A 59,150-nucleotide genomic window follows, 5' to 3' on the forward strand; every position below is an offset into this window, starting at 1 on the left:
GGAGGAGGCTCTCTTCCACACTAAGAACAACCTGAGCTTCGGACTTCAGAGCCCATCCCTACAGTGTAACAAACTTCCTCCAACAAGGCCACACCTACTCCAACAAGGCAACTCCTAATAGTGCCACTTCCCATGGGTCAAGCATATTTAAACCACTGCAGCTATGATTTGATTTCCTTGATGGAGAATACCATAAAAAATTACCCAGTTCTATTATAGGACCTAAGGCCAAGATGCTCCAGCTAACTTCTCATAGCTTCTGGTAAACTGCTTGCTTGCACAGAACCCTTCCCTAGCTATCAGCTTAATTTAGCTTCGGTTAAACTGCTTGTTTGTACAAACTTCTCCTGCAGCTGCCAAGCAAGACACCAAAGCATAATTTTTTGTCCTTAAAAACCTTTTGGTTTAAGTGTTCGAGGCTACATTTGGGTTCCCAAATACCTGAGTGTAGTTCCAGCCTGGAATACTTTCAATTGGCTATAATCTGTGTCTGAGCAGTCATCTTAGGTCACAGGGCTTCCTGTAACAGTTGGTGGTGCTGTTTGGGGAGATTTCAGTGGTACAGTCTTCCTGGAGGAGGTCCCCCACTGAGGGTAAGATTTGAGATTCTGTCACCTTGCCCTACTCCCAGTTTGCTCTCTCTACTTCTGTTTACAGTTGAAGATGTGAGCTCTCTCAGCTTCTTGCTATGCTTTCCTGCTGTGATGTCCTCTAGGGAATTATAAGCCAAAAAACTTCTCCAGCAAGTTGCCTTGCTTACATGTTTTATCGAGGCATCAGAAAACTAGCTAATGCATAGTAGGCCAAGCAACAATCTGTGGCAACTTACCGATTTCCCAGAATCCACTTCCAGATGTTGTGTGTGTCCCAGGGTATCCTGCCTGACATGGTGTATTTCCCAAAAATGGGTGAGCACCTCGCTAGCAGAGATCGTACATTACTGTCAACTATATTTTGAAGTCCAGGCTGTCTGCTATGGCTATTAATTATTTCTTATTGTTTGGTGGTGGTAATAATTTTGTGAGATGTTTTGTTTTGTTTTTGAAGTGGGTTTCACTATGTGACCAAAGTTTGACTCAAATCCAACAGCCTACTCTCAATGTGCTATGTGCTGAGGTCAGAGCTAGGTTACCCTGCTCAGTTTCTGTGATGTCTGTCATCACAGTCCCATCTGTTGTTCAGTAATTTATATATTAAATGGCAAATTTAGCCAACAACTAAGTGTAAATTATGGGTAAATAGATGGAAAAGGTAATATTTGAAAATTCAGATACGAATACTCTCCTAATGTCTGTCTCTGAAAAATCCTCTGGGACATTCCCTTGGAAAGGTTATACACGGTTGTCCTACTGCTCTCAGGACAGGAGGTTTGCTCTGGAATATGAGTTTGAGTCTTCCAAGAAGATGCCTTAACCAAGTGACTCTGCTATCTGCTCCCTGGCAACAGACTTGGCACAACTCCATGGAAAAGATACTCCATTTTCCTAGGTCCCAGAACCTATCTATCTATCTATCTATCTATCTATCTATCTATCTATCTATCTATCTATCTATCTATCTAATGTATGTGTGTATGTGTATGTGTGTGTGCTTGAAAAGTAAGCTTATGTTAATGAGAGCCAGTGAAAGGGGAAACAAATATTTTGTTTTGTCAAAACAAAATGAGTATCTGCCACAAATGTTGGTACAAACCTACGTTGGTGCCAATTCCTCAACAGGGAGAGAAGATATGATTGGCTGGCAACTCAATAGCCATTATCAAGAATCTTTCCTGGTCTGGGCTCCCTTTTTTGGGTCACCTCATCTGCAACAGACTATGAGACAGCTGCCTGTTACTCAGGTAGGTGCCAACTGACTTAGAGCAAAGGAAGATGTAATATAAATCCAGGCCCTCAACAGAGACTGTGAGTATGGCTCATAGCCAGTATCTCATACCCAGCATTTAATTAGGAGAGTTCTTCAACAAACAGTTCCTGCAGACCCCTGAGCTAATTGTACAGAATAAAGTTTTAGAAAAGATTTCTTGCTGATGTTGAGAAAGAGTGACGGATGTTGTACACAGAAGATGGGCCAGTGAACACGGAATGGCTAAAGGATAGGCACCTGGTTGAAATGTTAGTTCCACCCCAGGGTAAACATGGGTTGGTTTTTTAATTAGGACCTGCTGGATAAGGAGATTTCCTTGAGTGTTGGGCATTGCGATGGAGACAGCAGACATGGTCCCATCCAAGGCATGTTCTCGTGGCCCGCTCAGTTAGTTATGCTGGACCAATTAAGGCAGGCTATGATGTCCAATTGTCTTTGTAAAACACAAGAGACCTGGGCAGAAGTAAAGCCCACAGGGCTTCCCCAGTCACCCAAAGGAGTCTATAGTGCTTTTCCTAAAGCTGCCTGAGCCAGAGGAACGCTTTGCTTAAGCTAATGTGAGGTGAACACTAGAGAATTCCATGGGAGCCAGCACATTAGGAAGATTTGTGTGCTCTTGGAGTTCTAGTCCATCCTGACACCCTGAAATCTATGGAAGTCTAGCCAGGTTCTTCATCCCTAGCCTGTACAGAGCCTGCATACAGTAATCATTCTATGCCCTGGAAGGCTCACATGGGGACCCACACCATAGTGCAGATGGGATATCCTATTCTTGGGCATAACTGTTTATGGATCATGGGGAGTCAGAGATACGTTAGGCAATAGCAGACACTTTTCCCCAGGTCCGTTTGATTCTTCAGCTCAAATCCATCATTTTATCTTTTAGTCTCAAAAGGAGCACAGCATGGACGCACAGCAGGAGAAGTTACCTGTGAGCTAACTTTCATTGGATGGGGCCTCTCCACCTTTGGAGATGCAAAATCCAGCACTGTGATGCCCAGGTCACCCCCGAGGGGTGAGGGTCAGAGCCACTCTCCCTAAAGGCCAGGCCAGGTGGCCACCCAGAACATAGATAGGAATTGTATCACTTAGACTGAATTTGGCCTAAATTCAAACCTCTCAATTGTGATTAGTCATTTTAAACAGTCAACAGACAAGGTGTGCAGCTGTCACAGAGACCACGAGGAGGTCTTGTGGCTCCGTGGCACACTCTTCATCCCAGTGTCTGGTCTTCTTGGTGAGAACAGGACATAGAAATTGGCCAAGTATGGCAGGGACCCTGAAGCAGCAGTTCTGCATATGTCCTTGCCAGAGGTCAGAGATGGCAGAAGAGAGTTGTGGTTCCCATGTCTTTCTTGTTCCTTAAGGCAGCTCTCTGCCAGGGCTGTATGTAACTACCTTCATTTCTTTCTTCTTTCTTTCTCCCTTCCTTTCCTTCTTTCCTTCTTCCTTTCTTTCTTTCTTCCTTCCTTTCTTCCTTTCTTTCTTTCTTTCTTTCTTTCTTTCCTCCTCCCTTCTTTCTTTCAAGATTTATTTCTTTATTTTTATGTATATGAGTACACTGTAGCTGTCCTCAAACAAAACAGAAGAGGGCATCAGATCCCATTACAGTTGGTTGTGAGCCACCATGTGGTTGCTGGGAATTGAACTCAGGACCTCTGGAAGAGCAGTCAGTGCTCTTAACTGCTGAGCCATCTCTCCAGCCCTGCAACTACATTCTTAAAACTGAGAGGTGGCACCTGGACACCTGGCTGGGCCAAATGGACTCAAAACTCACCCCTCTCCAATCTCTCTATGTCAAAACCCACCTTTGTCATCACAGGGTAAACTGAGGCAGGCAGCGAAGGGGTATGGTGTTGGTGTTGGTGCTTAGGGTTGTGCTTATAGTAACCAATGTCCCCCACCCCCAACAGCAGGCAATTTATGGGATCAACACTACTTATGGAACAAAACTCAATTATGTGGTGCTGCCAAGGATGCCCAGCTAGAAATCCTGAACTCACAGGAGGGCATGGGAAACTTCGACTTTTAGAAAAGTTCGCTAAATCCAACAGAAGTGGCTCCCTAGGAAATGGCATTGATCTGAGTGGACCCAAGACCCACCCTTGTCATACTGCCCCGGATCTGTTGCATCCCCAATGGGGTTGGGTTCAGCATCCATTAGCCCACTCCTGAGAAACTCCAGAGGAGACACACAGAGTGCCTACAGTTTAGACTCCCCTGTGTTTGAGTCATAATGTCATTTGTCCATTCCTTTGTCGCCTGGAATGAAAACTATTTACTAATTACTTCCTTATCTATTTCAGTTGTAGGCATAGACTTTCTATCCTGACCACCCAAATAGCCTCAGGCCTCCAGATAATGACTGAGAGGAGGGGGAAAGACACAGGCTAAAACTCCCAGATGTAGGGGTCACAGAAAAGGCTCCAGGGTATTATTGTCAAGGTATCAGGTACTATATAAAGACTGCTTACTCCCAGGTACCATCCACAGGGGGCTTGTTCACACAGGCCAAGTTTAAGCAGCCAACCAGACACCAGCTCAAGGCTAGTATTTATAATCCTCTGTACTACACAGCCAGGCACTTAGAGTCCTGACATTTAAATCTTCAAAATAACACCTGGACACAAAGGTGAGAATTGTCACAACCAGGCTGGCACATGGCTAGGTGACAGAGTTCTTATCTAGCATGTTCGAGGCCCTAGGGACTATTTCCACCACTGCAAAGATACTGCAGGAAAAGCCAGGAGAGTTGGAAGATGGAAAGAAAATAGAGAAAGGGGAGGAGGAGGAGGAGGAGGAGGAGGAAGAGAGAGAGAGAGAGAGAGAGAGAGAGAGAGAGAATCAGCAGCATTATGTAAATGAAAAAGGAGTTTGCGAAGATGTATGACAGACCAGCAGGCGCACAACTACCAATCGCTGAAGCTAGGATTTGAACCTAAGAAGGCTGCCCTCAAGATCAGCCTCTTAATCACTCTGGAGTATCCAACCTGTTGTGAGGTTGTGCCAAATTCACTCCAATTTGATATTGGAACAAATAGTACACATGGGGATTCAGGGCATAGCAGCACCCAGTCAGTGCCCACGCTTCTGCCCCGAAACCCTCCCTTCCTTTCCTGGTTCTAGATTTGTGGCTGTCCGCTTAGAGGCAGCATTCAGTCCTTCCCTGTCCAGGGCTAAAGAAAAGTGAGCTGCAGTCTCCTTTGTTAGCCGGGTAAATTCTATTTCCTCTTCTATTGTCTCAGGCTTCTGAGTGATGTAACACGACACCCAGCGTATCCTGCTTTTGAAAGGAAACTTCGATGGTGGTTGGCAAATTACCATTCACAGCTCTGGCTGATGGAGTCACCGGAGAGGCGAGAGAGCCGCCGCCGCACCTGGTGTCTGTAATTACAGGCTTTCACCGGAGGAAAGAAGGGATGAAGCGGCCAAATACAGCTGAGCGCAGAGACAGGGAGGGGTTGCCCAGGGCTGGACAGGAAAAGCCAGCAGCCGAGGATGCTGTTCCGCTCCGCGCCGCGCCCCGCCGCCCCGCCCCACTCTGTACCCTCATCTCCTTACTTGGGGCTTGTCTGTTTCCTTTTCTTTCTGTTTTTCCTCATCTCAGAACTCTTTGTCCGACTTCCCGCAGCAGCGTGCTGTAAGGAAGAAATCAAAGCTCTTGAGGCACCCACATCTTTGTGTCAAGCAACCTGTGTTTTGCTCCAGAGGCGCCCTCTCTGATGTTATGTCTAAGAACTTACCAGAACACTCAAGAATTCACTTCAGAGACAATGCCGATGGGACTCAAACAAAATAAAACAGGCCACGCTGTTCACTGTTTCCCAAGCCTGGCCTTTCAGTTACCCCTGGTAATTTTTCAAGTGGTATGAGAACATTTTGTACCTGGAAAATAATCTTGTGTCTTGCACGGGAACTGTAGCTGGCTGGCTTTCTCTTCTCCCCTGCATTCCCTTCCTCTCTTCCCCTGCTTTCCCTCCTCTGCGCTTGGTTAGAACCTAGGGCCTCATGCACACTGCATTCCATCCCTGGGCTATTTAACTTATAAATTAAAAGACATCAAATGTATCCTCGTGAGATGACACTTCTACTTTAAAGGCAAAAAGAAAAGAAGAAGGAGAAGTTTATTCCCGGTTTAGTACAAGTGATGGTGGTTCGAGGAACAGAGATTCCAGGTTGCCTTGCAAAGACACGGTCCACAATGAAAATGATTACCTGACTTTTTATAGCCATAGAACAACAGCATCAAAAAGTCCAATCAAGATATTAGATATTAGTGGAAGCTTGAGGATTACGGAAAAGCCAGAGTCTGCCTTAGACTTCAGATGTAACATTTGTAGCTCTAGTGTTGCTGGCACCCAGAGGTGGTCTCCTAAGGTGCCTCATTTCCATAAATCTATCTAGCACAAGGATGTTAGGTCAAATACAGAAGTAAATGGCTAGGAAAGGGGTTACATAGTCTAAGGTGATTTTGACTATTCAATTTCAAGCACAGTGTTCTAGCAAGCTGAAGGCACACAGCCCTGCAAGATTTCTGAAACCGCTCTGTGCATATTAAAGAGGAAAATGAAAATTCAGATTGCATAAACGATTTAAGGGCTAAGCAGTTATGGTCTACGTGTAGCTGGTGGCTGGATAGTACAGAGGCTGTGTTCATAGCACAGCAGCAAGACCTCAGGCACAGGTGATTCTTGTCCTAAGGCTGACAACTCTTTGCTAGGCAAAATTCCCAAAGAATAAGCCCAAAGGCTGGGTTTGCTGTCAGAAAGCTGACGTCCTCCAAGCAGCCCACTTAACACTGGGGGGGAACCACTTAGCCAAAGATCTGTCTTCTGTTTCTGCTTCTCTATGTTCTGAAATAGGGGCTCCAAAAATTATCCTGGCATTAAGAGTGGATATCTGGGCCATATGACATCTTTTGTCTTCGCTGGCATTTAGATACTGTTTCTATTCCCACCAGTTGCATAACAGGCACGTAGCAAAGGCCTTTGCTGAAAAGCACTGACTTCTCCCTTGTTCCTGCAGGTAACTAAAATGGGGAAAAGGCCATCTCTGCCTTTATTTGATGTCTGCCTCTTTTACTTGAGGCCATGCTCTTGCTTAACTCCGTGTAGACATAACCAGTTACTTGAGGAGCAACTGGCAATATCTAAACTGCCTCAATCTTCTTCACGATTGAAGGCACAAAGAGTACAGGCTCAGCATCTTCTACAGTGTTCTGGACCAGACTCCAAAAAGGCAGCAGAAGACCTCCAGCCATTGCCCTAAACTGATGCCACCTTAGATCTTAGAAACAGCTGAACGCCATTCTCAAGCTCCAGGAACAATTAGCTGATGGGAAACATATATCCCTGCTATGCCCAAGGACTCTGGGCTGGGGAGATAACTCAACTGGTAAAGTGCCTGCTGCACAAGCTTGAGGACCTGAGTTCAGATGTCCAGCACATACGTAAAAGAGCTGAGAATAGTGGGATGTGATAGCACACGCCTTTAATCCTAGCACTCGGGAAGCAGAGGCAGGCAGATCTTTGAGTTCAAGGCCAGCCAGGTCTACAAAGTGAGTTCTAGCATAGCCAGAGCTGTTATACAAAGAAAACTTGCCTCCAAAGTAAAACAAAATAAACAGACAGACAAACAAACAAACAAAACCAAAAAGCTGGAGAGTGGTGGTCCTGCATGCATCTGCAACCCGAGGATGCAGGAGTCAGGGAACTGAGAGAACACGCTGAAGGAGGGCCTGCTGGCCAGTCGTTGGTGAGCACTAGCTTTATAAAGTCAAGGTTGAGAGCCATCCAGACCAAGGGAAACACTAGATGTCAACTCACACGGACAACACCCCCCACACTCATACACACATGATGACTGTCCTAGGTACACCCATCCCTTCCTCTCTTCCCATCCCTCTTCTCCAGAATCAGCAACAGTACACATACACACACGCACACGCACACACACACACACACACACATAAAGAGAGAGACAGAGACAGAAAAGAGACAGAGCCAGGACTTCTTCATATTACCTTGAGGAAGCAGAAATAAGATGGTGATCTGCCAGAGGATTCCTTGAGATTTCTGATTCTGTCTCAACTCCCTCCTTGGGCTTAGCACAGGATGGGCTCTGCCTATTCTCCAGGGTCCAAGGAGCTCTGAGCTCTAGTCCTTAAATTCCAACACCATTCCCTTTTTCTTTGCAGACCAAGCCAACCTCCTTTTTCGGAGTGAAAACATCTATCTGTCTGTCTGTCTGTCTGTCTGTCTGTGTATGTATGTATGTATTTATCTATGTATCTGTGTGTGTATGTATGTATGTATCTATGTCTATGTATGTATGTATGAATCTATGTATCTATGTATCTATGTCTATGTATGTATGTATGTATGTATGTATCTATCTATCTATCTAACTATCTACCTATCTATATCTATCTCTCCCCTTTCCCTTCCTTATTTTCTTCCTCCTCTATAGAATTTTATTAGGCAAGAATTAAGAAACCTACTGAAGAGGCCAACAGCAAATGTCTTAGGCTTTGCAGCTCAGTTCCTTCCAACTCAACTCTGTTTGTTCTAAGTACAAAGCAGCCACAGTCACACAGAGCCACTTGAGCATGACTGTGTTTCCATAAAACTTTATTTTACAAAACTTTAACTTTTGTAGTTTGTTGGCTCCTGACTTATGATAGAGCCTGGCCTCTAAGGTTCTCCTTTCCTCTTGCTCTTTAATTTTTAAAAAAGATTTATTTATTTTGTTTTATGTGTATGAGTGTTTGCCTGCATGTCTGTATACACACCACTCTCATGTTTAGTATTTGTGGAAGGTAGAAGAGAGCATTAAATCCCCTGGGAATGGAGTTACAGACTGCTGTAAGTCACCATGTAGGTAGAGGGAACTAAAGAGAGGAACCTCTGCAATAGCAGCCAGTGCTCTTAACCACCGAGCCACCTCTCCAGACACATTGTTAATTTTAGAACAATGTTTACATTTAAAAAAAAAATGGTCAGGATGTTTTGCCCATGAAAGTTAGCTGAATCTGAATCCAAACACCAAGAATTTTTTCCTTTCTTCTACGCAAACTAGTGATACCCATTGAGAGGGCACACAGAAATTTCTCCAGATGTTGGAGTGAGAGGGAGAAAGGATGGGAGGAAAGGATGAGAAAATCATTAAGACCACATATATGAACTGCATTTACAAGATGGACCAGCCGTTCTTCCCCAGCAGCAACTGTCAGAATTAATGATGGAGACCATTAATAAGATGCACTTCACTGATCATCAATCTTGTGTTTAATGTTAAATACAAACCCATCCTTTTCATCCCGCCCCTCTAGCCCTGGCTGTCCTGGAACTCACTCTGGCTGGCCTCGGACTCAGAAATCCGCCTGCCTCTGCCTCCCAAGTGCTGGGATTTGCTGCCTGGCATCACTCTACAGACTTTAAAACGGGAGAAACCTAGTCAAAAGGCGTGCCTATCCACTTAGAGGAGAAGACATAAAAATAAGACAAGGGATGAGCTACCTCAGATTCATTCATTGCCTCTACATGAGGAGCGCTTTCTTAGTTACAAGGGACAGATGCTTAACTACTCGAAGTTTGGCGAGAGTTTGGGCTGATTGGGAAGAAACAGCGCCAGACTTCAGAGGCAACTGAGCCAGGCCCTGGCGGGCGCCCCCATGTCTTTCCTGGGTCTGGTCTTTCTGTTAGCCAAATTATTTCCTTACATCTCTCAGCATGGAACTAAAAGAAGCTGGGGACAATCCTAGCTTCTGTCCCCTTCACAGGGCCTCGGGTACACACATTTTTTTTCCTTCTTTTCCAGTTTTAAAGTCTCCAGGAAAGGCCCTACTAGGTGCATTATCCTCCCAGCCAATTGGAGGAGGTCTGGAGGTGGGTCCCAGGCGCTGTGGGAACAGCAGCCAAGTGGCTGAGGGACGCTGCAGGCTCAGACTTCACTCTGAGCATTCTTCCTGCAGTGTTTTCTCAGGGACCCAGCCCACCCCATCTTTCTCCGTGGAGACAGCAGCAACTTGGTGTGCCTGTCTTGTATCACCTGTTTCTTCTGTGTTGACTCAGGGCTGACAGTTTTGCTCTTCTCTGACAAACTGTCTGCTAGGTTAATATCCTGGAAATCCAGAGTGTGGGATGGACCCGGACCTCTGCGAGGTTTTTCCTAGGGAAGCTCCTTGCAGTATAGACAAGCCTCAAAGGGTGCCCAGAGCCCACCCTTTCTGACCCTGTTGCTGCTCCCGTCATGTTGGCCGACTGCGGCCAGCCTGGTGTTCCCTGGGGCTAAGGATCTAATGTCAGCAGGGTATGATTCCATTCACATTGAAGATGGATATTAAGTCTTTTTATTTGGATTCTTGTCAAGAAAAACAAATGTGCCCGCTATCAAAGGCATGAAAGTACCCCTCCCCATAACAGCAGTGTCTGTGCAAAGTGGTTCGGAAAAGACTGTGGGTCCCCACGCCTGCAAGGCAGCTCGGTCAAGTTCAATTCCGGTGATCTTTTTCGATGATAACCCAAAGAGGATTAAGTTAACATCTGACCTTTTAAGAGTTTATCTCTAGGGAACCAAGCTAATTTTAAAATTAAACGGTTGCTTTTTAAAAATATTTAGACCAAAGCCCAAGTTTGAAAGCACAAACACGCTGGTATGGCAGCAGAAATAGCCACAGAAATTCCAAACCATGAGCCAGATCTGTTATCATATGTCTGCACATTAAAGACTGGGGATTCTGGGATTAAATGAAGCAGAGTCGATTTGTGATTCTGCCACTTTCTACTGGGCAGGCCTGGGACTCTGGACTCTGCTATCTTCTTTGTAAAATAGGGAGCAGAGTAACCATTTGTAAAATTGTTGAGAAGAGCACAGGAGATACTACCTGTTAAACCCTGTCACTCTAGGGGTGGTGTGTGTGTGTGTGTGTGTGTGTGTGTGTGTGTGTGTGGTGTTTCCTTTCGTTCTGGGGATAAAACACGGGGCTTCATATATACTAGACAAGCATTTTTACCAACGAGTATAGCTGGTTCCTACTGTGAAGTTTTTCTTCCTTCCTTCCTTCCTTCCTTCCTTCCTTCCTTCCTTCCTCTTTCCTTCCTTTCTCCCTCTCTCTCTCTTTCTCTGTGTCTCTCTTTCTTTCTTTCTTTCTTTCTTTCTTCCTTTCTTTCTTTCTTTCCTTCTTTTTTTCTTTCTGATGGTTTCATATATCCCAAGTTAGCTTCAAACTCACTATATAGCAGAAGGTGACTTTGAACTTCTGATCCTCCTGCCTCCACCTCCCTAGTACTGAGATTACCAACACATAACACCACATCTGTTTTATACAATGCTGGGGATCAAACCCACTGCTGCATGCAAGTGAGGCTAGAGTATCGCCAACCGAGGTGCATCTCCCGACACTCACAGAACGAAGTTTAGTTGTTTAGTGCTTCACAGAATGAAGTTTAGTTCTGTAGTGCTCCATTCCCCTCTCACTTCCTCTCTTGCTAGAACCCTTCTTCACCAGTCTTTCTCCTATGCTTGTGTCCTTGTGTGTGCCCCTTTGAGTTTAGTTTCCTGCCAGGAGGTGGGCAGGATGTTATTCACTGTATGGAGAGCATCTTATTAGCCTCATGGGCCCTCCTCCACTGATGATGAAATTGTGACAGGCCCAATCTTGTGCACATAACCATGGTGCTTTAAGATCATGGCACCTCAAATTTACGTCATGCAACTGTGGACACTTTTAAGTTTAATTTTATTTGTTTGTTTGATTTGTCTTATCCACATATTCTGTCTTGTTGATAGTAGAATGGATTCTCTTGATCATGAAGTTTGCTCTCGCTGTGTCTACAATTCAGAGAAACAACAATGCAAGGTAATGTGTTTGGTGAGTGCTCCCTGGAGCACGGTCAGAAGATACAATAACGAAGGATTCATTACTTGTAGCAGATCAAGATAGACCTGTAGTTAAGACATTCCTTCTTGGACCAGGAAACACTATCCTTTTATTTCTGAAGTTTATATATACTCATTCTAAAATAAATGTGTGACATGTTCCACCTGGGATCATGTGTTTGGAAGCCTGATGGTGCTGTTTTGCGATGTCATGGAACTTTGGGATGTGGGGCCTTACTAGGCTTGGGTGGGTCTTGAAGAGTAAATCAGTGTCTTAATCTAGCTAGAGCTCTTGGCTTCCTGATCTATGAAGATGTGAACAGGCTGCACTGCACACTCCAACTACCATGGACGTAGTTAGCCCATCCAACCACGGGTTCCTGCAGTGATGGGCTGGCATCTCCTGGAGCTGGGGTCCAGAATAAGTCTTGCCTTCTTTAGGTTGCTTGTGACTGATATTTGGTGACAGCCACAAGAACACTAAGCAACACAATACTCCCATAGGAGCCCACTTTTAGAACAGGAGCATACCTGAGCACAGTTCAAAAAGGAAAGATGGCAGACACATTTCTGAGCATGCTCAGAGCAGGGTCCTAGAGCACAGGGTCAAAGGTTAAGATGCCTAAAGGATGTGTCAGTGGCATGGTGACCTTTGCCAGTCATCTGAAAGTTTCTCCAATGAGTTTCTTAGCCCACATAGGAAAAGACAACTCTGGAGGTGACTTAGTGTGATTTCTCCATCAGGCACTGCCTCTCAGTGGCTAACAGAACCTCTAGGTTCTGAGATAGCTCAGCTTTGGACCAAGTGTTACGACCGTTGATTCAGCAGCAGGGGCATCCTTAGCTGTTCCAGCCCTGGACCATCTGCCCCAGGTACACATGACGACAACTCTCTTCCTCCTAAAACTGTCTTTAAAAGCTGTGACTTGGGAGCAGGGGTGAGTGACAGACAGCTTGTTCAGAAATGTTTCTACCCTTAGAATCTCCTCCAAAGGCTTTCAACTCAAGGATATGTTTCTTTTTTGGTCTTGTTTTGTTCTGTTTGGAAACAGCTGTTTCTCTTCGTGGCCCTGAATTCTGTTGATGAGGCTGGCCTCAAACCCATAGAGGTCCACATGTCTCTGTCCCCCCGAGTGCTGGGATTATAGGCATACACCACTATCTGGCTGGAGAGATTTCTTACTGTGAAATGCTTTCTTCCCAGAGACTATTCCTCATTGAGTTTCATTTTCTTTCCTTTCTTTTCTTCTTTGCAGTATGGGGAATGGAAATTAGGGACTCTCCACAGCTAGGCAAATGCTCTGCTACTAAGCCACACCCCAGGCCGGCTTTTTTTTTTTTCCACTAGTTTGTGAGGTGGTTGAAATCTCTTTTGTGAGTTGGCAAATGGCACAAAGCCATATGGAGTTGAGGTGGCCTGAAAATCAGATCATAGACTCTTTTTGAAACACAGTTCTGCTTGACTTTAAGCCCCTGCTCCTGGACCACAGCTTCCATATCACAAGGGAGTTTCTCAGAGCTGCAAAAACTTTGACCTGGATCTCCACTGCTGATTCAGAGCCCCATATCTTATCACCTCACCCCCAGGTGGTGCCAATGACGTTCAGGTGTGAGTTGACCCACTGGGAGGCACACAGGGGAGTCACCTGGGCAGCCTGGCAATGTCCCCGATTGGATTGGTGCTAGGACGTTTAAGATCTCTCCAAGGTGGCTGAGATGTCGTCAAGCAAGGTGAGCGCTGACCCTGCTGGAGCGTTCTGTATTCTTCTTCCACTTCCAGCTACTGTCTGCCCCCGCTCCCCATCATGTAGCCCAGGCTAACCTTGAACTCATGTAGCCGAGGATGACCTTAAGTTTCTGGTCCTCCAGCTTCCACCCTTCAAGGCCTCCACCTGCCACCACTGGTTTATGCTACACTGAGCATTGAACTGGGGCCTCATACAGTTAGGTGAGCACTCCACTGAGCTAATCCCACCCCCCCTCCTCTTTTTCTTAAAAAAAAAAAATCTCAAGCTACAGTCATCATATACGGTGACAGGATGTGGGGCATAGCGGGTGTAGGGGAGATGGGGGAGGGAGAGAACCCACGTCCGGCCAGAGCTCCTGTGCTCTGGGCAGGTGGACGCGGGAGGACAGCTGGACGCTTTCCACTCGGCCCCGGGTGGGTATCTGACTGTGTGAAGTCACTGACCCCACTCGGCGGGGGGTGGACAAGGGGCAGCCCACAATACCAGGGGCCCCGGGGCGACACCCTCAGCCCCGGAGATACGGGAGAGAGGGCAGAGGGAGAGAGGTTCCCACAGAGGCGAGAGTCCTAAGTCCGGTCTGTGGCTGGAGCACAGGAAGGCCTTCCATCGGGAGATTAGAAACGGCTCATTAGAAGAAAGCCTATCCCGACGTCCAAGCACTGCAGGCTTGATGAACAACAGGAGACCAGTTTCTGAAAGATGCAGTTTTGAATTTTCAGGTGACTGTTAAGAGTTTCTTCAGAACTCTGTCAAGGTTTTCCCCTTCCTCTAATTGACAAACCGAGAGTCAGACAGTGTCCTCTAGAATAGCCCTCAACAACACTGAACGTCTTCATAACGGCCTTTTGTATCCTTCTGAATGAGAGGTACTGTCTTCATAAAGTCACTTGAATGGCTTTGATAGCCAGCAAGAGGCTTGCTCATGCCGGGAATCCAAGGATGAACGTGCATGTTACATAAAGAGGAAATCTTCCTCTAAGCTGAGCCTCCTAATTGGAGCACTAGATGCGCTGTTATGCAAGCAGACACTGCGATTAATAAGCTTTCTTGCATCTGTAACTCGTGGGTGACTGAACAGATAAGCCTCTTCTGTACTGTGAGACAGTTCAGTTGATTCAATAGACTCGGGTGATGTCATGAACATAAAAGTCATCTGAGCCTCAGGCTTTAGAGATTGACTGTCCCACCCAAAAATGACCTGGATTGCTTTCACAGCACTCCGAGGGGCCTGGCTGGAGGTCTGTGGCTTTGACACCTAGAAGAATTCCTCTCAAACTTTAAACTGTCTCACTCAGGAGTGGTGGCTCATACCTGCAATCCCTGTGCTTGGAAGGCTGAGGTGGGAGCAATACCTTGGGTTCAAGGTCAGCTTGAGCTACCTACTGAGTTCCAGGAGGCCAGTCTATGTTATAGACTGAGACCCTCTCTCTAAAATCGAAACAAAATTTAAAAACACAGGGGCTGCAGGGTGTCTAGAATGAGCCTCTGTTCCATTTGCTGTGTCTGAGCTATATAGGTCTGAGAGGCCACATTTCCTGAGGTCTCAGAATCGATGCTTGTGCAGTGTCTCCATGGGTCGCCCTGAGTAGCAAGGTCCTGGGTGATGTCAGATATCAGGCAGTTTAAAACGAGCGGTTCTAGCCGGGTGTGGTGGCGCACACCTTTAATCCCAGCACTTGGGGGGCAGAGGCAGGTGGATTTCTGAGTTCGAGGCCAGCCTGGTCTACAAAGTGAGTTCCAGGACAGCCAGGTATACAGAGAAACCCTGTCTCGAAAAAACCAAACAACCAAACAAACAAAAACAAAAACAAAAAACCCCAGAGGTTCCCTGATTAGGGAAAATGCTTACTTCTTCACATTAATGTTAATCAGAAGTTCAGGGTGTGTGGCTGAAGAAGAGAGACATGGCACATACTAATTAAAATCAAAACAAACCCTGAGTTAACAAATTCAGCTTTAAGCGGTGGAAGGAGCCTGCTTTCAAGTGTTCAGTTGTGTCCATGCTCTGCCAAGCTACAAGAAGAGAGTGAATTTATTTTATTTTATTTTATTTTATTATTTTTTTTTCCTCTAGTGATCTGCCCTTCGCGCGTTTGCCAGCAAGCACAAAGGCAGGAGGAAGCGATGCTTTAAATTCACATTATTTTAGCTGATATATCTGGAGCACGGTGATAAATTAATCATGACGGCCGGTCTGATTCACCATCGTACTGTAGCCCAATTTACACTTCGCATTTGCAGAACTGAAATGCGATGCATTAAAATGGTGCACACATCACAGATTTTTCTCTCCAGTGAACCCACGGAGGGAAGGGAGGAGCTTTGTGTCTGCTCCTGTAAGCACCTGCCTGTAGGCCCGGGCTCAGCCCCGCACCGGGAGCACCCAGGAGGCCGAGAGAGAAAGCACGCTGCGGGAAGCCTGCTTGCAACTGAGCGTCCTTTAAAACTGTCTTCTTGGCGGAATGGCCAAGGCCGGCTTGTTCACAGAGGAGGGGGCGCGGGGTGGTGTTACTAAACATAACAGATGGCAGCTGTCTGCAGCTATATAGGGCGCGCTGACAAATCCTCCTGGACGGCGGCGCGGCGCGGGGCTGCCGGGCGTGGGTGTCGCCTGCGGGGCTCAGGGCAGCGGTGGCTGGCTCCGGAGATCGCCAGGGCCAAGAAAGGAAGGGCGCGGTCTCTCCAAGGTCACCGCCTCGCTGCACCTGCGCCCCGATCTGGTCGGATGTGGCCGTGGGCTCCTGGGGACAGGTGATACCCCTTGGCAAATAGGTATCCACTACAGGAGGGCGTGGTGGTTAAGTGCCCAGTTCATGGCCACTCGGGAGGAAGCCTCACCTGGCCTGTGTGCTGGTGCTGTGTGAAATGAATGAATTTCCTACCATTTCCGGAATTTTTCGAGACACAGATCAAGAATCGGTAACTGTTCCAAGGCTTATTTTTTCTAGGATTCTGAGATTCTTGCAGATAGTGAAATTTTACAAAGTATAACGGGAGTTACTTTCAGAGCTATACATTTTAACATTTATTTTACATAACAGGAATGTTGAAATATCATACAAGTAAATAATACTGGGCAGCCTCTTGGCTGACAGGCTGTCGGGTTTGGCTTGGCAGGTGAGCCAAAAGAAAATTGAAGGCTCTGAGCCGGATCTAACAATACGTTGCTGTCATTATCGAGCTGCAAAGAGCATCAGAGACATAGGACAGGCATCAAGGTGCCACACTGCTATCTTGCAAATGATGGGAGCTGTCCAAAGAGAGGAACAGAGATTGCTGCCATCTGTGCGAAGGTTCTAGGTGTGTGACACGCTCTTCACGGAGCACTCCCTGCTGGCGGCATGACTGAGGGCGGGCAAGAGTCTCCTCTCAGCTCCTCGTCATCTGAAGAATGATGAGCACCACAGTCTATGCATCCTGCCACCTGTAACACGCCCCCTCCCCATTAAGTCCTCGCTACCTCCTTACCATCTTTGACTCCCAATGACATATTGAAATGACTTCCTTGTCTTTGCCATGGGATCTGAGAAACCTGTCCACTGATTCTCATAGAATAAAATTCTGCACATCGGATTCCCTTGCTTTGGGCTTGACAGCAAGCAGTTCACTGAGGCACCCTGGCTAAGTATTTCACCAGGTACTTGTTGAAGGGTGCTTGGGAAAGAGAGCCACAATGAATAAGCACACTCTCACAAGCCAAACCGTTGTTTGCTTTTTTTTTTTTTTCTTTCTTTTTTTTTTTTTTTTTTTTGTCCAGACAGTGTCTCACTAAGTAGCTCTGGCTGTACTGAAAATCACTTTGTAGACCAGGCTAGCCTCAAACTCACAGAGTCCTGGCTGTCTCTATCTCCTCAGTACTGAGATTAAAGGCCTGTGACGTAAAATAATACTTGAGTCAACTCTGTCATGAGCCTGTATGCTTTATAATATGGTATAAATATATACTTTAGAATCATATATTTATATATTTCTTTAATCTTTGTTATGCATAAAAAACACTGACTTTTAAAAATCCTTTTTACCATTGTTAAAGTTATGCCTGCAGTTACTCAGGAGTATACAGGTGAACTTCAAATATTTAAATAGTTAAGCATATTTTTAAGTGTGTGCAAAATATAGTTTATCAAACTAGTGTTGATAAAAATAACAGGATACAAACATGTTTTAAATTTTTATTTATGTACTTTTTTTTTCAGAGACAGAGACTCTTGTAGCACAGGCTAGCCTTGAGCTTCCTGTATAGCTGGTGATTGCCTTGAATGCTTGATCTTCCTGCCTCTATTTCCCAAATGGTGGAGTTATATGTGTGTGCCACCATGCCAGACTCAAACACATTTTGAAAAAGTAAATTATTGAAAAAAATGTAGAGTTGACATTATAGCAGTCAGATACAGTAAAATTAACATACATGGTAAAGAATAAAGTTTAAGTCGGAGATTCCTACAGGATATAGGCAGACCAGAAAAGGCAACTGCTGGACTTTCTGTAGGACTCTACAGAAAAGTCCTTCAAACCCCCCTGTCAAACATTTCAATAGCGTCCACCAGCAGACAGGCACATGGGCACAAGGAAAAAAGACATAAGACATATACCTTTCTAGGATTCAGAAAAAAGTCACAGTGCATTTTGGCAGCAGAACACTTTCTGGGTCACAAGGCACCTGTTTTTAATGCGGTCATGGCTTTGACCTTCCAAGGTCATGGGCATCAAAAGCATGCCAGGTGCCCTTTAGTTATTACTCCTGTAGAAAATCCCAGGATCGAAAGATCTACGTGAAGCACTCCATATAAATCATTAAGGAAGCTTGTTGCCCACCCTATGGCATCCATAACGCTCTATCTCCAAGAAACCCACTGAGCAGAATATCAACGTTTTAAAAAATATTGATGTGTGCGTGTGTGTTGTTGTTGTTGTTGTTGTTGTTGTGGGGTAAGTGTGTGAGTGTGTGTGTGTGAGTGTGTGAGTGTGTGTGTGTGTGTGTGTGTGTGTGTGTGTGTGTGTGTGTCTGTATGGGAATGAGAGAGCAACCTGTGGAGAGACTGTTTTCCTGCCTTTATGTGGACCCCAGGGATCCAGCTCAGGCCACAGGCTTGTGGAGCATGAGCCATGCTACTGACCCCAGGCCCTCAAATTTTATAGCGGACTTATTAATATACTTTTGGAGAAAAAAAGGAACAAAGTAATTATCTACTGTTTCTCAGGAGGGCTTCCAATGGCTTCGGCAGAATGGGCGCTGTTGCTTGCCCCTGGTGAGCCAGTTTCTCCTCTTCTCCGGTCTTTGTCAATCCCTCTCCTCTGTCTGGCCTCTATATAACATTCCCTCATTCAGGAACCACAACTGCCTCACTTACTACGGAGACCCAGGAAGGAAAAAGGCAGTGAGTACTCGCCTAAGACCCACACCAGATTGGCACTGCCCATGTTAGAACTTCTGGGGCAGTCGAAAGGTGCTTTGGATGAGTGCCGATGGCTTGTTTCCCCAGTAGGGGGCAGCATAGCTCCCTGGTCACTCCAGATGCCAGATACTGGGGACTTATGGAAAGTTCCAAGATGGTGTAGAGAGGCAGAACCATCTCAGGAGCTGCCCAACTGTGGGAGGCCGAGGAAGCCTTGAGTGAAAGTGTATTACCAACACAAGCGTGGCCACATCAAGGACCCGATGTCTCAGAGCCTTAGGAATGGCAAAGCCTTCTCTTGGTCCAAGTAGGAGTGTGGGACTGAACCATTGACGTTTGGAAAAAGACCGGTGCATAGACAATGTAGAGCACAGCTTCCTCTTCCTGTGTTAGCCTGAACCTGCTCCTCTGCATGGACCTCCCATACTTCCTCCTGGTGCTGTACAAGTAAACATGCTGGCTTGCATGGCGGGTGCCCTCCCTCAGAGTGATCCCAGCCAGCTCTTCTGTATGTGTGAATGACAGCATTCATTCCTGAGTCACCTAGGTCAGATCGCCACACTGCAAGCCTCACACTCCCATAGCTGTGGGAGTTGGACACAATGTCCAATTGTCCGCAGGCTCACTGACACGGGGCGTGGCTATCTTCTGGCTACATTACGTTCTGCTTCGCTTCCTTCGGTGCTCTTTCTTGTCACCTCTGTTCATGTAGACTTTGATTGTCTTACACTCAACTCCTGGAGAAAGTACAGACAGGCTGTGGCAGTCAAAGGGTGCTTTGAATGAGGGCCAATGGCTTATTTTCCCAGTAGGGGGCAGCATAGCTCCCTGGCATCTTGAGACTCAACTGTCGCAGGGTGGGGCTTGAAGTCAGGGGATCTGAGTTTGAAAGCCATTTCCACACATAGACCTTTGTGAAGAGTCAGCACTTTGCTTCAGTTTCTGATTTGAAAATTACATACTAATAAGACAGAAAGACCATCCAATGTGAAGGTATTTCAAAGTACTTAGCAACCACTGAGCCATCAGATGGCTCAAGTAGAACGAGGTACTTTCTTCCAAGCCTGTTGATCTGAGTTCGATTCCCTGGGGGACTTGGGAAGACGACAGAGAAAAAAACGGAACTGACTCCTGCATTGAAAGATTAGACAGCTTTTAATATGACATTGCCATAGGATAGTCTTATTAGGTCCAAAATATATATTTCAAACCATGAAACAATCCAAATGTTTAGTTTTGACCCAAAAATATTTAAGAGAATTTCCTATGACAACAGAGCACTCCATGTTTCTCTCTTAGCACATACCTGAAGGAAAACAGACCCTGTCCTATGTTGCCCTGCTCCCAAGTCTTCCTGGTTGTAGTTGCCTTCCAGGAAGACTGACTGGAAAAGCAGGCACTGGCTGCTCTCTCCCCTATGGACTCTAGGTCTTACTGTTTGTGTGTAGGATGGATGTGACTATAGGTCATAAAACTAGAAGGCAGACCTCTACAAAGAAGGGCGGGAAAGGAGATGGAAGAAGAGGGCAATAAAATATGTGTGATATGGAAGAAGAATGGGGCACTGGTGGAGATGACCCATTGCTTTGTTTGCATGCTGACTTGAAAACAAACAAAAACCCCCAAACCCCAAACCCCACACAGCTATTCATACTGTCAAGTATTTTTAAAGCTGTCTTTAACTTGTGGTAGACCAGTACAGAGGATTTCACTTCAGCTTCCACTCTAGTTCTATCTAACCGTGCCAGTGAGGTGATCTGTGTAGATCCCACCTTGCTCAGGTGTGAGGGGGTCATCTGGGAGCTTCCACAGTACTCCCTACAATTTGGTCTTATTTATGGCTGGCTACTTCCTGGCTGGCTGCTTCCAAACTCCAGGTGGGCAGGATAACACCTTTTGCACAGGAAATTTCTCTGCCCTTATGTGGATCAGTAAACATAGAGAGCTCTAGGAACCTCTCCACGCTCACCCTCAGCCTTTCCTATGAAAATTCCCACTCCTCTTCCTCCGGCCATTCACCCTGCTTGAGTCCTTCTAGGTGTGTGTGTGTGTGTGTGTGTGTGTGTGTGTGTGTGTGTGTTACCAGGAATTGAACCTGGGGCCTCACGTTTTCTAGGCAAGTTCCATACCACTGAGCCACTGAGCCACTGAGCCACTGAGCCACTGAGTCACTGGCTCAGCCCCACTCTGAATGCACCCTATTCTTCTTTCAGATCTCATAGCTTTCCACCGAGGAATCTTCCTGAACCCCATGTGATAGCTTCTTGTCTCATAAACTCTCTAACTTTCCCTGTAGTACTTTAGGGCATGTCTTTGATCAGTGGTTTGTTCCTTTGGAAGATAGAATCCCATAAGGGTGGCAACTCTATGAAAACCAAACCAAACCAACCAAACAAAATGGAACAGCACGTGCTGATGTCCAGCAAAATCTGGACAATTTGCCGGCCAGACCCCACACTGGGGGAGTGACTATGGCTTAGTTCTACTTCCCAGATACTCTGTGTCATAGAGACAGGCAGAAAAAGCCACACCAGCAGGGTATTTCCTGTTGACCCAAGCCCTTTCTGACTAACACAGTGGCACAACAGCTCTGAGCTGTTTTGCATCCACCAATGCAATTGATAAGTGTGTCCCCCAGACAGATGAGACGTCAGCTACTGAGTCACGGTGTGCTGATGCAGCCTCCGATGACACCTACAGCATGGTGCACTTACAAAGGCCTGGGATGGCAACTTGAACTAAGAGGGAAGGCTCCTGTCTCCCAATATAAAGTATATAGAGTCATTGAGGAAGACATTAGCAGCTTTGTAAAAGGCACAGAGCTGTAGTGTCCAGCAGAGAGCAGAGAAGGGAGCAGATATCCCCCCACTGTCTCTAGGAAGGGACAGGATGGGCTGAGCCCAAGCTGCTCTGCCTTCACACATATCCATCATCACCCAGGGTGACAGTGTGCAGCAAGCCAAGCCAGCATGTGACAGCGCCATCACTTCTATGTGGAGCAGTTGGTGAGTTTCTAACTGAGCTCCTCACTCACTTGTGACATTGGACAGTTCCCTCACATAAACCTCAGGGTTTTTTGTTTTTGTTTGTTTGTTTGTTTGTTTGTTTCACCTGTAATATTGAGGTGAGGCTAATAGCTACTTCATGGGCTGCCATAATTGGATGCGTTAAAGTTTTACACGTATAGCACAAGGATATGACATGATAGACACGTAATAGGCTCTCAGTAAACATTTGCTGTTGGGGCTGACCGGCTGATCAGGAATCACAATATATTTTCTCAGAAAGTGAGCTTGTTGTTTAGACTGGAGTAACAAACAGTAGCAAAGCCTTTTGACAGGGCCGCTTGTTTCTGTCTTCAAACAGGTGTGTCCAGTCTTCTGACAATGTAACACGATGTTGCAGTGCTCGATACCCTGCCATCCAGATTTAAAACAGACAAACCAACCACCCAAAACAACATCTCTCTGTAAGCTTAGGATTTTGAGTTGGGGATTTTCCAGTTTTCCTGGGGTATACTGGGCTGCACATCACATTGTGGCTCTGTCAAGCTGTTCTCTCCAAACACATGACAAACACCATTAATGTCAGATGTCCTACCTCGGGAGGAATTACTAACAGTTTTCAGCTGTCCAGAGAGGTATAGAATATGTTATGATTATTTATAAGTGGGTTTCACCATAATAAATAATTCAATTCACTCTCTATGTTTAGTGACGTATAAACCAAGTGAAAAACCCTTCTCCCCTTAAGAACTGCTAGGGGGTGGGGAGTCACCAGCTTAGAGAAGCGGGGTAAAGTGTCATGACCTGCATGACATTGGGATTGATCTGACTGGGGTGAGAGGGATGGAGGAAGGACAGACGCACATACAGAAGAGCTGAGATGACCTGTGTGCTCAGATGGAGACCCACCAATAGCCTGGAAGCTCCACACACTTGTTACATGCAGTCCTATGAGAAGAAGCATCAACTAATCTCAGCAGGGAGTCCCTACAGGGAGCAGCCGTCTCAGGCTGTGCTCATCCAGAAGGAAGCTGTAGTTGACACTCTCTGCACACAATGTTACCGTCTGTGGTCCATCAGAGGAAAGCCTTGCCGCTCTTCTGAGCCATTCCAATGGTGAATGTGATGCCAACACAAGTTTACATATCAGAAGAACTTACGGATGGCTCAGCAGTAAAGGTATTTGCTACACAAGCCTATGACCCAAGTTTATGGAATGTACATAAAAGACAAAGGAGAAAACTGAGTACACACACACACACACACACACACACACACACATACACACATACACACACACACACTGTTTTAAATTGTGGGATGAAATTAAACTGATAATTTTGATAGAAGTTTCTTATTGGTATGTATTAGGCACTATTAGGAAGTGTGGCCTTGTTGGAGGAAGTGTGTCACTGTGGGAGCTGGGCTTTGAGATCTCCTATGCTCAAGCGATACCCAAGGTGGCAGACAGTCGCTTGTCACTTCCTGTGGATCAAGATTGTAGAACTCTCAGTTCCTTCTCCAGCACCATGTCTGCCTGCATGCTGCCATGGTTCTTGCCATGATAATAATGAACTAAACCTCTGAAAGTGTAAGCCAGCCCCAATTAAATGTTTTTCTTGATAAGAGTTGCTGTGGTCAAGGTGTCTCTTCACAGCAATAAAACCCAAACTCAAACTCAGTGCAAACAAGGAGACTGAAACATCCTACATAGGAAAGCCTGTCACGGTGGCTCCAGCTGAATGCTACCAAACCTTTAAGTTAGGATACCAACACTCTTCAGAATGTTCCACAAAATAGAAACACAATGCTAAACTTACTCTACAAAGCCAGCATTACTCTGATACCAAATCCACGTAAGACATAACATAAAAAAGAAAACTATAGATAAATTTCCCCGATGAATGTAGACAGAAACGCTCTCAAGGGCCAAGCATTCAAACACATGAGTCTATGGGGGGTCAGACCTATTCAAACCAACACACTATGAGTCTTTTTAAGTTGCTAATGCCTTTTGGTTTAACTTTGGTAGGTCAGAGGTATCTGGAAATGTATATGTTTCTTCCAGATTCTCCAGCTTTCAAAATATTCCCTAACTACCCTCTGGATTTTACTAGAATCTGCTAAACAGCTTTAATTTTAAAATTTGGGTCTTCTCTTTTGGTTAAATGTTTGTAAATTTTACTTTTTGTTTGTTTGTTTTTCTTCAAAGAGCCAATTTTTTCCCCTTGATTGGCTCTCATTGGTTTTTGTTTTATCTCCATTTTATTAATTTTCACCCTGGCCTTCATTATTTCTTTCCATCTACTGCTCTGGGGTTTGGCTTGTTCCATCGTGTTCTTGCCAAAACCTGGTTTGGACAGACTTAAGGAGTTTTTGCCAACTTGGAAGGAGTAACACATTATCACAAATTTTCCTTTTCATTCTGTTATTTTGAGATAATATATTCTTCTCATTGTTAGACTTCTCCTCTACAGCCTGTTGCTTCAAGCAACAGTCCCCATCATAAGACATCCACCCTCTAAAAGCATCACCGCTCACCTTTAAGTTTATAATTCCCTCAGAATTTTCATTTAGATGTAGATTTGGGGATGTTTTCCTATTTGGTGAACAGTTGAAAGTGAAAGCTCAGGGGTTGGAGAGATGACTCAGCAGGTAAAATCATCAACTAGAGCATGAGAATGGAGTCAGGGTCCCCAGCAACTGTGTAAGGAGCTAGGTCTATAGCCTAGAACTAGGGCCAAAGACAAGGGGATCCTGGGTGTTCACTGGCCATGCATGCAATGCTCACAGAGGCCAGAAGAGGGCATTGGGTCCCCTGGAACTGGAGTTACACCCTTGTTAGCCACCCAGCGTGGGTGCTGGGAACCAAACCCATGTCTTAAGTGTGGAGCCACCTCTGTGTCCCTCTTCTAACTTCAGCCTTTTAGATATATACAGTTCCAGTTAGGTGTGGTGGGGCAGAGGCAGCAAAGCTCTGAGTTCAAGACCAACCTGGTCTACACAGTGAGAGCCAGGACAGTTAGAGCTACATAGTGAGACCCAGTTTTTAAAATAAGTAAAATAAAATGAAGAAAAAGAAAGCCACAGTTGGGGCTGGAGAGATGACTCAGTGGATAAGAGCACTGACTGCTCTTCTGAAGGTCCTGAGTTCAAATCCCAGCAACCACATGGTGGCTCACAACCATCTGTAATGAGATCCGATGCACTCTTCTGGTGTGTCTGAAGATAGCTACAGTGTACTCATATATAATAAATAAATCTTAAAAAGAAAGAAAGCCACAGTTGCTATTAAAAAGTGCACTCTCCGCAGCACCCTACCCATGTAAAAGGGGTGTATTAAAAAGTATGAGTTACAAAATGAAGAATTATGAAAAAGCGATAACCCTTATATTTGGTAAGTTACTAATCAAAAGAAAATTTTAACAGAGGCACTGTATGGGTGTATAAAGGTACCCCAAGAAGCCATGGGTACCCAGTGCCAGGTGAGCTACTTCCCTGAGTTGATGGTCAGGGAGTCCTCTGACACCTCAAAAACAATGTAGGCCATCGCCATCACAGCTGCAGCAGACAGGAACTAGATGAGACAGCCTTGTTGCTGAAGACAGCACATGCTCTGGCTATGACACAGGCAAATCAAGTAGGAACTCAGATGGAAGCTGCCTTCCCGCTCTCTCCCTTTCAAAGTACTACCCATGGCTGCTGGAGAAGAAAGCTATCCCACTAGGCAAGGTGTGCTCCTCCTGGCAGCAGCAGGAGAAGGAGGAGGAGGGAGGAGAAGGAGGGAGGGGGAGGGAAGAGGGAGGAGTTATGATGGTATGTAACTGCTTTCTGATTGGATCTGAGGCTCTCTAGAGTAAGGAATTCCCTTGTGGTACTGTAAATCTGATTAAGAGCCATAAGCTCTAGTGGGGAAATCACTGCTGTTGCTTTGCTAAATGGGCTTGCTGTGCCTGTCAAAATGATTTCTGAATATCACAGATTAGTGCTGGTATCAGTTTTGGTCAGAAAAACAAAAGCAAAACCCAAACAGGTCAAAGTGCTGAGAACAGGTTCCTGTTGAATGCTTAGCCTTAAGATGATTGCTAATGTCACCCCTCCCAAGGCTTGGGAACATCATAGGGGAGGGGTGGAAAGGATATGAGACCTGGAAGAAGAGGTGAGGAGCTGTGAATTCCACACTCTTCAACTCACAGCAGTGGTGACTGTCTGTACGGTCTTGGGCAGATCAACATCCTGTCATGGAGGGAGGAGGCTTGGGAAGCCCCTCTGCCTCGTCCTGTGCTCCGCCCACCTCCCTGAGGATCGTTGGCAGTTACTGGTTGAAAGGAGAGAGATAAACATTTTCTTTAGTTATAGTCACTGGTAAGGTGCTGTATTGGTTCATTTTCTGTTGCTGTGATAAAACACCACAACCAAGGCAACTTGTGGAAGGAAGGGTTTATTTGGGCTTATGGTTCCAGAGAGCTAAAAGAGTCCGCCACCACGTCAACAGAAAACACGGGGGCAGGCAGGATGGTGGCTGAAGCAGTAAGCTGAGAGCTCACATTTCAAATTGCAAGCAGAAGGTAGAGAGAGTGAACTGAGAATGGTGTGAGTCGTCAAAGTCCACCCTTGTGATGGACTTCCTCCAACAAGGCCACACCTCCCCCGAAACATCAGCAAGTGGGGACCAAGCATTCAAATGCTGCAGACTATGGGGTACGTTTCTCATTGGAACAGCCATAGCTGCCCAGGCCCTCATGCCATGTCTGAAAGTGAAATTCTTTGGGTCACCAAAGGGGAGGGGAACGTGGGAACAGAAGGGGGACTGGCTAGGAAGAGGGAAAGGATCAGTGGAAAGGGACAAGAGAGGGTGACAGAGGCTGGATATGAGCGAAATACATTAAATACCCTTAGGAAAATGTCATAATGAAACTGTTATTATATACACGTATATACCTAATACATACTAATAAGAAACTTCTATCAAGATTATCAGTTTAATTTATCCCACAACTTTAAAAAGTGTGTGTGTGTGTGTGTGTGTGCATTTACTGCTGAGCCACCCATCCTGTAAGTTCTTCCATCAGTTCTGACATGTAGAATTGTGTTGCTATCACATTCTTAACATTTTCCATTTTTATTATAATTTTAAACTTTCTATGTTTAAGTGTTTCTCTTCTCTTGCTTTTATTGATATTCAATTAATAAAATTGGATTAATAAGTAAATACACTTAAATTGGTTTAGATTATTACATTTCTCCACTTTTTATAGCATCTATGTAATTATTTTACTTCTCTCACACATCCCAATCCATATCTGATTCTTTAGATCTTCCAACACTTAAAATAGCAGAATTCAGATTATATAGTATAATTATTATCGTTTAAAGGTTTATTTTTAGTTTTATTTGTTTACAGGTTTCTCTGCCTGTGTGCATACAGTACCAGAGGAGGCCAGAAGAGGGCACTAGGTTCCCTGAAGCCGGTGGTTGTGAGCTACCCAGTGTGGGTGTTGGGACCCAATCCCCAGCCTTCTGCGGATCAGCAGGTACTCTTAACTGCTGACCTACCTCTCCCGTGCTGTAATTTATTATTTTAAAAACACTAAAGCTATAAATTTAATTACACACACAAAAAAAAATGGAGGGGAGTTGTCTTTTTAAACCATCTGAAGTGACTGCCAGAATAGGTTCCACAGATCAGTAGCAACGAAATTACCTGAGGGGGAAAATGTACTTAAGAATTTATTTGAAAAGTAGACTCTCAGGTCCATCTAAAGCCTCCTATGGAAGAATTTCTAGTTTTATCAAGTTCCCCAGATGGTGTGTCAGCACATCTGCTTATGAGACACTGCCATGCAATACTGGGAACTCTAAGTGTGACTACTTGGGCTGTCGGTCAAACTCAAACACAGAGGCAGGTCTTCAGAGGCCAGCACAGGGGCTGCTGGGTGAGGTCTCAGCTCAGATCTCACCGGCTTTCAGGCTTTCAGATGAGACACTAAAACATTCCTTTAATTACTCTCAAAAAAAAAAAAAAAAAATCCCATGCATTATAAATTCCTACATCAAGACCTGGCGGATCCCAGGAGAATTCTGAACACAATATTCTGCCAAGCCACACCCTATTCTCTGTGCTTTCTAGAGGGAGTGGGGGTTGGATCTAGGGGTCTCACATATGCTAAGCAGTGCCCCATCGCTGAGCTACACTCCTGTCCTGCCTGTCACAATTCTCATGTGTCTCAGCAAGGTGATTTTATGGTCATAAAAGAGCTGGCGTTAGGCAGCAGCAGGGCAAGCCCTGCTAGGGGCAGGCCTTTCAGAGGGCTGTGCCTGGGATCCTCCAGGAAGCTGAGGGTTCCAGGCAGTCCCCAGAGGGGGATCCCCGGCTTCCCGTTCCTCACCTCCACACCCTGAAAAGGCGCCACAAGGGAAGGAAGTGGAAGCCGGAACTGAGGCTCCTTTGTCTGAGACTAGAATGTTTACTTGGCAGGGTCAGCTTGTCGTACTTCCTGTGTCACGTGAGCACGTGCTAGCAGCCACCCAGTGAGAAACGCCCTGGCCAGCCACAGCCTTGTGCCCCCATCAGGACAGAAGCAGTCACGTGACAATGTCATACGCTTGTTGCTAACCCAAGGAAGTGCTGGTGGTGGTTACTGGTTATAAACAGGCCCTGTCTGTGGCTGTGGAGTAGTGTTTCTGTGTTACAATCCTGCACCTGACTGACTCCTTTGTGAAAGTTTGGCCAAATTTTCTCTATTTTTTTTTTTTTTTTCTTTCGGGACTTGAGATTGTTTTTCCCTTGGGCAGGAGGATTATTTCTAAGAGGGTCAACATTCTAAGCCACAGTTACAGTCGAGATCTCCTTACTTGAGGCCCCACACCTAGAGTTCTGGTTTTTTTTAGACTATTCCCGTGCTATGCATTAAATAATAGAACGCTGATCCGGCATGCCCTCCAGGCAAGAGTGTGGAACTCCTTCCAGCTTTTCTGGAAGCACTCCAACTTTAATTTCTGTCTTGCCTTGACCACTCTTAGGAATCAAGAGAAAACACTCCTGAAAAATATTGGGGAGACTTAATAGCGACTGACTTCTGATGACCATACAACCCCAAAGGCAGACACACCCTCTGCCGTATGCTACTGATGTTGGAACTTGGCTCAGCCTCTCCCTGACTCAGTTTCCACACCTGTGGCATCAGGGTAACACTGGGAACTGCCTCTCAAGGTTGATATGAGGGTTAAGTGAGACACGGAAGCCTTAGGCTCACGGTAAGCACTCAGCTGTTATAAATCATGTTTACAAACACATTTAGATTGAATGTAAGGGGTGGGGAGATGGTGTGCTGGGTCGAGCACTTGTCTTGCAATTGTGCAGTCACGAGTTCAGATCTCTAGAACCCACATAAAAGTCAGAGGCGGAAGCATGCGTCTGTGATCTCGTTGCCCCCTCGGAGAAAGGGGAAGGGGACATGGGAGAATCCCAGGAAGAAAGTGGGGAGCAAGAACCAACACCCGAGGCTGTCCTCTGACCACCACACGTGTGCTACAGCACACAGGCCGGCATTCACACATGCAGACGCACGCGTGCGCGCACACACACACACACACACACCCCAAACACACAAATAAATATAAGCAGCCCAGAACACCACAATAAATATCATTTTGCTATGCAGGCTACCTCACTTTAAAGCTAATTTTTCTTGCATTGTATTAAAAACAAAACAAAGATACCTTTTTGGGTTTAACTGTGGAAATCTCAATACAATAGTTTTCTCTCTCTGAACTCACTTCTGCCTACAGAAGGAAACAACAGAATAAAGTTGATTTCAGTCATTGCTTTTTTGATTATTTTTTCTTTCTTTCTTTCTTTCTTTCTTTCTTTCTTTCTTTCTTTCTTTCTTTCTTTCTTTCTTTCTTTCTTTCTTTCTTCCTCCTCCTCCTCCTCTTTGAGCAGAAGTAGGACTTTTAATCCAGGCACTCAGTTTAGTACTTGTCAATCACATTTTCTTCCTAATTAAATTTACCTGGAGTTCATTTTAAAGAAAATAATTTGTTCACTCAAAAGTGGTTGCATATTTATACTGCAATTACGTTACAAACCCTACCAATGGGGCCCCCCTCCGGAGATTCAGCAAAGACAAGCAAATGCCACCGAAGCCTCCAGATTTCAGAGCAATTAAGCCGGGCAGTGCAGGTGTGTGAAACACCTGCTTCCCTCCGGCCCCTGCCGGCCGGCCCCGGCCACCCCTCATCTGTTGATGAAAATAATTAACTTACCCTATTAGAAGAAAAGCCCAGGACTGCTAAAGGCAGCAAGTCCCCTTGTCCCTTCCTCAGATGAAGTGGGAGAACCTGCTTCCTGGGTGGTCTACAGACAGGTCAGGGAGGAAAAGTTTTCTTTAAGAAAAGGCGGGGAGGCATTGTCCCCGACTAGGGAATGCACAGCCAGCTTAAGGTCAGAATTGTTCCCTTTGTGACAGCGATTGCTCAGGGGTGTGAAAACCCACATTTTAAGGATATTTCTGTTAATAAACAAAGCATTTGAGAAGGATGTAATTTCGTTAGACCTGCCTTTTGTGAATGCTTGAAATTTTCCCTTAATCCCAATAGCAAGATCCCTCATACGGTTATTGTGGGAGAAATTTGAAAAAGAAAATGGGCTAGACTATAGATGGAAATTGAGAAATTGTTTTAAAAAAATGTCAGGTGTCAGTCTGATGACCTTCCACCTTTCTGTAGCATGCTTGTTTCTCTAGGTGCCACTGAAGCCACTGCTGGCACTCCCCAGCAGAAGGGTAGGGAGGAGACTTAGTCTTTGTCATTACTGGCGCCGGCCCTCTCCACCCAAAGCACAAAGGTAGAAATCTTCACGATGCTTAGTTGGAACATGTGTTTCGAAAGATGTAAGGTTGGCACAGGCTCGGAGACTGCTGAAGGTAGGAAACTGGTTCCTATTTAAGTAAATAAACAAGCATCAAACACCTCTCTCTGTCTCTCTCTCTGTCTCTCTCTCTCTGTCTTTCTGTCTCTCTCTTTCTCTGTGTATGTGTGTCTGCGCTCTCGAGCACGTGTGTGCCAGCACATGTGTGTGAGTGTGGTACCCACATAAGAAAAAAATCTTCCTCTATTGGTCTCTACCTCATCTTTTGATGCAGAATCTCCCTGAGGCCAGAGCTCACCATTTAGACTACACTGGCTGCCCAGGAAGCCCCTGGCACTTGCTTGCCACCTCCTCCCCCAAAACCACCAGCAATGTACATATCATCTGCCCCAGCTTTTTCATGGGTCCTGGGGATCAGAACTCAAACCTGAAGCCTTGGGCAGCTTTACCCACTGAACTCTTTTCTTTCTTCCTTTCCTTCCTTCTTTCTTTCATTTTTTAAACAAAGATTTATTTATTTTTTATTTATATGACTACACTGCAGCTGTCTTCAGACACACACTAGAATAGTGCACCGGACCCTATGTAGTTGCTGAGAATTGAACTCAGGACCTCTGGCAGAGCAGTCGGTGCTCTTAACCACTGAGCCATCTCTCCAGCCCTCTATTTTCTTTTATAAAGATAATCTAAAGTCATTGGTCCAGTTAGACTCTGAACTTGCATAAAAGCTCTGTGACAATGACCTCTGAAATACAGATTGAGGAGGCCAACAAACTGACTATGGCACCCTGTCAGTTCTACCTGTAATTCTGACCAAAGAGTTCCTCGTAGTACTAGATGGTGTAAAAGGCGTCTTTCCCTTGGAGGTAAGACAGATTTCTTAACAACTGTCCTAGAGATAAGGCCACTAAAGTATGCACAGAGGTAGCTGCAGTGAGTAGTTCCGAAGTGAGGATGGGGGAAGCCTCTCAGACCAGCAGAGGAAAAAGGGTTACATTGGGTCTCTTCATATGTGCGTGCATGAGCAAGAGCACACACACTCATGCGTGTGCACACATGCACGCACACACACACTCCCAACCCCCACTTCCTCTTCAGGCTCGATGATGCCAGGTCTATCTCTATTTCCATGACCCTGAACCACATGGGTTGCTGCCACCATCGCCTTACCACAAACCCGGGTTGAGGTCTGATATCTTTGAAAATGGGGAGAACTTCTAAGAGCTGCATTATTTTCAATAGCCAGCAGGTGGCAGAGCAAACCTTGTTCCCAAATCCACTCGCAGGTTTTTCAAGTTACTTCAAAAGTAACTGTTGAAAATTTCAGTCAGGTCAGATAAATTTAGTAGTCAATGTTTCATTAAAATATCTGCAATAATAATAGTTAATATGAAGACAACTAACTCAATTCTGTCTATAGCATAACTGGCATTTTCTATCCCTTAGGAATCTAATACAGCTGCAAAGATTTGGGGTTTTCTTTTTGTTTTCAACTTCCATTTTCTTCTCATTGTGCTAGTCGGTTGGAAAGAAATGCTGGCCCTTTCTCTACTGGGATTCATTTCGCATTAAGCAGGTCTGTTTCTGAGAGCTGGATGTGGCCGAGGAGGTTCAGGGGAATTTATAAGAATGATGCTGATTGGGAAATGGGGCTTTCCTGGATCCTCCTAACCCGGTGCCCTGGGGAGCTAAGACCTGCTTCCCCAGGGTCTATCCAGCAAGGGGGTGGGGGTGGGGGGAAGGCCAACAGAGAAGGCGTCTTCATCAGAGCCCTCCCCTCTGCGGCTTTCATTATAGTGCCCTGGTGTGATGGCTCTTAAACCTTGGTGTTCTCAAGTTCTTTAGTCTGGTGTTTTCTTCATCTGCCTTCATACTTTCCTGTATCGTGGCAGACACCACAGATTATTAAAAGGGTTTCCTAGCCAAGCATTTGCAGAACTGTTTAATTTTACATATGAACGCTATACCCATACATATATTCTCATTTCCATATATGCACGCATAGTCTCTGCATACACATCTGTAGGAGGGTCAAACCTTGTCACAGTGAATTTCATTGCTTGCAGTACTCAACTCTGTTATTTTAGAATTCTGCTGCTTCAAATATATTGTAACTAAACAAAAGGAGCTGGCTTATAAGAAGAAAGACCTAAATGTGCCATCTATTTCCTATCACTTAGATCTTAGGAACTAAGGATTTTTTTTTAACTTGAAATTATACCCTACAATCCAAGATCTGATACTTACCACATGTTTTGGGTATTCATACATTCATTAAGGTAAAGGCACACTGAAAGCTTGTGTTACTACGTATTTAGAGATGACTTATCTCTTTTCAGAAAGAGACTTCAAAAAGACCTGCAGGCTATAAGCTATACATCCTTCACAGAGTTACAAGTATTTTCAACAGCTTATCTCCCAAAGCTTAGTTAAACAATGTATCAATAGTTAATAGTCCTAGAATTACATAATATCTTTGGCAAACTGACCAACTAAATCTGGTAAAGGTAAGGTTAGCTGTTTGCCTGTGCCTTTTTCAGTTCAAGAACTGGGTTTATTTAGCATCTCAAATCCTGCTACAACAAAGTTCCCTCTTAAGTGGACTCAAGGGAGCCAAACAGTGCATGCACATCTTCCAGGAACACAACAAGCATGCTGATGGTAGTTTTAGACGTCATTTATCAGGCAGGAGTTAAGAGCCTTTATTGCTCTTGCAGAGGACCCAGGTTCAGCTCCCAGCACCCAAACAGTGGTTCATAATCAGCTATAACTGGGGTCCCATGCTTTCTTCTGGCCTCTGTGAGCACCAGGCACCCATGTTACTACATACATTCAGGCAAAACACTTATACAATAGAAATAAACAAATCTTTTAAAAAGAAGTTATTTACCTTTCCTTGACTTTGTCGGTTCCATCTCATAACCATGCAAATGTGTGTGTGTGTGTGTGCTCATTTTCTCTATGGACAAGGACACACACACACACCTTACACAATCTTTTCCAATGTCATTGGTGTGGCCAAGGGTGTATGTGTGTGATTGGGTATAGATAACCAATAGACTTAAGTAAAACTTGCATTGTAAATGTGCACTTGCTGTTTTCCTTTTCCAACATGATGCGATTCTTCATTTTTTGAAATGAGGATTGAAAGTTTTTCTTGTTTCATTTGTAAAGCCCAGAGGCCAGCGCCGGGTGTGGGGTGCGGGGTGCCGGGTGCAGGGTGCACACTAACAGATCCCCAGCATGTTTCCAACCTGTTCTCACTGTTTTGTGTTGTGCTGTCTGTCATGAACTTGGTGTCACTTTCTGTTTTGTGTGAAACCTATGCAGTACATTCATTGGGTCTCAGTGCCAGCCCTGGCGCTTCTTTTTAACCCTGGCATGTATGGGTTCGTTTAGAGAAACATGGCCGCAACAAAACAGCAGAGATGTGTCTGGATGTTATTCGTGGGGAAACGGGTTTCTATTTGTGGTGCATTTCAGGGCCTCCCGTGGGGCTCTTTAAAAAGCCTGTTGCTCTTTTTCCACTGAAGTGTCACCTCTGTCCTGAATATCACAGTGATAACCAGAAGGGCAATCGTTAAGAATCATCTCCGTTAATGATTACAGGATTTTGTTTCACCATCTAGCACCGGCAGAATTTAAAGGTGCTGTTTATAGAACTGGAGAAAATTAAAATAGCAAAATAGAGATGTTAGCTAGGCTAGTTTCTGAATAATTGTCAAATTGGCTTGTGCTATTCACAGCCTAGGCTCGAAGCAGTCAAGGAGAGAGGGAGCTAACAAGATGTACATTCTGGTCACATCTAAAGTATTTTCTGCATTGATGATGTGCAATACTAATTCTGATTTTAAATGTGATGAATGCCACTTTAATATGGGGGTCAAAAATACAGTGATTGCTGGGATGAAAATCAGTTACTCAGAGGACTTGCCTGCCTCACCGGCCCATCCTTTAGCACAACCTTGACTGTAACCTGCTCTTTTGTTCAGTCGGAGGCCAGAGAGAGGGACAAGGGTGAAGTCTGCCAGCTATTTAACATCGGGCCCAACTAAATAAAGCTAAGATAATTGGTGCACTCTCACCAGAGAGCAATTTCTGGAAAAAAAATAATACATCGCACAGCGGAGGGAGGTTTTATGAATGACAGAGAATATTAATTCTAAGCTATGAAAAAAATGAATTCCAACATAATCTTTAAAGATTTGCACATATTTACATCGAAGTCCATAGGTTCAGTGGTGCCATGTGGTGCCATGCTGTTAGGGTGTGGCAGCAGAGTGTGACACAGTCAGCCCCCCCATGGCCGAGGGTTCTTCTTTGGCTGCTAACCAAGCATGGAGTTACAACATTTTCTTCTTGTCATTATTCTTTCTCTCTTTTTATTACTTATTTATGTATTTTTTGGGGGGGGGGGCATAATCTCTTCTCGACTGTCCTGGAACTCACTAAGTGGATCGGTCAGTCCTAGCCTCATGCTCGCAGAGATCCTCCGGCCTCAGCCTTCTGCATCTTAGCATTAAAGACAGGTGCTATCACGCTCGGCCCTCTTGCCATTATTTTCTATACAGTATAACAACTACTTAGACATTGTATTAGTTATTATAAGGAAGCTAGGGGATTCCAAAGCATACATTAGGATGTATGAGTAATATGAAACTCCTATGCCATTTATGAGGTACTTGAGTATCCAAGGTTTTTGGTATCTGTGAGAGAGAGACATACAACCTCCCACTAGGAAACTGAGGAACAAAGTTTCCACTGTGACATCTCTTTCTTTTCATTTTTCTTCTTTCTTTCTTTCTTCCTCCCTCCCTCCTCCCCCCCTCTCTCTTTCTCTTTCTTTTTTTCTTTCTTTCCTTTTTTCCTTCTTTCCCTTTCCATTTCTTTTTCTTTCTTTCTTTTTTTTTTTTTTTTGGGGGGGGGTTTTTTCGAGACAGGGTTTCTCTATATAGCTCTGGCTGTCCTGGAACTTATTTTGTAGACCAGGCTGGCCTCGAACTCAGAAATCCACCTGCCTCTGCCTCCCAAGTGCTGGGATTAAAGGTGTGAGCCACCACCACCTGGCCTCTTTCTGTCTCCTCCTCCTCCTCCTCCTCCTCCTCCTCCTCCTCCTCCTCCTCCTCCTCCTCCTCCTCCTCCTCCTCCTCCTTCTTCTCTCTTTTTTGAGATAAGATCTTGTTCTGTAGCGCAGGCTAGCCTGGAACTTCAGGGTGCTCTCAAATGCTGTGACTACCAACTTCATTGGCATTTTTAGGTATTAGCATAAACTTAGTTTAAAACTTATGTAGGGTTAAGTTTACTTTGAGTTTTGTAAACACAGGAGGGAGACTATGTTTGGAAAGAGAAATCATCCCAAAGACACATCATTAAGGGGAAGGGTTTTTCTCTTCTTTCTTTTTTTTCCGCTTTCTTTTCTTTTTGAAAATTGCTAATTGATTTTGGTAACACATTCATCGTAGAAGAAAAAGTGGGTATTTGGGGAGGGGGGCTAGTGGCCTGAAATTATACTTTCTTGTATTGAAAAAGGTTAATTAGGAATTGAGCTCAAAGTTAATTTTTTGAAGGTCAGCTGCTATGCTATTGGGTCCTGTGACCCTGTCTCAAGTAATCACAGTGCCAACATGCAAGTTACGGCTTTTCTTTCGCTTGATGACATAATCTCTTTAATTGGTGTCGGAAAGCCTGCCCGTGAAAGAACCGTGCAAAACACCTAGAGACTATAATTTTACTTTCCCCATTCACAGGGTAAAAGAAACAAGCCTTAAGAATGTACTAGAGACTCATTATGGCCCCTCGGTTGTCAACACAAAGTCCTCATGTTTCAACCAAGAGTTTTAGGAATGGCCAATTCTGCTTCCTTCTAACTTTGCCTGGTGAACTATTAACCTCTTTGGAAAGCCTGCTGAATGCTTCATGTCAGAGAGTCTCAGGGAGAAAGCTAAGAGGATAGTTAATGTGGCTTAAGTGACTGAACATCAACGTGAGAAGATAATGTTTGTAAAATTATTGTGTCTTCTCTGAAAGAGACTCTTCACGTGAGACCCTCTGCTCCCTGCTTTTCCACGGTGTCTTATGCGACTCATTCATAATCTTCTGTGTGTCATCTCCCGATCAGGGATTTTATTGTTTTAATTTTAATTTTAATTTTTTTTCTTTTTTTGTGGTTGTTGCTGTTGTTAAAGCATAGTATGATACCAATCATATATTTAAAATGGTAGCTCACGATAGGGAATTGGCATCTCTTCATTTCCCAAGGCTTTTTTTAAAGGAAGAGAAGATAAAAGTTACCAAGTTATCTGCTAATGCCATTGCAAGCTCAATTGTTCCACAGTAAGGTCTGTCAGTATTTCCACACTCCCTTTAAGGCTTAAATACTTCTCCAGACTCCAACTCACACAGTCTGAGGCCGCTGTCTGCCACTTGAAGCACTATGGCTTTCTCTTTTAAGAATGCTGTGGCGTTCTCTCAGCTAAGGGTTTCCCTCTCTCCGAGACAGTCACTAACCACATTTTCTTTAGGTAAGGGGCTGGCTGGCTTATTGTCTTCCTTTTTGCAGAAATATGGAGCAAACACTTCTCCCATCAGACTGCACGTGACGCTAGGCCAGCAGTTCTCAACAAGTGGATTGTGACCCCCAGATACCCTGCATATCATATATTTATTTACATTATGATTCATAACAGTGGCAACATTTCAGTTATGAAACAGCAATGAAAATAATGTTAAGGCTGGAGGTCACTATAACTTGAGAAATGGTATTAAAGGGTCTCAGCATGAAGAAGGTTGAGAACCGATGCTCTGGGTGGCTGTTCTCCCAGTCCCCACAGCAGTTTCTATACAAACACTCCACTCCTGTTTGTCTTTGAAGGACCATCTATGTTCCATGCTTGCATCCTTGGCCTCTAGAATGGAGACTGGCAGCAGAGGAGTGTTGAATGCAGGTGCCCTCAGAGTGCTCACTTGTTTATGAAAGTCGCTTTGCCCGAAAAAAATCCTTGAAATAGGAAATATGACTGTCTCCCAATTAAGCATAATTTCCACGTTATTTCAGAATTGATAGGTCTATTGGTATGGCTACAACCAGGCTGCTGTTCTTCTGTGCCAGCCTCACAAAGAGCCCGCCCAACCCCATCCTTTTGATGGGAAATCACCCGTTAGCTTCGCGGCTTCCAGACAGAGACTATTTTTACTTTCTCGTGGTTCTTGCTTCTTCTCAGCCAGGTGAAAATTTTAACGGGTGTTTAAAAGCCACGCGTTTTAAATGCCGGCTGAGTTTTGTCCAGCAATGTACAGTCTCCCCACAGAGGACACAATCAAGAAATCCAATTTCCCATCCAGTTCCGTCCAGTTGTTGTGCAAATCAATGAGCATGCAAAGCCAGCAAACTCGACAGCACCGCTGAATAGAAGTTTTCCTGTTTACCTTCTTAGCACTTGTTTAAGTTCTAAGGAGAGAGACCTGGCCATTTTGTTACAGAATGGGCGTTTTCAATGCAAAGGGGGGAGGGAAAAAATCACAGTTTTGAGTTTTTACAATGTTTGCCCCTTTTCCCAGCAGGGATATGTTTTGAGTGCTCGGAGACAAAAAGTGTGGCCTCAACAAGCAGAATTTTAAAAAAGAACATCATTTTCATTATGTAGTCAATCTCAATTACAAGCAAATGTTTTCTCTGTGGAGACTCTTCTCCTTTCAGGGCATTATGTGAGCCTCTTTTGTGGATTGAGAGAAAGGATCAGTGGTCAATAGCGAGCAGAGTGCGGTGTTCACTGGAGTTTTGTATCCCTCCGTCTCCTACATAATGCGTTTTGTCAGGAGAACAGCCCGCCACCCTGAGCAGATTTGCCGAATTAAAGAGCGCAGCGGGGAAAGGAAACTTGTTGCTAGGTGACTGACCGCCTCTGCTTGGCGGGTCTGGGCCGAAGGTGACTCTGCTTTTCTTCCACTACTTAATCTTGCCTTTTAATCTGCATCTACAATTAACTCTGTTAATGCCACACACCCATTTGTTTCTGCACTTCAGGCAACCGATTTATCATTATTTAGTCTTTACGCTCAAATAACAAAACTATTTTCCCTCCATTAGGGTCACACGAGGCGCAACATTCTGCGGTGCAACAGGGAGATGAAGTCGGCCCAGTCGCTATTGCCTCACTTCCTGTGAGGGTTTCAGGGGTTCTTTTGCTAATCTGAACAACAACAACAACAAAAAACCAGATCCTGAGAAAATACGCTTGCTTTTCATTAACTCTGCTGTTTGCAAGTGCTGAAGTAATTGAAGTGTTCTTGGTGACTTTAAATTCCTCTTAGTGGCATATATCAACATTAAAAAAATGCTCCCCCCCCTCCTTAGAGGCTCATATAATTGTTCAGCCTAAAACAAATGCATCCCTTACAATATCTGTGCGAGGCATATCCTCTGTGATCGTCTTTAGCTGAACTTGGATGCAGATGAGTAGAGAGCATGCAAAAAAAACCGATTCAAGTCGCATCCAGGGCAGCTCGGTCTTAGCGAATACTCTTTCAGAGGGAGAGCTAAAGTGGCTTCGGGTCTGGGCTCACTTCTGACACTACTCCTGACTAAATGGCTCCATACCTGGCTATCTGACCTTCCTGGACATTGTGTGTGCTAAGGCATAATTTAAGAACCTTATTAACCGTTCTATATCTATACAGTCAATTATGTGATTAAAAGACGTCATCTGGAGGCAAACTCACATTGGATGCATTCAAATCTCACCCATACCACTTATGGATTGCTTGACCCGAGGTAATTTAATCTCCCTTTGGTCTCTTCATCATTAAAACAGAGATAATGGTATCTGTCTTGTTGTGGTTTTTGTGCCTCATGTAAGATTAAATGACCTAACATATGCAGAGCAGTTACAATTAGTCTTTATCAGTTGTTCTATTGACAGCACAATGAAGTCATCACTGCTGCGAGCTAAAGCCAACCTGTGTGCCCTCAGGGGTTTGTAAATATGTAGCCTCTTGTAGGGACTTTAGTTTTGCAGATTCTATCTGGTAACTTTGCCAAAGACAGGGTAAGGACACTTTCCCCCTCCCCCAAGAGTGTATATTTTGTACGCTCTGTAGGGTTATATTAAAGTTTTGTTTTAAAAAGTGCTCAATCTCATCCTTTCAAATGAAGGCAAGGCAGCGCTATGGGCTTTTATGCTAGGCACATTTGGAGAGCATTAGGCTATAATTAAACTAACTGGGGCTAGTCGGAGGTTGCGATGGCTGTACTTCAGCAGTGCATAAAAGCTTCGTGCGCACAGAGAATTAGGAAGCCAGAATAAGGGCCATTAGGATGTCATTTACTACATTCTCATTTGATCAATTTATACTCTTTAATGTGATGGCCTGGTTTGCATCCTTTCTGCAGGTGTTAATTCTTTGCCTTTGACTCTTGAATGCACTGTCTGTGAATGTGCAGTAAGTCTGCTCCTGTGTGGTGATGGAGGTGAGATCACACCGGTGTGGAGGTAACGCCTCATTCGTTGTCACTGTCACACACAATGGGGCAGGTGGAAAGCATCTTCATGCTGGTCTGAGCCGAAGCTAAAGCTGTGTTAGGCATGATGGCCTGAACCTACACTGCATGGGGATTGACTTTGATTTTACATCAGGATATTGCTTTAGTATTGATCGGCAACGAGAGTAAATACAGCATCTATCAGTGCTTGAAGCAAATGGTTCAACTGGGGACTCGTGCGTGATCCCGCTTGCTTTAAAGGTATTCCCGGGTAATGAAGAATTCTCATTTCTAAGTGAGGCAATAGACACCCAGTGGTTCTTGGTGCCTGAAGTAAGCGAGTCCAAGGCAGAATGAGTGGAACGCAGATGTGCCTCCCTCAGGATGTGCTCCCTGATGCCCAGTGCTCCCTCCGAGACTCCCAGTAGCCATGAACTACAATGACCAGGCCACTTCTTCCCATGGGAGGTGGCTAAGGAATTCTATTACCTTTGGACATCTGCAACAGAGTCTCTAAATATCAATAACAAAAATACTCAGAAGGTCAGTCAGCTTGTGAGGCCCTGTACCATGTTTCTTGGTTCCCAGATAAAGATCTCATGAGACTCAAGTTTCATGAGCTCAGGGGTCTACTAGTAGGCCCAGTTAGCCTGGCGTCTCTAAGTGTTTATTCTATGCTATTGGATAGTCACTTGATGAATGAATTCATTATGTAATGTGTTTAAAAGAAGAGGCTGTCCATCTTAGTTTCCTAACATTCATTCATTTCCATTTATTCTTTCACAAACTTACACACACACACACACACACACACACACACACACACACACACACACACACATTTCTGCCACATTCCACCGGTTATTTTGTGTTATCTGTCTCCGACATTCATGTCTTGTGTGTATGTGTTTGTATGGATATACATGTTCCACTGCATTTAGTTAGGGTTGCTTGTATAGGCATGGATGAAGGGTTATTTACTTAGGCAAATTCAATTTGTCAATTGCTATATGACTGAGGAATGCTGGGATATTGGTGGGCTCTAACTTGTGTAGGTCTTGTTTTAGGTAATCATAGCTTCTGTAAGTTTGGGAGTGATTGCAGGTCATGTTCAGAAGGGAGAATTTCTCAGCACTCCTCTCTACCCTCCTCCCCCTCCCCCTCCCCCTCCGCCTCCCCACCCGTTGGCTCTTACATGGTCTGCCTCCTGTTCTGCTAAGTTCCGTGAGTCTTGGAGGGAGTGATGTATAGATTGTCCCATTTTCAGTAGTTTGCAAAAAGTGATCAGAAGTTAATCTCAAATTTGAAGAACACTAGAACCTTGGTTTTAATTTTCTCCTATTTTATCAGTTCTAGTGTTTAGTGAGTTCCTAGCTTCCCTGGGGACTGCAGAACCATGGGCATTGGCTTATCAGCATGGAGAAACAAGAGGGGAGCACTGCCGCCTTCTCAGGTGGATTTCTCCGTACCTGCAATGGGATGAACAATAATAAGGTAGGGCACACTAGAGCCTGGCATCTCACTTCTTGAGGAAAAGTAACTAAAAAGTTTTTCTTTCTTTCTTTCTTTCTTTCTTTCTTTCTTTCTTTCTTTCTTTCTTTCTTTCTTTCTTTCTTTCTTTCTTTCTTTCTTTCTTTCTGAGACAGGGTTTTTCTGGGTAGCCCTGGCTGCCCTGAAACTTGATCAGTAGACAAGGCTGGCTTGGAACTCAGAGATCGCCTGCCTTCAAGTGGTACGGTAAAAGGCATGTGCCCATGAATCCCACCCAGCTCCAACATTTTAAACACGCACACGCACATGTACACACACACACGCAATCTTATTCTCTAATGTTTAAGAAGGTATAATAATTAAAATAAAAACCCCAAAATTTTACATTTAATCTTGACGGTTCAGCAATTATATATCTTTTCTTATATAGTCTAACATATCTTTTAAAGGAAATGTAATAAGCAGTTATATTTATGTTCTAAAAAACTCTTAAATTACTTTTTTTCCTAATATAACTTGAGAAATTAGCGTCAAGTAACACTCATTAATAAACACTGATAATTAATAAACACTGATAATTGGTGGTTGATTGTCTTTCACAGCAGAAAGTATAATTTTCATTTATTTATAAAAAACCCTACCTTTTAGTTAATAAGTTCTACTAATTGGCATAAGTGTGTATAATAAATAGTATATTTATATTCCTTTTGTATATATTAAAAACATAACATTAGTTACTGATAATCTTTCATTAATAATCTTTTTCAACTTTTTTCAGAAGCTAGTGGATATTTATTTGGATAAAAGTTTCTGTTTTGCTATTTTGGTCATATTTATGTCTATTGCATATTAATAACTTTTTACTATTAGTATAACTTCATGTATACTAGGTAAAGATTATTTAGAATCAATAAATGCAAATAGAAGGGAGGATGGTTTGCTGCAATGGTCATTTGTGTGAAGGAATGGATCCTACAAGCTTTTCCATCTTGCTTTGTCATATGAACGTCAGTCACTAGGATCTCAATAAAATGCAAAATAATTCTGACATGTTTGAAAGTAATTTTTAGTATTGAACAAATTGGATTACACAAGTAGTGTTCCAATCCAAAAGAATGCTTGCAGCCTTAAGCAGCCTCCTGCAGCTGTTTAACAAATACATCGGTAGGTTTGTGTGCTCAATATCCTTAATGTGTAATGCTGGCTCTTAATCAAGATCGTTTTCCTTTGCCAGATAGGTCTCTTTTGGAAAGTTAGTTTATTCTATTATGCCAAGGGCCGGCCTCAGCTTGAAGATGGGTTCTGAGGAAGGGGTGTTTTGGAGCAATGAAAGAATGATAGTCTTGTGTTCTCAAGACGACTCTCCAGAGGTCTCCAGACAGTTCAGCCCTTGAAGACCAAAGCACAGTATTTATTTGCATATCAATTCTGTTTTGATTATTTCATGAATCAGCATTTTATGACCTTAGCCCTTTGATTTTTAGAAAGACGGCAAGTACATTTTTTCTTTTTTAAACGTAGCAATGAATTCAGAGATCTGCCTGTCTTTGTAAGCACAGACAGTAAGCTACCTGGATGGGATCTGGCTCTGAGATCACCATTCCCACCCTGCCTGGGACTAAACTAGCTCTGACCTTGAACTCAGCAATCTGCCTGTCTTTGTAAGTACAAACAATAAACTTAGCTGTGTGGGATCTTCCCTTGCAATCACCATACCCCAAATCTCTTTTTCCCCTTCCTTAATATCTTTCTGACAAGCTGGTGCACAGTGCAGAGGCTTCTACTCTCTCAGGTTTGTGAAGCTCCTCATAGAACTCATATTGCATCTTTATATTTTGCATAGTTGAGAAATTATATATTCCTGAACTCATGATTTAAGAGTTCTTTCCCACAGCCTTAAAGACTGTCCTGAAAGTCTCAGCATTTACCATTTTACCGAGGAACAGTAGACATACCCTTGCCTTCCAGACTTGTGCTGTTTCTAATTATCATGGCATCATTAACTTTGTCAGGGAGAGTATTCCCCAGTGATCTTGGTAGGGAGAATATTTCCTGATGAAGGAACATGAAGTAAATTATGTAAATTATTATACAGACCAGCCCCATGCCTACAGAAACTGGCAGCACTCATGGAGGCCCATGCCCTGCTAGCTCAGGGGGTGGGAACTGTAAGACTCAGCATATTGGTAATTACAATTGGATGTCTTAAAGGAAATGCCACAGTCAATTCCTCCTGGATGTTTAGATGCCTGAGTTGATGGTTTGTTTCTTTTTTTAAAAACCTATCTATCTATCTATCTATCTATCTATCTATCTATCTATCTCTTGCTATTTAATCTTCTGTTTTTGTTTGCTGTGTGCTTAATAAATATATTTATTCATTAAAAACCAAAACATTGCTAATTATAGGTTTTTTAAAATTTACTTATTTATTCACTTTACATCCCAATATCAGCCCCCCTCCTCACAGCATCCCTTCACAAAGATCCTCCCTTCACTCTTGCCCCCCACTTCTCCTTCAAGAAGGCAAAGCCCCCCTTCTGGATGTCATCTCCTCAGTACTCCCCCAACACAGATCAAGTCACTGGAGGACTAGGCATATCCTCCTCCACTGAGGCTAGGGGTATAGGTCATTTTACCCCTGTGCTGAACACTAGTTCCATAAATGAGACAGCTTGCTTGTCAATGGGGTTTGCTGGGCAATCAGTCTAGAGAAATTACTGTTTAGCGAGAGACCCTACCTTATAAAAATTGGAGAATTATTGAGAAAGAGCTCATTGTCAACCTCTGACCTCTACCTGTGCATACGCAGGTATGAACACATTCATATGCCATGTTCACACACACACACAAAGAGAGGGGGGGAGAGGGAGAGGGAGAGGGAGACAGAGAGGGGCTGTATGAAAGCATTCTTATGAAATCCAGCACTATATACAATGAACATACACCAATAAATTGTTTTTTGAAAGTTCCATTCAACCTGGTCCTCTCCATAGAGCATCTTAGAATAAGGCAGCTTGCTTCTGTAAGAGGGAACAGGAAACAAGAGGAAACTGCTATCCTTTTGTACCTAGTCCCAGAAGTGACATCCTGTCACCATTCATTTGGAAGTGTGCTTCAGTCCCACACACACTTAAGGGGACAGTAGCACCTAGGACCTGAGTGTAAGCTGCCGGTCAGTGCACAGATGACAGATGCTTATGGTTCTGAGGACTCTGGCCTTGCACCTACTGGCTCATGTAGGTGCTCACGTAGGGTAGCTAGCTGAGCATGCACCATCAGCCCCAGGAGCACAGTAGAAACCATCCTGACATCTACTGATGCCTTGCATAGACATGCAAACATTGTAAGCCACCAAAAGAGAGCCTACAATACTCAAGGAAGCTGTGCCCTCAACTGACTTGCCTCTTGTCTGGATCCTAAAAATACCACTGACCATTCCACCTCACTTTACATAATGAGCTTTAGGAACGAACATTTTTTAAACTCAGTAACCACAGTATGGAGTTTTCAGAATTAAAAGACTGTAACTTTTTCTCTATAGATGAAAATTATACATGGAAAAAATCAATCATGATTATATTATATGGAATCCATTTCTTCCTTTTAAATGAGCTATTATCACAGAGATAAGGTTTAAGAGTTAAAGTCTAAAGTTCATGTCCACACCGCTTAGAGGAGATTCAAGTTAGATCTAAAATGCTAAGAAGTAAAGGTTAAAAATCGATAACCAAAAGATGTGCATGCAGATAACCAAAAGGCAGCAGAGGAGGCCATAGTAATACTAGACAAAAATTCCTTTTATATAAAACGTTGCAAGAAACAGAGAAATATATATTCACAAAAAGCTTAATACAGAAAGAGGATAGAACAACTGTAAGCATTTCCAAAGCAAGCCTCAAAACACACCGAGCACTTGGCAGAGCTAGGGGATAAAAGTCCAGAATTCCACAATCTTTGAAAGACTTCGGCACCTCAGTCTCAGTAATAAATAAAACAATGAGATGGATGACGACTAAAGAGACAAAGGACCATGGGAGAAAAGGATGGCTCAGTTGGTAAAGTGCTGGCCATGTGACCATGAGGTCCTGGGTTCAATTTCCATCACTCCACATAAAAAGTCAGCTGTGGAGGCAGGCACTTGTAATCAAGTATTGGGGAGACAAAGATCCATCCCTGGGGTTCATTAGCCCAATTGGTGAGACCCAGGTTTGTCTCATAAAAAAAAAACATGACAAAAGAACAAACAAAGGCAGATGATTCATGAGGTTGACTACCGGCTGCTACTTGTACACGCGTGCACCTGCATATACATTTGCAACTTCAAGCACACAAACATACATGCACCCCCCCCACACACACAAATGGAGCATTTAACATGACATATGTAAATACTCTGTCTAGTAAAAACAGCATATACCTTCTTCTCGAGTACACATGGGATGTTTTTCAGGATAGAGCAGATGTTACTGCACAAATGAAGTCTCAATATATTTAAAAGTCCAGACATCCAGAGTGTTTTCTCGTACAAGTAGATGAAGTTAGAAATCAGTACCTGGAAAATTTATGTACTCTTAAAAATAAATGAATGAAAAAGAAAATCACAGGTAACATTTTAAAAATAGTTAAGAGAAAATGAAAATAAAAAGACCACAGCAAAAGATATGGACCAGAGAAGAAGACAGTGTAAGAGGAAAATTCATAGCTAAACATGCTTCCATTAAGAAAGAAAGATGAGGGCTGGAGAGATTGCTGAGTGGTGAAAAGCATTGTTGCTCCTCCAGAGGACCTGAGATCAATTCCCGCTATCCATACCGCAGCTCACAACTGTCTGTAATTCCATTCCCAGACTATCCAACAACCTCTTCCGGCCTCTAAAGCGTGCATGTGACGCACAGACACACATACATATAAACTAATGAAAAGATGTCACCTTGGTTTTATAATGTTAAGAGTCTAGAAAAAGAAGAAACAAAAATCCAAAGCTAGCATAAGGAAATAATGAAGATGGAGAAAGAAGAAATGAAACAGGGGAAGACAGGCAATCAGCAAAATCAATCACACCAAAGGTGGTTCACACCAGCAAACAGCCTAGTCTCCTGAGAAGAGAAAAGGCTCCATTACCAAGATCCAAAATGAAAGTGAGGTGCTGCTGTTAAACACAAGAGGATTGGTTATAATACAATAAAATCATAGCAGACAATAAGAGGATTATGAAGCTGTGTTATGAACATTTTTGTGCTAACAAATTGCATAACCTAGAAGAAATTCCTAGAAACATCAATCTTACCAGGACCGAATGATAAAGAGATGGATCATCTGGACAGTCTTGGAACTAGTGAGAAGAATGAATTGGTAGTCAATCTCCCACAAAGTACAGTCCAGGTTTTAATGCCCTCCCTGGTGAATTATGCAGAACCTTTAAAGGATGAGCCAATAGTCTTTCAAACTTGGCCAAGCAATGGAAGAGAAGAGAATAATCCCTAACCTAGACACCAAAGCCAGACAAAGATACTATTGACCAATATCTTCTATAAACATTAATATAAAAAATAGCAACAAATTACTATCAAACCAAAGCAACATATTAAGCAGAGTATACCAAGTGGGATTCATGCCTACAATACAAAGATGGTTCAACATATGAAAAAAACAAAAGCAAAAAAAAAAAATCAATGTAGCAAACAACATTAACAGAATGGAGGACAAAAACTACATGATCCTCTCAATGCAGAAGAAGTATTTGACAAATTTGAACACTCCTTCATGATTAGGGGAACCCCTCCCCCCACCACTGAATAAACAAGGAACAGAATGAGTTAATTTCAACATAACACAAGGTATCCTGTCAGGGACACCATGCTCAGCAGCCACAAACTGATAGCATTTCCTCCAAGATCAAAAACAAAGTAGCAATTCCTGCTTTCACTACTTCTGTTACATAATATGCCTTGAGAGCAAATGAGAGCAGAATAATAAATAAAGCCATCCAAACTGGAAGACAGGACTATCTCAGTTCATATACTATACAATCTTGTATACAGAAAACCTTAAACAAGAAAATGCACGTGCACACACACACATACATGCACATGAACACACACATGCACACACATGAACACACACACATACTTTCACACATGCTTTCACACATGCACACACATGCACACAGTGCACATATACACTTGCACACACATGCATGCACAGGTATGCACACTTGTGTACACAAATAATAAGGGCTCTTAAATGACTTCAGTGACATAGAATATAAATTCAACAAGCAAAGATCAGCTGTGTTTCTCTACATGACCGAAGAACATTCCAAAAGGAAATTAAGAACACAATTTTACTTGCAATGGCAACAAAAAAGAAAATGCTTAGGGATGCACCTAATCCAAAGGGTCCACAGAAGATGTGTAGACCCAAGCTGCAAAACATTGTCGTGGCGCACGCCTTTAATCCCAGCACTTGGGAGGCAGAGGCAGGCGGATTTCTGAGTTCAAGGCTAGCCTTATCTACAGAGTGAGTTCCAGGACAGCCAGGACTACACAGAGAAACCTTGTCTTGAAAAAAAAACAAACAAACAAACAAAAACAAAACAAAACAAAAAACAAAAACAAGAAATGAAAGAAGACGTAAAGCAATGGGAACCAATCCCACACCCACGACTGAAAGGCTGAACACCAAGGTCTCAGTGCTATCCAAAGCCATGTACAGACCCAGCCACAACCCTCGTTAAGTCTCAGTGAGAATTTTGTGCATAAACAGAAAAATACATCATAGATTTCCAAAAATGCAATGGATTTATTTCAAGAGTCAAAACACTCTGGAAAGAGAACAAAGGTGGAAGATTAATACTACCCGATTTCAAAATTTGCTACAAAATTAAAGGAGGCAAGCCACAAGAGCCAAGAGGAGTAAAATCCATCAGCAGAGGAATGGATTGATGAAATGTGATACACACATATAGCAGAGTGTCATTTTGCCTCCAAACAGGAGACTATCGCTGCAAGTTCTGTAACAACGCACATCAAGGACACCAAGGACAGCTAAGCAAAGTAAGCCTTTTGCTCACAAAAAGACAAAATTGTCATCCTGCTTACAGGAGCTTGAAATAGGCAGTATTTATAGAAACTGAAAACAGAAATGGTATTTGCCAGAGGCTCGAGAAAGATGAAGTGGAGAGTTATTTAATGGGGATAGAATTTCAGTTGTACAGTACAAAGAGAAGTTCATACAGTATTGTTAAAGATTTTACATACAGTTCAAGAATGAACTGTTTACTTCAAATAGGAAAATTTCCTGGGAATTATTTCCCAAGAACTCTGGATATCATGCCTGAAACATGGTCCCCTCCCCCATCGCCCCAAGCATACATCAAGATATAATGTAATTCATAAATCAGACACATGAAGAGATTAACAGCAGTGGCAACAAAGTAGACAAATTTTAACTATAAATTGCAATGTTATGTGGCTGCCACTCCACTATCTAAGAATGATTCACGTCCTGGTGAGGCATAACAAGGTGAAACGATATTCCAAGCTGCTCAGAACAGGGTACCACCATCTAAAGCTGTTTATTTATGAAATTTACATTTAACATTTTTGACTATGGCTGACTGCAGTTAACTGAAAACGGGGGTGAGGGGATGGGGGTGGGGGAATGAAACCTACTGAGAAGAGGGGATTAGCCAGGCCATGGTGGCACATGCCTTAAATCCCAGCACTTGGGAGGCAGAGGCAGGCAGATTTCTGAGTCAGAGGTCAGCCTGGTCTACAAAGTGAGTTCCAGGACAGCCAGGGCTACACAGAGAAACCCTGTCTTGAAAAACAAAACAAAACAAAACAAAACAAAACAAAACAAAACAAAACAAGAGAGAGGGGGGGGATTAAAGTGATTAAGATGGTACATTTTATTTGTGTATGGCTTATCACAATAAAACATTATTGGACAGAGTTAAAGTTTATTTTAAGCAATTGTATTTTCTATTAAAAACATTTTTATGTAATCATAATGCCATTAGAAATGTAGTATGAACACAAAACACTAATGTTTAATTTATACTTTAAAATTAAAACAAAAAATGATAGAGAGCTCAGCGACAGTGTTTGCCTATGAGTAATTACATAAAATAAATAAAAGCAGCAAAGCACCACAGAGAGTAAATTTACTGTTAAAATTTTGCATTTCCATCTTTCTATGCATTTATGTCTTGACAGAGTTGAACGTGAGTTATACGCAAGCTATTCATTTTTAGGTTTAGCATTTGTGTTTTTAATTGTTTTAGATAATAGGGTCTAATGAATCTATGAAAACATTAACTGCGCCTTACAAAACGGTGGTGTTCTAGAAGGATCCGCTGAGCTGCGGACAATGTGGGTGTGAGTCATCTACTATTAGGATGAGATTTGTTCACCAGGAGTACAGATTTGATTACATGTGACTCTTGTCAACTTGGGAGAAATCAAGAGCAAAATGTAGAGCGAGGTGACGGAGAGGTTTCTAAATGAGCCGTTGAGCCACTGAGGCAGGTCACATGACAGCAGCTGAACTCCATGGGAAAGGCATGGACATGCCAGCTTTCCTGTCTTTCAGGTATATGTCACTTGTTCATTCATTCCTTCAGAAGGTCCAAGCATTTCCCTCGGAGTGGTGGCACATGCTTGAAATCCTTGCATGGAAAGCAGAGGCAGAAGGCCGTAAGTTGGAGGCAGCTTGGAATAAATAATAATAATAATAATAATGATAATAATAATAGTAATAATACTAATACTAATACTAATAGTCGGAGCTAGGAGGACAGAACACACATTATACAAAGGCTGGACATGGAGGTGCTATGCCAGTATTGAAATGCTGGGCCAGGCTCATTGGCCAGTGAACCTAGCCTTTTTGGTGAACTCCAAGCAGCAGGAGAACCTGTCCAAAAATGAAGGAAAGAAGGAAAGAAGGCAGGTAGGCAGGCATGCAGGCTGGTGGGCAGAGGGGCAGGAACCAACTTGAGAAACAACATCTGAGATTCCCAGGTTGTCCTCTGGCTTCCATGTGCGCATGCACCAATGTACCTACATACACATAATCAGACTTGTAGCACCTGAAATCCCAATACATAATCAACTGAGATAAATTTTTAAAATTAACCTTTATATTCTTCACTCATCAAGAGGACTCACAACCCCATGTCGGCAGAGCAGGGAAGGCTTACTGCTTTTGGCGACATGGAGCCACACAGTTCAAGGATTTTCCTCTCATTCCTAAAATGGGCTGAAGTGCATCGATGCTAGAGTATATGAGCAGACCTCATTTTCTGAGCTTTTTCTGATATGAATTACACTGTTTAAAACGTATCGGATACTGGGGGGAAATTCAGCTAAACGGTAAACTGCCTTAATATCCATACTGAAGCAAGGGCTTAACTACAATCAAGTCGAGTGGTTTCTGCATGGCAACCATATGGTTTGGGAACTCTAAAGAAAGTTAATCCAATTTAAGTGGACATACTTCAGTCTAAGAGCTTCAATGTGACACTAAGTGTTACTGTCAAAGATAAATATTTCCAGAGATAAAGAATCCAGGAGAGCAGAGAAGAAAGAGGCCATAGCGAACACTCAGCTTTGCACACTCAGCACGGCTCCAAGTCCACTTCAGTGCACCCTGGTCCCAGGACGATTTGCCCGCCCCATGCTCCAGTCCAAACCCCAGGAATCCGAGCTACAGATCTACCCCACACCTGCCAAGCCAGGCAGCATTGGGCTAAAAGTCTATTCTTTTGGATCCAGGCTGCACGTTCTCTCCAGCACCGGGCCACTACCCACAATCCCAGGCTCTAAGTCACTCAAGGCTTCTCCAACCTCACTATTACCAAAAGACAAGACAAAAAATGTTAGCAAAATTGTGGAGAAAAGAGAGCTCCTGTCCACCGTTGGTATGAATGTAGGGTAGTAGGAATGTTATGGAAAATAGCAAGAAAATTAAAAATAAAACTACCCACTAGAAATGTCACTTATATATGTATGTACAAAGAAAACAAAATCAGGATCGAAAATATATCAGCACATAACCTTCATTTCAGCATACCGACAAGACATGGACATTAAGGGTTCAGTGATTTGAATGGCTGAAGCCAGCAAGCATGATACACACCGTGGAATGTTTGAAAGAAGTAAATTCTTCCATTTGTGACAATTGGAAGGCAATATGCTAAGGAAAATGAACTCAGCATACAGAGGTAAAACAGCTGGAGACGTTCTTGCCTTTTCACAGAAGGTAAAGAATCAAAGTCAAAAAAACTAAATGAAGTGTTTTCTAGGAAGGAAGGAGGCGAGAAGTGGGGAGGAGGATCGAGAGATGTTGGACAAAGGATACAAAGTTTCAGCTAAGTAGGAGGAAACATATAGCTATAGTTAATAATACTTTGATACTTATTTGAAATTGCTAAACAGAGAGATCTTGCTAAATACCTAACAAGCAATGATCAGAATCAGTTATAACACAGACAGTGGGATTGTTCAGAAAGCAAAGGCACAATGATTAGTGTGCAAGGACTATCATTTAAAATACAGATAACTTGCAGCACCCAGACCCCCTACACATATGTAGCAGATGCGCAGCATGGTCTCTGTGTGGGTCCCCTAACAAGTGGAGGGGGGGGGCTGACTCTGACTCTGTTGTCTCTCTTTGGATCCCTTTGCCCTAGCTGGGCTGCCTTGTCTGGCCTGTGGGGGAAGATGCGCCTAGTCCTGCTGTGACTTTATGTGCCAGGGTGGGGTGATACCCATGGGGAACCTTCTCTTCTCAGATGAGAAGGGGAAGGGAAAATGGGAGAAGGCAGGGTGTGAGGGTGCGACTGAGAGGAGGGAGGAGCTGAGTTCAGGATGTAAAATGAATAAGTAAAAACATTAAGGGAAAAATAAATAAATTTTAGACACACAAGATCAGGTTAATTACTTCAGAAAAGAAAGGGAAACTTTTAGAAAGAATAAGGAAAGTGTTCGGAAGGGTAGAACACAGTAACAAAGAAGAAAAATTTTTTCTCTTTTAAAATATCCGTTCATTCATTCATTCATTCATTCATTCATTTTGAATAGATGATCTCACTTTGTAATCCTGGCAGGCCTGGCACTCACTGTATAGCCCAGGCCGGCCTCAATCTCAGAGATCCACCTGCCTCTGTCTCTTGAGTGCTGGAATTAAAAGCATGTGCCACTGTGCCCACGGCCTTTCTAAGCATACCAGTTACTTTCATCAAGATATACTATATTCCTGGCCACAACACAGTCCCTAATAAATATAAAAAGAAACTTGAAGCCAATGACAAAAGGATTCCTGAAATCTCAATTACATGAAAATAAACAATAAGCCTTTATATAATTCAAGAGTCATGGGTGGTCCCAAAGAAAATGTAAACACACTTTAACGATTATTTTTATTTTATGTGTATGGGTGTTTTGCCTGCATATATGTCCATGTCCATGCCTGGTCCCCAGAGAGTACTGAAGAGGATGTCAGAGCCCCTGAAACTGGAGTTACCGATGGGGACAAACTGCCACATGGATGCTGAGAATTGAACCTAGATCCTCTGGAAGAGCAGCCAGTGCTCTTGATCCATCTCTCCAGCCCTTAAATATACTTTGACATGAAAATAAAAACACAAAACTTTGATAAAGTGTACTTAAACATATATAGAGAATGAATAGATAGAGACAGATAGACAGACAGATGATAGATAAATAGAGCTAAAGTAATACCAAGAAGAAAATCCATACCACTATGTAGTAGAGGATGAATTCAACAATTACTAGAGTAAGAGAATGCTTCCTTTACGGTTATAAGACACTTTTTCTGTATCCATTCTTTAGTTGAGGGGCATCAGGGTTGCTTCCAGTTTCAGGCTATCTCAAATAAAGCTGCTTTGAACATAGTGGAGCCTGTGTTCTTGGGGTATGGTGGGGCATCTTTTGGGTATATACTCAGGAAAGGATAGTTAGGTCTTTAGGTAGAACTATTTCCAATTTTCTGGGAAACCACCAGACTGGTTTCCAGAGTGGTTGTACAAGTTTGCAATCCCACCAACTATGGAGGAGTGCTCCCCTTTCTCCACATCCTAGCCAGCATGTGCAGTTGCCTGAGTTTTGATCTTAGCCATTCTGATTGGTGAGGGGTAGAATCTCAGGATTGTTTTGATTTGAATTTCACTGATGACTAAGGATGTTGAACATTTCTTTAAGTACTTCTCAGCCATCTGAGATTCCTCTGTTTAGTTCTGTACCCATTTTTTTGATTGCATTATTTGGTTTTTTGAAGTCTAACTTCCTGAGTTATTTATATGTTTTGGATATTGGCCCTCTGTCCAATGAAGGATTAGTGAAGATCTTTTCCTAATCTGTAGGCTGCCATTTTGTCCTATTGACGGTGTTCTTTGCCTTACAGAAGCTTTTCAGTTTCATGAAGTCCCATTATTAATTCTTGATCTTGGTGTCTGAGCCATTAGTCTTCTGTTCAGGAAAATTTCCCCTGTGTGAGGGGAATAGGGGGACAGGATCAGGCATGGGGAGAGACAGGAGAGAGGCCCAGAGGGCCAGGAGAATGAACAGCAATATGCTCCTAGGGGTGGAGGGTGGGGGTGGGAGGGTGGGGTTTAGAGACTGGGAATGAGGGAGGTTCCCAGGAGTCAATGCTTAAGGTCCCAGGTGACCTTAGCTGAAATGCCCAACAGTGGAGATATGGAACCTGAAGAGACCACTTCCAGTAGCCAGACAGGACCCCCAGTGGAGGGATGGGGACACCAGCTCACCTACAAAACTCTTGACCCCAAATTGGTCCTGTCTCAAAGAACTGCAGGGACAAAGATGGAGCAGAGACTGAAGGAATGGCCAACAAGTGACTGGCCCATTTTGAGACCCATCCCATGGACAGACACTAATCCCTCACACTATTAATGGTACTCTGTTTGCTTGCAGGCAGGAGCCTAGCATAGCAGCCCTCTGAGAGGCTCTGAAGAGTAAGGAGAAGGATTGAAGGTACTCAAGGAGATAGCACACCCCCACAAGAAGACCAACAGTGTCAAGTAACCTGGACCCTAGGCAGGTCCTAGAAACTGAGCCACCAACCAAAGACCATACATGGGCTGATCTGAGCCTCCCCCCAACTCCCTGCACATTGGTAGCAGAGGACTGCCTTGTTTGGCCTCAGTGGGAGAGGATGAGCCTAGTCTTGCAGAGACTTGATGTACCAGGGTGGGGGGATAACTAGGGGTGGGAGTAAGGCTGCCCTCTTAGAGGCGAAGGGAAAGGAAGATGGGGGAGGAAGGAGTCAGGACAGCATTTGGGATGTAAATATATAAACAAACAAACAAACAAACAAACATAGTTTAACTGGGAAAAAAAAAAAAGAAAAAAAAATAAGACACAGGCAACCTCTGTGAGTTCCAGAACAGCCTGTTCTACATAACAAGTTTGAGGTCAGCCAGAGCTACATAGTGAAACCCTCTCTCAAAAATAAAAATTATAAGAAACTAAAGCAAGAGAGAAAATTAAAGCTAAAACAAACAGAAGGTAGGAAATAGTGAGTATAAATTTATAAAATTAAAAACAAAATAAATCAGAAGCTAAGTCTTTACAGAGTAACAATAATAAACTTGTAAGGCCCTCAACATTTAAAAAACTGTCAGTTGGGCTTGGAAGGCAGAGGCAGGTGAATATCTGTAAATTCAAGGCCAGCCTGGTCTACATACTGGGGACCCTGCCTCAAAAAACAAAAACAAAAACAAACACAAAAAAAACCCAAACAAACCCCAAAAACCAAAACCAAAAACAAAAAAGCCCAAAACAACAACAACAAAAATAAAAACACAAAAAACAAAAAACCAAAACCCAAAACAAAAACAAAAATCAATGTTGTGCCTGTCCCATAGCCTTGAGCAGGCTAAATTGATCTTAGGTGCTTGCCATAGTTGGACCTTAAGGACCCAGGTGGAGTCTTCTGCCTTGCAGCACCTAGAGTAGACTGCCCACTGAACTTGCTTTGCTACATAATCCAGCTGAAACAAAGGATGGGGTCTGTGGGCTCTCCCTATAACGCAGTGCTGAACATTAAACTTTGAGCCTTGATCAGAAACTTTGTCTTGGCTTCACCCTTCTCTCATACCCTGTCCTTTTTCATTTCCAGCCTCCCTTTCAGGTACCCAGTTCATCCCTGGCTGCTGGACGCTCACACTCATATTAAAAAGAAAAGCAAAAGGATTGGATTCATACAGAAAAAGAAAATTCAAAGCCAGTCAAAATACTCATCAAACTATGTCCTGAACTCTGTATGTAACCCAGGCTGTCCCGGAGCACATGACCTGCTGCTTCTGGCTTTCAAGCACTACATGCATTACCACATCTAGTCAAACAGCTTTGAAAAATATTTAAAGCTGATAATACTAAGTGCTGTCAAGGCTGAAATGCTCAGAGTTCTGGTGGGATTATAAAACGAAACGATCACTTTAGAGAACACCCCTGGGCACGTATGCATGTGAAATAAACACATATTGCTCTAGTCAGAAGCCTTATATCCCTATAAATTCCATATACTGACATTTTAGTCCCAGAGGTGACAGGGTATGAGGGCTCTCATCAGATCAAAGTCCTGAAGGAGACAGACTCTCCCTACCATGTAATGGCACAGCTACAATAAATCAGACATGATTAGAGGGCCAACCTCCACCAGACACCAAGTCTCCCAAAGTGTTGGATGGGGTCTTCTCAGCCTCCAAGGCTATGAGACACATGTGTCTGCTTATTAGCTACCTAGCTGATGGTAAGCTTCTAGAAACAAGTATTTGTTCACATGTTGCCCAGTTGATCAGTTTCTAGCATACGTAGACTAAGATATCCACATAAATTCTGAACATGGGTATTTATGGAACTTTACTTATAATTGTCAAAAGTTACCAAAGCTGTGAAAGTAGCCCCCTCTTCCCTATCGACAGGCTGACAGATAAGATCTACTGAAAATATACAGTAGAGCAAACCTAGCAATAAAAATGACCTTTCTGTGAATATGCTGATACTGTAGGAAAGCATAAATGCATTTTGCTCTGTGAGAGAAGCCAGATCTTGAAAGATGCATATTCTATATTTCTGTTATATGACATTATGAAAAAGACAAAACTAAAGAGACATAAAACAGATATGTGGTTTCCAGGCATCGGAAGTAGAGAGAGGAGTTGATTTAAAGGGCTTAGGGCATTCTGGTGTGATGGGACTGTTTTCTGTGGGAGTGGATAAAAGACTCTTTATCCGAATTCATGGAACTACATGCCACAAAGAAAGAAAAGTTTACTGTATATAAAGAACCCCAAACTGGAGCTGGCCAGATTGCTCAGTGGTTAAGAGCAGTTGTTGCTTTTTCAGAGGACCGGGTTGGGTTGACAGTATCCTCATGTAGCTCACTACTATCTGTAATTCCAGTTCCTGGGAAATCTCTGGCCTACATTGGCACACGTGTGGTACACATACATACAGGCAAAACATTCAAAAGAATAAAAAATAAAAATAAATCTTTAAAACACAGGACTGAAGAGATGGCTCATTCATTAAAGGCACAACCAAATGACAAAAATACATACAAATCTAAAGTCAAGCAGGAAGTTGGGAAGACAAAAGTGGGATTTAGAGAACCATCAATTAATCTATCCAAACATAATTCAGTGACATAATCATGCTTAGAGTGTTATGGAGGCAGGAGTTAACTTAAACAGTGGGAATCATTTATTTTTGACAAGATTGAGGACCAAAAAACATTGTGCCCTAGGCTGACAAGTGGGTCCCTCCCTGAGATATGTACAACCTATTTCCTGGAATCTGTGAATGTTACTTCATATGGCAGCATCATTAAGTTGAGGATCTTGAACTGGGGTGATAGTTTGTGTTATCGTCAAACAGATCCTAAAGGCATTGCACACATCCTTATAAAAGGGCAGTGAAGATTTCATATACAGGGAGGACACAGCAAGGAAGAAGAGAGGGACTTGAAGACGCCAGCTGTGATAGGTAATTTTATAACCAAATATGATAACCATGGCCAAACACCTCTCTAATTTGTTGTGAAGATATTTTTGTTGTGATAAAATAAAATTAACTTTTTTTTTCTTTTGAGGCAGTCTTATTATATATCTCTGGATGACCAGAACTTATTATGTAAGACAGGTTGGCCTTGAACTCAGCTATCCAAAGATATCCCTACCTCTGCTTCTGTGATGTCCAGAGTACTGGGATTAAATATATGCCAGCACGCATAGCGTCTTCTCCCCACCTTTAAGAGATCATGTCTTGTGATGTTTCTCAGGCTCCTCCCAAACTAGGTTCTAAGGTGATCTTCCAGCCATAGCCTCCTAAGAAGTTGGGACTGCAAGTGTGAACTACCAAGCTGGTTAGTGATAAATGTTGATCGATAGATTTCGCATAAAGCATATTACCATCTACTACGTGAGTGGGCCTTATCCAGTCAATTGAGAGCAAAATTTGTAGTTTCCCATAGTAGAGAGATTTTAGCTTCAAGAACTCGGGTTAGAAACCCAGCTTGAGTTTCCTGCCTGTCCTGTCATGTAGGTTTTAAACTTGATTCCAGTATCAAATTTTACCTGAATATTCAGCCTGCCAACTCACCCTGCAATATTAATCGTCCATCTCCACAATCCTGACCTCTAACTCTAACATAAATCCAGATGGGCACGTGGAGGGATGCATGCCACTGGTCCTGTGTCTACAGAGCCATGCACCACACGCCGAATGTCAGCAGCCATCAGAAGATGGGGGAGGCACAGAACAGATTCTCCTCCAGAGCCTCAAGAGAAGGCAAATCGTGCTGACTAGATCTTGATTCCAGTCCCACTAAAATCAGTTTTTGTACTACAGACCTCAGAATGTTGTTTTATTAAAAATTGCTGTGATAATTTACTAAAAGAGCCACAGGCAAAAAAAAAAAAAAAAAAAAAAAGAGCCACAGGCGACTAATATGCTCTAGTTGACAAATTCATTAAAAGTATTTTATATATGAAACTACATTAAATTAATGGCATCCAGCAGTTACAGATAACGGAAGACTACCCAGAATGGTGAATAGGCTAACTGGGGAGAAAGGGGTTATTGAGCTCAGTTTGAAAGTTCTAAGTGCAAGCTCAGGCATGTAGGAGAACTGTTTCATTCTCTGGTGAGGGAGGCAGATGGGCACACCACGCAGGAGCACATGTGGATGCAAGTGAAAACATTTTGATCAAAAGCAGAGATAGGGAGCAGGGTCCCCTATCCCTAATGCCACAATGACCCAATAACTTCTCACTCTTAAAACTCCCATCACCTCATAGTGTCTCTTCTGGGCATTAAGCCTTTAGCATATGGATTCTCAGGATTTAACACGCAAATTCTCTGC

At 43.5% G+C, this 59,150-nt stretch overlaps 2 long non-coding RNA genes across 2 annotated transcripts; one reads left to right on the forward strand and one right to left on the reverse strand.

Moving 5' to 3' along the window:
* The first annotated feature begins 1,165 nt into the window (after nt 1-1,165).
* Gm33785 lies at nt 1,166-5,538 on the forward strand. The gene is made up of 2 exons (XR_381680.3): nt 1,166-1,840; nt 5,112-5,538. It is a non-coding gene; the product is annotated as a predicted gene, 33785 (long non-coding RNA).
* Nucleotides 5,539-19,945: 14,407 nt separating this feature from the next.
* Nucleotides 19,946-28,439, reverse strand: Gm40441. The gene is made up of 3 exons (XR_872820.2): nt 28,284-28,439; nt 26,089-26,212; nt 19,946-20,020 (listed from the first exon to the last, which is right to left on the reverse strand). It is a non-coding gene; the product is annotated as a predicted gene, 40441 (long non-coding RNA).
* Between the last annotated feature and the right edge of the window lie 30,711 nt (nt 28,440-59,150).

This window comes from Mus musculus, chromosome 12, assembly GCF_000001635.26.
Source record: "Mus musculus strain C57BL/6J chromosome 12, GRCm38.p6 C57BL/6J".
In the NCBI taxonomy this organism is placed as follows: domain Eukaryota; kingdom Metazoa; phylum Chordata; class Mammalia; order Rodentia; family Muridae; genus Mus; species Mus musculus.